The sequence below is a fragment of the Manis pentadactyla genome, chromosome 6 (assembly GCF_030020395.1).
Source record: "Manis pentadactyla isolate mManPen7 chromosome 6, mManPen7.hap1, whole genome shotgun sequence".
NCBI lineage: Eukaryota > Metazoa > Chordata > Mammalia > Pholidota > Manidae > Manis > Manis pentadactyla.
In genome coordinates, this window is record NC_080024.1 from 53,713,502 (window position 1) to 53,785,590 (window position 72,089).

At 35.6% G+C, this 72,089-nt stretch overlaps 2 protein-coding genes across 2 annotated transcripts; one reads left to right on the forward strand and one right to left on the reverse strand.

Moving 5' to 3' along the window:
- Window positions 1–2,892: 2,892 nt before the first annotated feature.
- DNAJC10 (DnaJ heat shock protein family (Hsp40) member C10) lies at window positions 2,893–58,397 on the reverse strand. The gene is made up of 23 exons (XM_036879385.2): window positions 58,161–58,397; window positions 56,405–56,752; window positions 54,854–55,019; window positions 53,328–53,378; window positions 38,051–38,133; window positions 37,670–37,801; window positions 37,032–37,125; window positions 35,859–35,936; window positions 34,146–34,189; window positions 33,331–33,468; window positions 30,315–30,404; window positions 29,072–29,185; window positions 27,049–27,163; window positions 20,912–21,039; window positions 20,554–20,670; window positions 17,312–17,413; window positions 15,884–16,039; window positions 14,780–14,913; window positions 13,799–13,852; window positions 13,386–13,533; window positions 9,920–10,039; window positions 7,667–7,771; window positions 2,893–3,013 (listed from the first exon to the last, which is right to left on the reverse strand). The coding sequence occupies exons 2-23, from the start codon at window positions 56,606–56,608 to the stop codon at window positions 3,002–3,004; spliced, it is 2,385 nt and encodes a 794-aa protein (XP_036735280.2). The 5' UTR covers window positions 56,609–56,752; window positions 58,161–58,397; the 3' UTR covers window positions 2,893–3,001.
- A 9,118-nt stretch (window positions 58,398–67,515) lies between these two features.
- LOC118909182 (calcyclin-binding protein-like) lies at window positions 67,516–68,518 on the forward strand. The gene is given in 2 exon segments (XM_057504356.1): window positions 67,516–68,116; window positions 68,118–68,518. Coding segments are annotated over 2 exon segments (546 nt in total). The 5' UTR covers window positions 67,516–67,784; the 3' UTR covers window positions 68,332–68,518.
- Window positions 68,519–72,089: the final 3,571 nt, after the last annotated feature.

Consider the following 72,089-nt stretch of genomic DNA (forward strand, 5'->3'; position numbering starts at 1 on the left):
TGTATACAACCTCCTTTTTGGGAGGTATTGGCAACCTGGAGTGAGGAAGAGAGTAAAGATGGTAACTGCCAGCCTCTGTGGTCTCTGGAGAATCCTGCATTTGGCCTCTAGGCGTGTTAAACTAAATGCTTGTCCCTCAGGCTGAAGCATTTAGAAGAAGTAAATAGGCTTCTTTCACTGAAAGGCTGGAAGCAGTTCTGTATACTGACTATATGCTGGACCTTGAAGAGTTAGCCATGGTGAGTCCATGCGAGCCTGTTAAGAACAGTTTCTTAGGTTGCTATAGCATCATGGGTCTCATGGATGCAAGACGTATCTCCTCAAAGCTATGTTTTGGGGGCCCCCCTCTCAGGTTGAAATCTTAAAAATTCGGGCACCAGATCTTCCACTCTTCATGGAGAAACTGGGTGTCATGAGTTCCCCTCCTGGTTGTGTCTGCACCCAGGGTGGGTTTATGGTAAGACTACCACAGCCTGTTACCATTTTGACATGGATATTCTTCCTTCATCTGATGTATAGGAGTCATTCAGCTAGTGTCTAGATTTCTCACAGAGGGAGTTGTTCAGTATGGAGCTGTACATAGGGGTGTGTCCATAGGAGGAAGTGAGCTTAGGGGACTCCTATGACATTATATTACACCAAATCTCTTCATTTTTCTTAAAAAAATATCTTACCTCCTCCAGTAAAATGTTTGGGATATCAGTTTAATGTTTAATGAAGAGTTCTGTATCAGTAGTTAACATGGACTTTAGCACACTTTTGAATATTATTAATTCTCAAGGCAACAGACTACTAAGTTAATGTACACATGACTAGATAATGCAATCAAGTGATCAAGACACCGCATTCCTAGATTCAATATTGATACAGACCTTTAAAGATGGTCTATGTACTAATGTGGCCATTAATACCTTTAATTCTGCCAGCTGTCTTTGAAATACCCAATGACACTCATATGATTACAGAAAATAGCCTCCTGATACATATTACTTTTGACATAAATTACTTGACTCCCAGGTGACCCTAGCTTTAGAGCTGATTCCACAGGCACATACTTAGACCAACCTAGAGGATACATAATATTTACTATTTTGTTTACTGCATAAGATGTTTTTAAACTAGTAAGTTTTAAATTATAGGTAGCAGTACAGGAACCTATAAACGTGTTTGTGGGTTCAGCTTCAGAACTGTGAATTAGACACTTGAGAGACAGGGCCCATGCCTTGGATTTCTTTTGTATACTCCTCACTGTCCAGCACAATGATAGTCACATAACTGGCACACTAATTCAGTAAATACCAAGGTTTCCTTAGGTATTGCATTTTGGATTTCTTGTAGAAAAACAAGCCAATTTTGAAAACTTCCAGGCTTTGAGAATTTAATAAAAGGCACTTGTTATTACTGATCACAATTCAAAAAAGTGTTAAATTAAGGTTAGAAGTGGTGATCATTCTATATGTGCTCACATGGGTAAAGTAGAATCCAAAATAAGGACTTAAGGATACACTAGCAACAATATGGGAGAGACTATGAAGAATAGGGTTAGACTTAAAAATGAAAAACTTACTTTATAGCTACAGTTTATACAAAAATTAACAACCTTTATAAGGAAATACTGGGGAAGGGGGTAAAGTGATATTAAAAAAAACAAAAGCAAAATAACCATTTCCAATAAAATAAAGCATAATCCAGTAAGTTTTTGGTAAAACTGAAGTTGTTTTTAAATTTGTTGACCTCTTTTCATCAACTGGGAAATTTTTACCATTCTATACACTTTCAATTACAACTAAACAACTACAAGTTACATGTTTCGTTAAGATGCAAGGAAAAAAATTTTGGATTCTTTTGAGTCTGAACAATGAAGAAACCTAAAAGATTGCATCCTTAGATTCATATACTTTTCTTAACAAAAAACAACTTCAGTTAGTATGCCAAATGTTTATCTGAAAATGGCAGCCTTCAGTAGTAAACTAATTGGAATAACTACAGTACCATTATGAGATACAGTGAAACAAACCTGCAGTTATTTTTCATATTTGAATAATGAAGAGATAGAACAAGAGTGAAACACAACTATGAAGAAATAAAGACAAGTGTAAATAAAATCTGCATGTCAAAACAAAAGTCCAGAAGGCAAAAACATAAATATTAGATGCTTCAAAAGTCTATTACTATCACAGGGGAAACTTTTATGAAAGCTATCTGGAAAATAAATGAACACATATCTTTAAAATATATAACTCTACATAATCAATATATTTAAGGGCACTCTAGAATGCCCAGGCAATTGCTATAAATATTTTTTCCTCAGGTATTTCCAGATGTTGTAGAAATTTGTATGATTTACCTTTTGTTACAAAATTTTTTTTTTAATTGTGAAAAATTAACATCAGTTATTCAACCTTTAGAAAGGGAAGTGAGGAATCTCTTCACTGTACTATAGCATGGAAATAGGGTATCTGTTTATTTTGCCACATTGTGTTTTTTTAAATGAAACATGGTCAGAGAATCATTTTGAGACTATTTTTAGGTGACTGAAAACCAAGTTAACCAACCATGGAACATCAAGTGCCAGTCTACTTTGTCTAATTTTTACATGTTATGTAGATTACAGCACAGCAGGCTCACCAGTTTAAACCTCATTTTCAGGGATCAGCAATCTATGGTTCATGGACTGTGGCTTACTGTCTTTTTGTATATGGCCCTGACCTAAGGACGATTTTTACATTTTATAAAGGGTTGTAAACAAAACCAAACCAAAAAGAATGTGACAACTATAGATAGTATGGTTTACAAAACCTAAAATATTTCCAATCTGGCTTTTTAAAGAAAAGATATGCACACCCTTCATTTATACCAATGTTGTACAGAATTCAGACTTGCAATTACAGGTCCAAGATAATGTTCATTTATTCCCATCAAGATGCAGTAACATTCTAAAAAAATATCTTCTGATATCACTTGTCAGAATTTCTTTTTGATTTTTTCTTCATCTTCATCATTAAAGCTCATCCTACAATAATATGAAAATGATTGAAAGAAAAAGAGTTTATATCTTTTCAAAAATAATTACTCACTACCCTTATTTAATGGATCACACATGAAATATGCCTTGCCTAACTATAATAATGGAAAATTGGAAAAGGATATCTCAAAGTTCTTAACTACTTATGGCAGATACTACCAATTATAGTCTTATACACTTTCAATGTCATATTTTGGTATGCTCTTTAACTTAATTTCACTTATCCTGGTTTATGACTTTTTTATTTCAAATATTTAACATGAAATAAAAATCACAATTTAAAAATAAAACACTTGAGAAAATGAACATAGCCAAAACATCAGAAAATCTTTTGTGCACTGCAACCAAAAAAATAAAGATTCATAGCTATCTCCTATCTTTTAGATTTGGATAAAATACAATTCTCAAAGCAGGCTATAAGGCTTTTTATATCCGGGCCTGTGGCTCCAATATGGACCTTTAGCCAGACATCTCTAGCCCTCTCCAGAGGCTGCCTCCTGATAAGGAATGAATTCAAGAAACCTCATATGTGGTTGTGTTAAATTCCATCCAGGAAGCACTACAGCATTCATGGACCCTTTGGTCTGTTTCTAAGTATGTTCCTGAATGACAATGATTTATGTAGGAAAAAAAGGGATGGAAAAAGATATTCCACGAAATGAAAAAAAAAAAAAGCTGTTGAGTAATACTTATATCAGACAAAGCAGGCTTTAAAACAAAAGACTAAAGACAAAGAAGGGCAATACATAATGATAAGTGGATCAATCCAGCAAGAAGATATAACAATTGTAAATATCTATGTACCCAATAATAGGAACACCTAAAATACAGAAAGCAAATATTAACAGACATGAATAAATTGATAGTAATATAGTAATAGTAGGGGACTTTAACACCCCACTTACATCAGTGGATAGATCATCTGGATGGAAAATTAGTAAGGTTAACAGTAGCTCTGAATGACACATTAAACCAGATGGATTTAACATATATAGAACATTTCATCATAAAATAGCAGAATACTCAATCTTTTCAGGTGCACATCAACATTCTCCAAGACAGATCACATTAGACCACAAAATGTGTCAATAAATTTAAGACTGCAATGGTATCATCTTTTCCTAATCACAACAGTATGAAACTTGAATCAAGAAAAAAACTGGAAAAAACAAACACATGGAGGCTAAACAATATGCTATTAAACAACCAAAGGGTCAATAAAGAAATCAAAGAGAAAACTAAAAACAAACAAAACCTTAAGACAAATGAAAATAAAGACAGTGGTTCAAGATCTTTGTGCAGCAAAAGCAGTTCTAAGAAGGAAGTTTAAGCGATACAGGCCTACCTCAAGAAACAAGGAAAATCTCAATCTAACCTTACACTTTAAGAAATTAGAAAAATAAAGCCCAAAGTTAGGAAAAGGAAGGAAATAATAAATTTCAGAGCAGAAATAAATGAAATAGAGACCAAGAAGAAGAAAAGATCAATGAAACTAGGAGCTGATTCTTTGAAAAGGTAAACTGATTTATCTTTAGCCAGACTCATCAAGAAAAAGAGAGAAATGAAAGAGAAGTTACAACTGATACCAGTTACATGTGGATTATATAGGATTATAAGATTACTATAAAAAAATTACATCCAATTGGACAACCTAAAAGAAATGGCTAAATTTCTAGAAACACAATCTTCCAAGACTAAACCAGGAAGAAATAGGAAATCTGAACAGACCAATTACTAGCAATGGAATTTAACAGGTATTCAAAAACCTCCACAAAAAAAAAAAAGTCTAGGACCAGGTGGCTTCATAAATTAATTCTACCACACATTTAAAGAGAAGTTAATACCTATCTGTTTCAAACTACTTCAAAAAATAGAAAAGGAAAGAATGTTAGGACTGTTCCCAAATTCACTCTATGAGGCCAGCATTACTGTGATATCAAAACCAAAGACACTGCAAAGAAAGAAAACTATACACCAATATTCCTGATGAACTGAAATGCAGAATTCCTTAAAATGTTAGCAAACTCAATTCAACAAATTTGACATTATCATTCACCACAACCAAGTGGGGTTTATACCAGGCATTCAAGGCTGGTTCAACATCTGCAAATCAATCAGTGTCATATACTATATTAACAGGAAGATAAAAACCACATGATCATCTCAATAGATACAGAAGAAACATTAGATAAAATTCAGCTTCCATTTGTGATGAAAACTCAACAAAGTGGATATAGAGGGAACATACCTCAACATAATAAAGGCATTACAAACCCACAGCTAACATCATACTCAATGGTACAAAGCTGAAAGCTTTTCTACTAAGATCAGGAACAAGACAGGATGTCTACTCTTAGCATTTTTATTCAATATAGTACTGGAAAGTAAACCCAAGAAAATGAAATTAAACTGGCATCCAAATTGGTAAGAAGAAGTTAAACTGTTACTATTTGCAGATGACACGATACTATATAGAAGACCATAAATGTTAGAATAAATGAATTGCAGGACACAAAATCAATATACAAAAATATGCTGCATTTCTATATACAAACAAAATATCACAAAGAAGAAATTAAAACAATCTTATTTACAATTGCATCAAAAATAATAATAAAATACCTAGGTATAAACTGAACCAAGGAGGCGAAAGAGGTGTATTGTGAAAACTATAAGCCACTGATGAAAGAAATTGGAGATGACACAAATAAATGGAAAGCTGTTCCATGCTCACAGATTCGAAGAATACTGTCAAATGTCCATATCACCCAAAGCCATCTACAGAATTAAGGCAAACCTTATCAAAATATCAACTGCATTTTTTCACAGAACTATAACAAATAATCCTAAAATTTGTATGGAACCATCAAAGAACCCAAATAGCCAAAGCAATCTTGAGAAAGAACAACAAAGTTGGAGGTATCATGCTCCTGGATTTAAACTATACTAGAAAGCTACAGTGATCAAAATAGTATTGTACTGGCACAAAAACAGACAGATAGATCAGTGGAACAGAACAGAGTACAAAAATAAACCCATGCATATATGGCCAATCCACAACAAAGGCAAGAATATAAAATGGAGAAAAGACAGTTTCTTCAATAAATGGTGTTGGGAGAACTGTACAGCTACATTCAACACAATGAAACTGGACCACCTTCTTATACCATAATACACAAAAACTCTAAATGAATTGAAGACCTAAATATAAGACCTGAAACCATAAAATTCCTACAAGAAAACATAGGCAGTAAACTCTCAGAAATTGGAATTAGCAATTTTTTTCTAGATATGTCTGCTCAGCCTTGGGAAGCAAAAGCAAAAACAAACAAGTGGAATTATATAAAACTAAAAAGCTTTTAGGAAAAAGCAAAGGAAAGCCATCAACAAAATGCAAAGTTAACCGACTGAATGGGAGAATATATTTCCAAATGATATATCTGATAAGAGGTTAATATCTAAAACATGTAAGAACTGATACAACATCAAAAAAAAATACAATAAAAAAATGGGCAGTGGCACTGAACAGACATTATTCCAAAGAAGGCATACAGACGGCCAAGACACATGAAAAGACGCTCAACATCACATCATCAGGGAAATGCAAATCAAAGCCACAATGAGGTTATCACCTCACACCAGCCAGAATAACCAGTGTCAAAAAGATAAGAGGTAACAAGTGTTGGTGAGGATGTGGAGAAAAGGGAACCTGTGCACTGTTTGTGGGAATGTAAACTGGTGCAACCACTTGGAAGACATGGAGGATCCTCAAAAAATCAAAAATAGAAATAATTGTAAGACCTAGTAATTCCATTTCTGCCATGTTCCTGAACAAAAACACTAATTTGAAAAGATACATGCACCCTAATGGTTACTGCAGCATTATTTACAATAGCCAAGATATGGAAGCTACCTTGGTATCCACTGAATGATGAATGGATAAAGATGTAGTACATACACACACACACACATAATGCAAACTTACTCAGCCATAGATAATGAATCTTGCATTCACAACAATGAATGGATCTAGAGGGGACCAGGCTAAGTGAAATAAGTCAGAGAAACACAGCCACCATACGATTTCACTTACCTATGGAATCTTAAGAAAAAAAAAAGGAATGAACAAATAGATGCATAAATACAAAGAACAAACTAGGGGTTGACACAGGGAAGGGGGATGGGAAAAATAGATGAAGGGGATAAATAGGTATAACATCCCAACAATAAAATAAAGTCACGTGGATGAAGAAAAAAAAAGATAATGAACAGCCCTTTTGAAGAATAGCAGGAAAAAGGTTGCACTGCTTCTTGGTTAAATATTCAAGGAAGGAGCCAAGATGAATATGGGCTTCAGCACATCCTGACTACACTAAAGAAAATTTGCTATCTAAAACGTATATGAGGCTCCAGTATATTTATTCCTAACAAGTTAATTCTTTATTTACATTTGAAGTGAATTTAAATGATTTATTGCCATAGTTAAATTTCTAAACATTTCAGTATCTAGAGGCTACATTGATTTATTTTCCTTACTATTCTTTGAAGCTTCATTTAATCTGTTTATTGAGAGATATAATGCAGAGTAAGAATAAATTTAGATAACTGTTTGCCAAAGTCAGCTCTACACTTAGTACTTACCTTATTTCTCTTTCCATGATTTTGGAGATTTTCTAGTTTTTCATATATTAAGGTAGCAATCTCTTTTGCATCTCTGGCATCTATTTGCTCTCCCCAAGTATTTCTCTAAAATTAAAAACATTTTTATTACAATCTTTTGAGTTTCTAATCAAAACATGACATTTCTAAGAAAATGGGTTAAATAATCCTTAAATTTCCAAGTGTCTGAAACTCCAATTTCTTCAAGGAATTAGTGCTGCAAAAATATAGTTGATCATCCATAATTTACCTGAAATAAATACTAAAAATACTGTTACGTGAATATGTAAAATAATTCCTTGGGAAAAATGAACTGCTAACTCCAAATGCCTCAGAACATTTAAATTGTAAAGAAAAGATATCCCCAGAGGACTCAAATCATTCTTATACAATCTTCAGCACAGACACAATCTTCACAAACGACAGTGGAAAGCAATGTGTGTTTCCTGGCTCTCATTTGCCTACCGCAGGAAGGTAACTGAAAAGGAGGGATGGAACAGGTCAATATACCCAGGCTTGCTTCTTTTGGATCTGGAGCCAACTGTTTATTTTTTCCTGGTGGGAACCCCACACTACATGCTAGGATTTTGTTTTTGTGTGTAACTGCCCACCTGGTTTGTATTTCTGTTTATTCCAATCATTATTCTGCTTTGGCCTTTTCATCTGGCCAGGCCTTCTGGACAGCACCCCTGTCTTTTGGTTTGGACAGGGATATTTTGGGTCTTGATCTTGTCCTTTGGACTCCTCTGAATGTGTTAGGTAACAGCATCTTTTCAAACAGCTCCCTCTATGGTGTGGATAATTCTGTAACAGCTAATTATACTGATATTGCCTACAACCCTTATTTATGCCACCTATTTTTCAGCTGTTCTGAGAATTGGAAAAGCAGTGCTAGTGATTCTAAAGCAAAGATTCAGACTCCGGTATAAGTTCTTTTACTCTCACTGAGTTCTGCTTTCCCCAGGCTAGTTTTGGTAGTAGAGTTAGCCTCTTGGGCAAATCAAAGTCCTTCACTGAAAAATATAAGTGTCTGATAATACTAGATTTCTGAAATTCATCATCTGATTTCTTTATTAAGCTCTATTTTTAAAAATTTTTATTAAAGTGTTAATATACAATCATATGTTGGTTTCAAATGTACATCACAGGGTTCAACAGCCCCTGTGATCAATTTATAATTGCGAATTATTGTGCCCTTTTATCCCCCCAACCCCTGATCAAGCACCCACCCCAACCCCTCCCCCTTGGTCACCACTAGTCATTTCTCAGTGTCTATGAGTCGAATGCTGTTTTGTTCCTTTTGTTTTGCTTTGTTTTTATATTTCACAAATAAGTGAAATCATATGGTATTTGTCATTCTCTGCCTGTACTTAGCTCTACTTCAAAATGTTTTATAATTGTTAATAAATGAGATCTTAATCTGATACTTTTTCAAAAAGTATTAAAATATTTGAAATTACTTATTTCAAATGTTTTAACAGAAAAGAAGAACACATGGAAAATATTTATTATATTACAGACCTATTGTCAAAAATGTCATTCTTTAAGTTGGGAAGACAGCAAAAAAGGTCGAGCTCTTTCAGTTAGCAATTATACTGGCTAAAAGACACATGCTTTTGTATTAATGATCAGAGAGGTTATCATCTGAATTTTAAGACTCACTGGTAGATGTCTAGTTTTCTTGTTGGAAAGAAAAGCATATTGTCAGTGGCCCAAACAAAGGAGTTACAACTGAACCACAGAATCTTAATTTTGTAGTGTACAAAATACTTCATATTGTAGTGTAAATCACTAATAAATATTCCTCAAGATAAAAGCTCTGGTATTAAGGCTCTTATACAGGTGGTATGATAGTATTATCTCCATTTTTCTTCCTTTCCTGGAAAAAATTAATTATAAAGGTAACAAAAAATCTATAAAAGCAGGAAATGTAAAACTTCACAGGAAATATTTATTTTGAATCCTACCACAATTATTAATATTTTGTTATGTTTCCTTAATAGTTTTCCTATTCATGAGTATAACAATTTTAAGGCAATGGAGATCAAAATTGTGAAAAAGAAAAATCTTACAATCACTTGGTGTATACAGAAACAGATAGCTTCAGTAATAAGCAATAAAATAAACGATGACAAAGGGAGAAAAAAATAGAAAAAAGCATTACTCAGTCTAAAAACACATTTTCTGAGCTTAGGCTGCTAAAGGAAGGGACCACAGAGGACGCCCTGTACATACCTTTGCTCTTTCATAGGGATAAAATTTAACAGTTGGATAGGCTCTGATACCAGCCTTCTGGCAAGTCTGAGCATGAGCCTGACAGTCTACTTTGCCAGCTTTCACTTTTCCTTTAATTATCTGAAAAGAGAAAAATATGGTTTGCTATTCTGTTTGTCATAAACTATTTTGGCAACCACAAAGCAGTATGATACTAATAATTTCAAAGTTTTACAAACTTAAGGATTTGTTATTTTAAAAAATTAGTTTTAATCCTTTCCATTCCATTCAAACAGGAAATTTTTACTGGCTCTATTTACCCAACACCACCTCCCCAATAGCAAATACATTCTCCTTTACCCTGAGCCACCTGCTGGCACCCACACCCTGTGTGTCACACCACAAACACCTCAGATCCTGTCTTTGCCCTTCCTCCCTTCTCTGGCACTCTTTGCCGAGGCTCCTTGCCTGTGGAAGGCTGTCTACTCCACCCATAGCCTCCAGTGCCTCCCTGTCAGATCTCTTACTCGTACTCTTCAGCATATATTCTTGTGATGAAGAAAGGATCCTTCGTTAACTCCCTGGTTCCTCTAGCTATCAGCCTGCTTCTCTCTTTGAGCAATTACTCTCTCACTTCTTCCACACCATCTACTTACTTTTCAGCAGCTTTTACTCTAGCTTCTGTTCTTACTGTCCCTCCACTGAAACTGCTGTAAGTTCATCAACGATCTCTATATGGACCAAATGAATGGACACCTCACCCTGCTGACCACTCCTTTCTTTTCTCCCTTGGCCTTTATTCACTGTTGGCCTTCCTACCCCTCTGGCAGTACCTCCTCACTTCCGGCATGGGAACTCCTACACCTGCCCCTTACACTGTAATATCCAATCACGCTTCTGTCTCTGGTCAGCAATCTTTTCACTGTGAACAATCTCCCCAAATACCTGTATGCTACTAAGCCCAACCTCTCCCCTCATTTTCACATATACTGGCTCTTTAGCTAAATAAGCACCTTAAATACAACATCTCTAAAATGAATCCTTTCCCCTTAACCTACTCTTCCTTCTATTCCCTATTCTACTATTTACCCAGTTCAAGCCAGTAACTACGGTCATTCTAGACTCTCTCCCACATTTATCACAATCAACTGAACACTAAATCCTAATCTTCTTTTGTCCCATTCTTTTTATCACCAACACCCTAATCATGGTTCAGGTTATCATCTCTCACTTCAGGACAATTAAAATAACTTTGCTGCCTCTAGTTTTGTCCCCAAGCTGGGGAAGGCACTAGGTAGACTGAGTCGTGTTAGGGCACGAGCAAAGGTGCTGCAGAAGCACGTATGCACACATATGAACAGACTCACGTGGAGGTCAGAGAAATCTAGAATGTTACTTTAAATTAAGCTTTATGTCATTTCTAAAGTTTATTTTATGTATTAGTTAACTTCGGATTCTCAATTACTTTAGGAGGACACCACATTGTTTTTGGTGCTCTAAATAGCTTTCTCTGGCCTTCTTGGCCAGTATTCAATCCATTCAATGTGACTTTTCTAAAATGTGAAATGGATCCTGCCATACCGACAGTTCTCCTCTAATGCTTATATACAGAACACATTCTGAACAATATGAAATCACTGAGCAAGAGCACACAATGTCAACAGTGTGAGGAAGGAGACCAAATCTCCTACTTCTTAAGCTAGTTTTTGCCATTCTCCTTTGTCTTACATTCTGGTAATACTGGACCAACAGTGGAGATCCCTGAACATGACCCACTTTCTTGAGTCCCTGCATCTCCACAAATAATTGCTTTCTCTGCTTAGAGTAGTCTCTAGCCAATCCTGTTATGCCAAATTCCTAGTCACATTGTAATTCTCATCTCAAATAATGAAGTTTTCTGTGGAACCTTGTCTCCTCCTGGCATGACTCTGACATTCTTCTTTGCACGTTTTTGCTTCACTCTAATTTAACTACAGCAACGATTCTGTTGTATTATATACATTTATTTGCAGTTTATCTTCCCAATAGAATATCTTCTTAAAGACATGGAACTTTTATCTTTGTATTTTTGTAGCTCCAGTATTTAGCATAATGCTTTTCACCAGGCACTTAGGATTTGAATGATCTTTTTCAGGTTTACTAATTTTCTGCTGTTTTCATGATATAGCTGCCTTACAAAATATATTTTTAGTACATGAGGGATGAGAGAGTAAAACAGAATTATTGGAAAAAAAGAATGTGTAAGAGAAAAAGATACAATAATTGGGAAAAAGATGAATAACCTCTTATTTGAAGGACAAGTCAATAGCTAAAATAATCTTTTATGACTTGCAAAACCTTTGAAATACCTTTGCTAAAAAACTGTCATGACTTGGGATATTCAGCTTTTGTTTCAGACTGATAGAACTGGGGCTTTCTCATTCTAATGAGTGTTTTGCATCCCACGGCAACGTTTTTGGATTATACAGGCAAGGAAGCTGACAATCCAATCAGGTCACTAATAGGGCTGTTATGACAGAAACACCAGAAACTTAGATTGCATTCAGTTTATGTATTCAGTTTAATTTTAAAAGTATTTACTGAGTTAGATATGGTAGATATCAAGATAGACAAGACATGTACCTCACCCTCAAGAAGCTCATAGTCTTATGGATGACACAGATTATCTAACAGGTAAAAAATTAACATGCATTACCTAAGTGTGGTGGTGCAGCTTAAGATAATTAAGATGACACTGATTAATTGAGAAGTGCAGAGAACACAGAAGTGCCACTGGAGCAGGGTTTTGTAGGTAGGGAGAAAAGATCCAGATGATCAAGGCAAGGGAAAGGTTAGTATTTTAGAGAGAGAGAACAGCATGCACATAGGGGTACTTGTTCATCAATCTGGAATACTTTGTTGTGTCTGGAGTATAAGGTGTGGAATGGGGGACAGAGATAAAGCTGAAGAGGTAGGAAGGGTCAGATCACAAACCTTAGTCAAGAAACTAGGTTAACAGGAAGCCAGAGAAGGTAAATATTTTAGAAAGCTCATCAGGCAGACCTGAAGAAGGCAGACTGGCAATATGAGACTAGTTAAAAGGCCTGTGTGAGAAGTCGAGGTGAGAGATGATGAAGGCTTGAACAAAGAGGCTAATGGAGGAGATGGACAGGAGGTGACAGATAGAAAGGCATTTAGATAGAACTGACAGGATGTAGTGATTGTCTGGAGGGCAGCAGAATAATGGTGGAGGGGGGGAAGAAAGAGGGAATGAGCTGCAGAAGTGAGGTTTCTGGCTATTATGAATAGGTAGATGATGCCCTCAAACCAAGAGAGTGATGCTAGCTAAAAGCTTTCATAAAGAAAGATACGTAGAGATTATAGTCATAGATATGGAACAGAGTTTTTAAAAAATTCGCAAACTTTAAAGAAAAAAATTATATTTAAAATGCTTTATCTAATTGTAAAAACATGCATGCAACAACTTATTCAAGTATACAGGACTCACCCTGGCCAAGAGCTCAAACTCTGGAGCAAAATTTTGGCAAGGTCCACACCAAGGAGCATAAAAATCAATGACCCAATGATTTTTTCCTTGTAAAACTTTTTCACTGTAAGTCTGAGGTGTTAGATCTATGGATGCTTGAGGCAAAAACCTGTGGTAAGGGATCAAAATTATTTTTCATTACACAAAACCAAAGCAAACATTTAAAACATAACATTGCAAAGCTTTCTAAGTTAAAAATGACTTCAAAGAGTGACAATATAATAAAGCACACCTTATCTTGATAAATTATAATTCTTTACTGAGTACATTAAATGCTAGAAGCTTAACTCATAGTAAATATAACTACATACATGAGAGGAGGGTACCTAGCAAGGAGTCTATCTTATACAGTGATACAGATTTGAATTACTCACCCTAAGCCCCAGATTCTTAGGGAATAAGCATCCCTATTCCAACCACTGTAACTACTGGAAGAAAAAATAAGTAAGTTGTTAATAGTACTATTATTGGCTATGTTCAGAAAACAATTTAATTGTAGCAATTTAAAAGAAAAAGTTTAGTTGATTAACTTTATCCAGCATCTGTGTTCTCAGTGATACCTAGCTACAAATACAGCTTTCCCAAATATATTTTTGTCTAGTCTTGATGTCTGTTTGTGCTCCAGACAGACCTGAATGTTTAGCTGCCTGCTGGTAATGTCCTAGACCCATGGGGATGGCAAAACTCAAAACGTCCGAGGCTTTGGCTTCTGAACCTTTACTTCAGTTATTACTGTCAAATTCCTACCCACATTTTAAGACCTATGTCAAAAGCCACTCTATAAATACAGCCTTTTGTGATTTCCTCTCACAGTTTTTACCTCTTCCTCTTTTGAAATTCATGGTTTATTTTTACTCTTTAAAAAGTATTATATTCTGCTTTGCACGAGTCTTCTACGTGAAGTACCATGCGCTGCTGTGGAAATAGGATGGGCACTGAGACAGGCCTGGGTCTAACCCCACGTTCAAGCCATAGCATCTGTGTGACCTGGGAAAGTTATCAAGGTCTGTGAATCAGTCTACTTATCTATAATAGTAAGAAGGGAAAAATTCTTACTTCTCAGACTCTGAGACTAGTGGAAATAATATGAGCAAAAGATCTGACACCAAGTGGGACTTAAGTGTCCATTCTTCCTCTCCCTATTTCCTTTACTAGACTGTCAGCTTCATGAGCAGTGGGACTGTTCGATTCTCTTTTCATCTTCTCAAGTTCTCCTTAATACACTATCTTAACATGGTAGGCTCCCCCAAAATATTTGTTTGGCTTAACTTTTATTTAGTTAGGTTAACTTTAAAATTTTAACTGTACAAATAAGTGATTATAATAAATGCCTTACAATCTTAGGCAACACTTACTGATACTGATAAGCTTTATTTGAGTTTTGGGGAAAAAATCTTATCTCAGGGTATTTCCGAACATTTTCTTGGGCACAAAAAGAATGATACTGTTGGCAGTCTATACTGCCCACATTGATCAGTCCAGTTAATGTCTAAAAAGAAAAAAAAAAAAGAGATTAGTAGATCAAAGTGATTAAAATAGAATTACCTCCATAACTACTTTATATATGTTTATGATGGACAAATCATCACTGAAATGGTACATCATTTATCAGTGATTTTCACCAAAATAAAAATGGGTAAGGACTTAAAACATAATAGAACATTTATAGTAATGAACTGGAAATGTAATTTTTGTACAGAACTTTCTACAATTATTGCTGACTTAAACAATTTCATTCACCTTCACCTATTAATTGGGGAAAAATTAAGTATTTCTAAATTTCAGAGTGTTAGAAACCACGAATGAATGAAGGTCTTCCCAATAGTATTTTAAAGAATTATTTTTTCAAATGGAGACATGGTTGCAGGTAGCATATTAACTCACACCTGAATTTCAAAGTTTTATTGCAAAGAGCACAAAATTGTATTATCTTAAATGTTAAGATACTAAAAGTCACTTTAACTCTTAGGTTTGTTCATTTTTTATGTTGGAATATAAAATAGTAATTGCATTTTCCATTCTGGCATTTAAGTAATTTGTTTCCAGTCTTTTATAATTTATAATAGTCTATATGTAGGAAATAAAAAAAATCCAAATGTTTTAATGACCAAGGCTATTTTTTCTTACTCTAAAGTTCTACAATATTGTGAAGAAATGTTATCTTTAAGCTCTAAAAATAAAGGAGTATTAAAAGTTTTAATAGAAAATAAAGGGGATCTTTGGGTTGACGGCAGAAATTTGGTCAAATATGTACCAAATAAATGACAGAAAAAAAGGGTTGATTATTCTCTACCATTCACATATCAGACAGGAAAAGCTTGAAATCAATGTGGTATGACCAGAACTGTTATTAAGTGATAATCTACAGGTGGGTTCATTCATCTTAGTTTCAAAATTATTCTGTTAAACAAGCATGTTTAGTTAAATGTTAAGATTTTAAGTAAACTATTTTATTATACCCGGGCCATTCGTTTCCATTCTGGCATTAAGACTTGACACGGATGACACCATGGAGAATAGAAATCAACCATCCAGACTTCATCATGTTTTCTTTGTTTAACTAGCTCATTGAAAGTGGTGGGTGTCAGGGAGATCACTGAAGGATTCATAAGGTCCTAAAGAGAATACAGTTTTCATTATAACAGATATAAAAAAGGATTGTTCATATATACTTGGCAAATTATTGGTATATGTCATTTAGAAAAGTTTGTTTCCCAAAAATCAAAATATACTTAAGGATATTCTGAAGAGAATTCATAGTGAATTATTTTAAAAAGGAAGAAATGATCCTTAATTTGTTTTTTAAGTTTGGATTTTGCCCATCAGTCTAAAATTAATGTATATTGTCTCTTTTCTATGTATCACTAAAACCACCTTAGGTAGGGAAGGGGAGTAACTTTACTTAGTGTTATGGGTAGATGAGACAAGAGTTCCAAGAGCTGTCCAGGCATCTACATAGGCCTCACAGTTCTGTGCTAGAACCAACTGTTGGTTTGCAAATGACCCTTTAATGATTAACGGACAACCTACTTTTTAATTTCTGTGACATTCTGACTGGAGGTAGATACTGCACAACCTCTCTATAGATCCTTATTCCAAATGCTGTTATGACAAAGCTGCAGCATACCATGTTTGGATAATACCAACGACAATGTTAGCTTCACTGGGGAAATCATCAAAGTCACACAAAACCGAAAACTATTACTCTGGAGGATGAGTAGGACAGAGAACAGAATGGACCCAATATGGTTACCGAGGTAGTTTTTCATGTCTTTCTTAGGAGGCACCTGTAATTATTTTAGTCAATCAAGCCAATTAGTGAGAAAAAAAAGGAGGAGATGCTACAGATGTAGGGAACTCCTGTGCTAATAACACGGGCTTTAGCATGAGGTGCCCAGGCTTTGACAGGCCCTCCTCTGGGAATGTGGGGCAAGACTACTCTACCCACATGTTTCCTGGATACTATTGGGCTTACTCCTATCTCATTTATGTAGGACCTAAAATAAACAATCTGTGGGGGTTCTAGAAGAGAAAATAGGGATGGGGGGTGACAAGGCTTTATGTAAAAGTATAATTTCATATATGTATTCAACAAATAGTTGTGTCCACTAAGTATAAGGCACCATACTAGGTAACATACAAAACATAAGACTTATATTCTCAGAGTTTATAGTAAGTATAAAATAAGAGTAAAACATCATAAAAATTTTAAAAATTCATTTTATCAGGAAATGTTTTGGCATGAAAATAAATACTGTTATTTAACAGTACTCAAAGTATTATACATTATACAAAATATACAGACTCACAGAAGGATTATAGTCATACATTTAAAATAAATTACCTCTATAATTTATAATACTATAGGTTAAATTAATTTAAAATACCTCTATGAACTCCAAGATCTGTTCAGCAGAGTGATGTCCTTCATATTCATGAATGTTGGACTGGTTGAATACCACTGTTGTTGGATAAGCCTGAATATTATACTGTTAGGAATGAGAATACAAATTATATATTTTACCTATTTGTTTCAAATTTATAACCCATTTGCCTTTATTTATATAATAACAACAACATTTAAAAAACCCATTGTTATATTGCTGATGACTGAAAAATTTTAGCCTGGCCAAATTTAGCAAAGAAAATGAATTCATAGCTGTACTGATGAACCCCTGACCCTTATTAGCCATACTCATTAGCCATAAAATCCATAGGCATTGAGACACTGAGAGGTGAGCTTGGGTAGTCTTGAGCTAGGTCCCTTTTTACTCTCCTGAACCAAGATTAGTAACACTGTAAGAGCCCAAGACGAGTAACACTGTAAGAGCCCAAGACTAGAGCTTAAGTCTTCTTTGAAGCCATAATAAATACTTCATATTGTCTAAAGTATAAGAAAATGGAGGAAATATAGTAACAAGAATGAAGAAATAAACTAATAATTAAATGTATACACAACCATGTTTTAGAATTAGGAATCATGCTCAAAGAATGTGGTCAATTTTATTCTTTATGCAAGATAGTTTTTATGGTATGAAATAAACTATAACTGCCTCCTCAGAATTAACATGAACAGTAGCCCAAGAAGCATTTAAAGTTTTAATTTTAATTTTTAAAAAAGTTGTAAGGAGATCTCTGTTTATTTGCGGCAGCTGAGTTTTGCATCCTTAAAGTTGACAAGCAGTCATTTAGCAAGTTGGAATCTTTAACTAGCATTCAAAAAAAAAAAAAGGGTACATTTTTTCAAACTTTTGTAAAATGAGTGCAAATTCAATTAACTTACTTCATGGTTCACAAGTGCTTAGAATGTGTCAAGCACCTTTTTAGCACTTGAACTTGTAGTTCCTAATCTATTCCTCACAATTCCATTCAAGAGGCTAAAATTACTGAGTCAACTTTATGGATGAGGAAACTGAGGCACTGAAAGGTTAAGTGACTAGGTCAAGGTCCCCCAACTAGTGAGTAGTGAAAACTGGCCTCTCCCCCAAGTTGAGTTGTATGTTACTACAGTTTAAATCCTTACTTTTTCAATTATTTATGGAATATTTAACAGTTGAGATAAAAAGCAGAAAAACTAAAGGATTTTAATTAAGATAATTATTGCTTATCACATTAATTTTGTATCTTTGCTTAGCATCTTTTCAAAGCATACATTCAAAACCAAAGGCCTTATTTATTCCATTTTTAAACTGATTTTAATGAAATTTCAAACATAATGAAAAGGTGAGAAAATAATCTTAGCAAATATCCACATGTCCCTCCCCTATATTTAAGGAAGGTGAACTTTTTTTGCCACACTGGCAGATTGTTGGAAGGTCCTGATCCCATCTCCTTCCTTCCCTGACACTAGGAGCAACCAGTTCTGTGAAATAAGTGTGTTTCCAATTGATGGATGTTTTTATACTTTTGCTATGTACACAGGATCCATAAGCAGTATATTGTAATGTTTGGGCATTTAAAAACTTTCTGCAATTTTATTTTATTCTATAAACTATTCTGCAACCTGCTTTTTCATATGACATTGTATTTTTGAAATTTTCCATGCTGGTATAGATAGATCTAGTGTTTTCCCAAGAATATTAAATGCTTTATGGTACTCCACTGTATGACTGGATTATTTATGTATCCATATACTTGTTATTATCAGATTTCTAAATTTTTGTTAATCTGATGGACGGGGAGGGTATGACTATTGTTGTAATCTGTACTTTCTAGTGAAGTTGAACACTTCTCATATTTATTGGATGCCCTCTTTCATGAAATGTGTGTAAACTTTCTAATTTTTCTACTTAAAAAAAATTGATTTATATTCTGGACATTAAGAGTTTGTTAATTATACATGCTGCAAATATTTCCTTCCTCAGTCTGTTGTTTGCCTTTATAGTATCTCTTTCTTTGGCAATAGTTGTAACATTTAATGTAGTCAAATTCATTCATATTCATTAGTTTTTATTGTGTGTGTATATGTGTGTAGTGAGAAATTATTGTTCACACAGATGCCATAAAGATTGCACCCTACTTTTACTTCTATCATGTTTTAAAAACATAACACTTGCTTCTTTTCCACTTATTTTTCCCTTCCTTTCTTCTACCTTTATCTTTTAAAAAGTTTTAGTTTTTATGAAATCTAAAACATACACACAAAAGCAGAGAAATGAAATCTCACGTACTCTTACAGAGTCACCCATCATCTGCTTATGGCTACTCTTACTTCATCTATACTACCTTTCCATTCTACTCCTACCCCAAGCTTAAAGCAAATTGCAGATAATTTATCATTTCATCCATAAGTATTTCAGTATATTTAAAACATAAGGACTTTCCCACAAATATAACCACACTATCCTTTTCACACCTAAAAATTAACCATAACTCCTGAAAATCACCAGATATCCTGTCAGTATTCAAATTTCCCATTACCCCTCTCTCATTTTTGTGCAGTTTGTTTGTTTGAACTGCATCCAAAGAAAACCTAAGCATTGCATTTGAATATGTGTTTTAAGTTTCTTTAAGCTCTTTTTCTCCTCTTTCAATACAATAAGCTGGGTGTTAGTCCTGTAAAATTTTCTGTGCTGGGATTTGCAGATTGCATGCCCCATGGTGTCACTTAACATGTTCCTGTCACTGCATTTCCTATACACTGAGAGATTTGGAGGCTTGTTCGATTTAGGTTTGATATGCTTTTTCCAAGAATATTTTAGAGGTGGTATTACATACTTTCATCATGAGGTATGATTTCTACTTTTTCTTGGAAATGAGAGTGAATTTTAATAAGAAAATATTAACTATACTTTAAAGACAATCATGAGGAAAGCCAAAGAGAAAAAACTATAAACTACCAAAAGATACTATTAAGTAAAAAAAAAAACCAGATGCTAAATAATTGAAAAATCATGTAGATACCTTATCAAGTCAATTAAATATTTTCCTGAGTTAGACAAAACCAATCCACACATATTATCTATTAATGTTTTAATCCAATCATAGCTTTGTATCATTTTGTTGAATTTGTTTAATAGTCTAAATGTAGATATACATTTGAAAAAGCTATCTTACTAATAATTTAGACTGCCAAAGGCCTCTATTTTACAAAAATATTAGAGTATGTTTTTTATATACAATGCCTTACCATGTTACAGAGTCCCTCATGAACTGTGCAATCTAGTGTACCAAACTTGAGCTGACCATAAAGATGTTTTGATGCTTTTCGCAGCTCTGGCAATAAAGCTCGACATGGTGGACACCACTATGGAAGAAAAAATATCTGTAAGCACTGAGCCAAATGAAACAAAAAAACATGTTATTTTTGCAACAAGCAATATGCTAAGAAAGAGAAATGTACACTGGCACATGCTTAGATGCAATATGTGTTAGTGATCAAAACTGAGTAACACAATTCTTAGTACTCATGGTTCAAGATTAATTAGAAAATGCTTTCTATGAAAATATCTAACAATATTGAAATTTTACAGATGAAAATTACTTACAGGGGCAAAAAAATCAACAAGCCATGGTTCTTTGTCATCAGCAGGAAAATTCTGAGGTCCAAGTGTGGTAACATGAGAATTAACACTTTCTTTGGCAAAGGCGAGTATATCATATAGAATCTTCTTTCCTTTGAAATTGAATATAAACATCTCAAAGCTTCTATACTTAAAATATTAAAGAAAGGAAGATAAACTTATTGAACATCTTGATTTTGGTGAGGATTTAGTGTTCTGTATACTACATATGTATAGGTTTGCCCTGCCAGGAGGACCCACTCCTTCACTCTTGTTTCCTGGATGACCGTAATAGCTGCAAATCAAAGCTGTTTTCCAAACTTGCTCCTTTTCTCACCTTTCCTTACTTGCCAATGCCATAATTATCTACTAGGTGCCTAAGTATGACATCTCAGAGGGATTCTTGCCTTCTTTCTTTGTCCTTGTACTGTAACTCCACTCATGCTCTCTCTTACCACCTCCAAACCCTAAATTCAGTCTGGTACAATAACTAACCAGATCTTTTTGCCCTATCTTCCTGAACTAATCCATTTTGTACATTGCTACCATAGTAATTTTACAAAAACATTAATCTGTCCAAGTTGTGCCCTTGTTTAAAGGCCTCTGGTGATTTGCCATTGCCTAAAGAATATACTTGGTTTGGCAAACAGTCCATTTTTCCATGTGCCCTTTGACATATTCACTCAAGAGTCAGTAGTAAGTCAAGCACCTATTATGAGTCAGCCTGTCTTAAATGCCATAGGGCAGGCAAAAATGAAAAAAGATACCATCTTCTTTAAAGAACTCACAGTCCAGTAGAAGACAGAAACATTTTCACAAATATGTAAGTATAGTGATAAATGATACCACATTCTCCTGCTTTTTTCTTACTCTTTAGCTGCTGTTGCATGAATTACTTCACGAATTCCTTTAGCTTTCACCACCCCCGAAGAGTAATCTTGAGGGTCCTGTTCTTGTTCTTCTCTTTACTCTCAGACAAATTCATCCTTGCCAAGGCTTTCATTATCATAATATGGTTATTTATATCTAAATTTTCAGCCCAAACTCCTCTCCTGAGACCCAGGCCTACATCTAGTTGTGAACTGGGGGTGTCTATTCTGTATCAGCTCCTCCCCTAAGTGTTCTCATCCTCACTGAATGGTACAGTCACTCACTTGCTAGTTCACCAAGTCAGAAACTTGAGCTTCCTTCTGCTATTCCCCCATATTTAAACAAATCATCAGGTTTGATTTTATATTCTTGGTATTTAAAAAATCTGTTCACTTCTTTTCACTCACAGCTTGTTTTCACACATCACGATAAGGCAGCCATATTATCTTACTTAAATGACTACATCAGGCACTCCCTTCCTCCAACCTTGCTTCCACCCATTCTTGGCAGCCAGTCACCTCTCTAACAGTAAAACTAGTTAAGTCCTATCTCTGCTTAAATGGATGAATGTCTTCAGGATAAAGTTCAAATTCCTTTACCTGACAGATGAAACACATAATTTGGACCCCTGGTGACCTATGTAGCTTCAAGTCTCATTCCTTTCCAACACTTAGCATTCCAGCTATTCTGAAATTCTTTCTTTCTAAAATGAATGACGCTTTATCTCAAAATTCATGAATACATTTGCTGTTTCCTGTGCTTGGCATGTGTTTGCTACCTCTTCATTTGGGCAACCATTACTTACATTGTAGATCTCAAGAAAAAGATTCCTTGATCTAACCTCAGAAGACTGTTCCTTCTAAGTGTTATTCCTAAGTGTAACCCTTGTTTATTTCTTGTGAATGTCAGTCTCCAAGTCTCCTTAATGATCCCTACTTCATGTATTTACACCACTGCTGTACCAGGGTTGTGTATATGTGACCCACAGAATATGGTGGCTGTGATGTTTGTTTTGTGTCATTATATAGAAGACATTTTGTTTTTGTGCATGCATGTGTCTGTGTCTAATCATTCACTTTGAGAAAAGCCAGCTGCCATGTTATAGCAGCTGCACAGAGAGGTCCATGTGCTGAGGAGCTGAGGCTTCTGACCAACAGTCAGCAAGAAACTAAGGTCTGCAGACTAGTCCATGAGTCCATGAGCCTGGACCAAATCCTGCAGCTACAGGCTACCCTTCAGGTGACCTTATGTCTTAGCCTACCGTCACTACAACCTCATGAGAAAACCCAAGCCAGAACAATTAGCTAAGCTGTTCTCAGATTGCTAAACACCAGAAACGGTGTGAGTTAATAAATGTTTGTTGATTTAAGCTTCTAAGTTTTAGGGCAATTAATTTACTACTCAAAAATAGATAATATGCCTCACGTTAGACATTTTAAAATTTGCCCATTTACTTCTTTGTTTTCTCTACTAGTCCATTATGTTCTTTAAGGTAGAGATTAAAAATAATTCACCAATTTTCCTATTCCCTAGTACTGCATCTGCACATGTAGAGGCCAAAGAAACAACACAAGTTAGTGATAGCATATAAAAGGAAGTACTGGGAAATTCATGGTATAGTGCTTTAAGGTAAACACTGAAGAGCGATTTGACATTTGCTAAATATTTTTAGGGACAGAAAGTAATGACTGCAATGCAAGAGGAAGAAAAATCTTGTGTGAAGTCAGAGAAGTGAAACAACATGCTGTTTTCAAGGATTTACAAGTAGATGGAGCTAAGATAATCTGGAGGGGCAGAGTTGGGAGAAGAGGCTGAAAACAAGCAGAATCAGACTGTGAATGTGCCCTATTAATTTAAGAACTACTTACTGAGTTCCTGCTATGTGCACCAGGCATCCTTCTAGGTGCTGGAGATACGAGTAGCGAACAAACCCAGACAAAGTCACTGCTCCTATACTATGGAACCTGAGGTTCACTCTGAAGGAAGTTAGGAGATGGAGTGTCCTTGGCCAGGACTGGTGTCCCCCACGAAACTGCTCCTGGCAGGCGAGCAGCCCGACCCACCAGCACATGACAGTCATGTGCAGGGCTTACAGCCAGCTATACTAGAGGCTAGTGAAACCCATTAGTGAGCCCACAATAGCCTTACCTCTCCGCCAGCTGGACTGGGAGCCATTTCTGCCCAACAGGAGGCCTACAAGCAGTTGCAGCCCAGCATGACAGAAAAGCACATGCAACACACACAAGGGATTCCCCTGGAGTGCCTGGTTCTGCTGATTAGGACACTGCATTTCAGAGCCCCACAGGACACTTTCTACATAAAGCCACTCCTTTAAGAGTGGGAGATGTAGCTGATCTATTTAATACATAGAAACAACAGAGAATCAGGCAAAATGAGCATAGAAATATGTTCCAAATCAAAGAACAAGACAACAACTGAGAAATAGAACTAAACAAAGATGAATAGTTCAAAGTAATGGTCATAAAGATGCTTATTGAATTCAGAAGAATGGATGAACACAGTGAAAACTTCAACAGAGAAAATGCAAAAGGGAACCAATTAAGCTGAAGAATACAATAACTGAAAGGAAAAATACCCTAGAAGGAATCAACAATAGATCAGATGTGCAGTAGGGGGGATCAATGATCTGGAAGACAGGGTAATGGAAATCACCCGAGCAAAAAGGAAAAAGAAAAAACAAAAACAGCATAGTTTAAGGAACCTCTGGAAGAACATTGTGTGCTAATGCTTGAATTATAGGGGTCCCAGAAGGAGAAAATAGGTAGAAAGGGGAAGAAAACTTATTGATAAGAAATAATAGACAAAACCTTCCTTAACCTGGGGAAGGAGACAGACATCTAGGTCCAGGAAGCACAGAGAGCCCCAAACAAGACAAACCCAAAGAAGTCCATACCAAGATACATTATAATTAAAACGTAAAAAATATTAAAGATGAAGAAAGAATCTTAAAGCAGCAAGAGAAAAGCAGTTACATACAAGAGAACCCCCATAAGAATATCAGCTGATTTTCAGGTGAAAGCATTGCAGGCCAGAAGGGAGTAGCATGATATATTCAAAGTGCTGAAAGGAAAAAAAACCTACAACCAAGAATACTCTCTCTGCTTAGCAAGATTACCATTCAGAACTGAAGGAGATAAAGAATTCCCTAGATAGACAAAAGTTAAAGCAGTTGATCACCAGTAAACTGGTCTTACAAGTAATATTAAAGGAATTTAAGTGGAAAAGAAAAAGCGATCACTAGAAAATTATGAAAGAAAACAGTCTCACTGGTTAAAGAAAACACATAGTAAAGGTAGTAGGATCAGTCACTTCTAAAGCTAGTATGAAGGTGAAAAGACAAAAGTAGTCATCAACTATATCTGTAATAGTTAAGGGATACAGGAAATATAAAATGTGCTGTCAAAAACATAAAATGTTGGAGGGGAGTGAAAGTGTAGTGCTTTTAGAATATGTTTGAACTTAGGTGACTATCAACTTAAAAACCTATGTACACAGGTAGTTTTATATATGAACCTCTCAGTAACCACAACCCAAAAACCAATAATAGATACTCAAAAAATAAAGACGAATCCAAAGCTACTACTACTAAAAGATGTCATTAAATCACAAGGGAAGTGAATAGGGAAGGAGGAAAGGAACAGAAAAGAACTATGAAAACAACCAGAAAGCAATTAACAAAATGCCAGTAAGTACATGCCTACCTAAATGAAAATGGACTGAACACTCTAATTGAAAGAGAAAGGACGGGGAAAGATAATCCACACAAATGCAAACTAAAAGAAAGCTGGGGTAGCAATACCTACATCAAACAAAATAGACTTTAAAACAAAGACTGTAACTAGAGATGAAAGGCATTATAAAATGATAAAGGGTCAACCCACCAAGAGGAAATAATTATAAGTATCTATGCACCCAACACAGGAGAACCTGAATATATAAAGCAAGCATTAACAGATGCAAAGGGAAAAACTGACAGAAATACAGTAACAGTAGGAAACTGTTAACACCCCACTTACATCAATGGATAGATCATCTAGACAGAATATCAATTAAGAAACAGTGACCTTAGAGAACAATTAGACTATATGGACTTAGTATATAGACAACATTCCATTCCAAACCAGTAGAATACACATTTTATACCTTGACTGGTTACTAGTTGTTCGGGCAAGTTTATTACCCTTTTTGAATCTGTTTTCTCTTTTGCTGGGCTTTTATGAAGATAAAAATGGAAATGCAAAAGTAGGCAAAGCCTTCAGAAAAGTGCCTAACTTATAGAAAGTACTAAAAAACAACAACCAGGAATTACTGTTAGGTTTATCTTGCCAAGCCTTTGCTCACATAGTTCCTTCAGCCTAGAGGGCCTCACTTGTTTTTCTGTATTTGCTTTGGTAAATTGGGCATTCAATGCTCAATTCAAATTATCACCTCCTGACCTATCCTATGCAGAAGTCTCAATTTGATCTTGTGATTTATACATAATGGCCATTACAGTGTTTTCCACTATTTTCTTATAGCTCTCCCTTCTGTCTCCCCTACTAGATGATACTTGAAACTTCCTGAGAGCAGAGTCCATGTCTTACAACTTTGCATTCCTAACACCTAAGACAGTGCTTGTCACATAACAGGCATTACATCAATACATGTTATTCACTTGTACTAAACTTAGTAGTTTGTGTGCTTCTTTTGCTATATTTGACTTTTTTCAGGATAGGCACTGTAATGTATCCCAAATCCTAGAAATTGTAACTGTACTTATATGAATACAGAGCTAAAGTCCCAAAGAAGCTCAAATGTAAAAATATAATTATAAATTCAGGACAGATAAAGAGTTACAGAGATGTTTGGTAGTCTAATGAAAGAAAAAATCCAAAAGTATGTCTGACAATTGCCCCTAGTGGCTGAAATGCGATGTTTAGCACACTGGAATGGAAGGTTGCTTACTGCTGCCAACAGGCAAGACCCCTAAATTCTGCACTGACCTGATTAACATGATACTAATGTTCTTGCTGAAATACTGATAAAAATATTGAGTAGGAAAAGATTTTAAAAGGATGAGTCAAGAGGATAAAATAACTATATATAATTCAAAATATCTTTCTCCTCAAGAAATAAATTTATTATTAAATGACAGTAAAGCTATTTGTAGTATATCCACACAAAGCAGAAGTACATTTAAAAAAAATTACTATTTAAAAACAAAGGTACATTACTATTTTGTCTCTTCTTACCATGATGAATTTCATATTCTTTGGTTCCTTGTCCTTTAAATACTGCTAGACATGGCTGAAAAACATAGAGATGACTACAGATGTCTGGTGCAGAGGAACAGTCAAACTTGCCAACCTTAAGTGGGAAGAGAAAGTTCAATTTGATGAAAACAAAATCTTATCCACTCAATCTTTAAATATTCATAGAGGAATGCCATTTCTGAATTATCTTTAACAACAAATTTTAAACAGAAATTAATGGACACTGAAAGTAAGAGATAAAAATAATTAATTTACATGTAACATGGAATTTCAATTTAGTTAAAAAAAAAAGCCACTAGAGTTAAAAAACCTGAGAGGAAATTTTCAAGAATATACGAAGTTGTTAAAAAAAATGTACACTTCTAAAAATGTAGAGGAATTTTATATAATCTTGGGTATGTGTTGGGGGTAGTAATTTTTTGAGTAAGACCCCAGGACAGATACAATAAAGAAAAAGATTGACATTTTCATACAGTGTACAAGAAAACAGCTTAAACTAACAGGCAAATGATAAACCAGAAAAAATATCTGCAGAATTAAGAAATAAAAAATAACATCCCATCAAGAGAAAGAAAATCGACCAGAGACATACAGAGAAAATAGAATATAATTATGACTCATTAATAATCACAAGAAACTTTTTCAACCCCATTAGAAAGCAAATAAGATAAGTATGTTAACATGTTATTTTTGGCCTACTGGAATAGTCATAGTTATAAAGAATGACAATGCCATGGTTGACATGGGTGTAGGAAAATGGTTACTCACATGCTATTTGTAAGAATAGAAACTGATTTAAACTTTTGGGAGGACTTTGGTAATGAGGATATTTTAATATATAACCTTGGCTCAAGAAAATTCATCATACTGCATTTTTGCCTTTTGACATAACAAATAATGGTAACAGCATAAAGTTGTAAGAGATGATTTATAAAACAATTTGGTTAACCATATAGTGAAATACATCTTTAGGGATGATCATACATACATACATATATATATATATTAGCATGAAAAAGTTAATGATATTGTTAATGCATGGAAAATTCTGTAGGAGAATACAGTAGTCCCTTCCTTATCTCTGGTTATGCTTTCTGAGGTTTCATTTACTTGTGGTCAATCACTGTCCAGATAAGCAGATATCCTCTTAAAGTACTGTCAGAAAAGTCAATAAAACATATGCTATGTCACAATGCATATGTCACTTCCTCTCATCATGTCAGCAGTCTGACATATCACAAGAAGATGGAGTACAGTACAATAAGATATTTTGAGTGACAGCACATTCATATAACTTTTATTACAGCACATTATAACTGCTCTATTTCATTATTAGTTGTTGTTAATCTCTGCACCTAGCTTATAAAGTTTATAATAGGTACGTATGCATAGGAAAAAACAGTACATATAGGGTCCAGTTCTATCCACTGTTTCAGGTACCCACTGGGGGTCTTGGAATAGATCCCCCCATGGGTAAAGAGGACTATTGTATAGATTGTATAGTGAAAGCATTCTGATTAAAAAGTATTCATATGAAATTACGTGTGTGTTTATTACAATGGCCATTACAATAGGTATGTGCCACATACACACACTCACAAAAAGTTTGAAGGTTACACAGTAAACTCTTAGTAGAATTTACTAAGTGAGAATTAACAGTGGTGAGAATATGGTAATTTTTAGGTTATAATTCATCTTTGTGCTTATTTCTATCTTCTATTTTACACAAAAAGCACGATTAAAGAAATAATTTAAAAAAGGAAAGATACTCTATCATATGCATTCCAGAAAAATTATGATTTTTATCAATGCCAACTAAAGAGAAATGGAAGTTAGCCACTTTAAAAACCACATCTATTTATAAAAGAAAAGAGAACAAAAGCACTTATGGTTTTCTTAACCTAGAATTTCAAATAAACATTTTTATGTTTTTAAAATAAAATTTGTGTTAAGTAAATAAGAACGCAAACTAGTAGAAGGCTAGGGAGAATATTTTTCTTACTTGAATATGTTCATTTTTAAGTAGAGTCTTCAGTTTTTTCAACTCAGGATCATTTGAATTTTCATTTTTTCCAAAATGAAAAAATAAGAGCCATCGGTGATGAGCCAAACGGTCCTTAAAGGTGATTAAAAAAAAGAAATGTCAGAGTTGGGAAAGTTTAAGGGTTCTAACATTTGTTTCTTTGGCTTAAAGTTAATTTTAGCTATCCTACCCATTACTTCAAAATATTGTCTAAACTCGTATTTACTTTGTAGTTTACTTGAATAATGCTAAGTAAATCAATTATGTTATATCCTAGAAGGATAAGAATCATTAAATTATAAAAGCTTAAAGCAGACAATCGTGCCAAGATAAAAATATTGTGTTAACAAAATACAGCTAAAGAAATGGGGGGTAGGGAAGCCAGCTTTTTTCAGGTTTAACAAAAACATCTGGTAAGGATATAGATTTACAAAGCGCTGTGATCAGTAAGTATAAAAAAATAATTGATTCTATTACAAACTGAATATTTCTAAAGAACCAAGTAGTTTCTAAAGAATTAAGAATAGCTTCTTAATTCTCAGTAAACAATATAAGCAGTTCTATAAGTAAGAGTGTAAGTTCCAAATGAGATCCAAAATTGCTTTGTGATCAAAATCTTGCCTTTTCTGACATTCCTCCTGAAGTGCACATTCAGAACTGGTTAGCTTTTCCGTAACTACAGATCTACCCTGAAGTTACAACCCCAGCAATTAATTAATAATGTAACCTACAATTCACTGACTATTCAGTTGACCCTTGAACAGCATGAGTTTGAACTGCAGGGCTCCACTTAACTGCATTGGGATTTTTTTCCCCAGTAAACATATTGAAAAAAATTTGGGGGAGCTATGTGACAATTTGAAAAAATATTTTTTCTCTAGCTCACTTTATTGTAAGAATACATTATATTTATACATATAACATATAAAACGTGTTAATTGACCATCTGTGGTTTATGTTATGGTAAGGCTCCAGCTGACAGTAGAGTATCAGTAGTAAAGATTTTGGGGAGTTAAAAGTTATATGTAGATTTTTTGACTATATGGGCGGGGGAGGGCTAGTGCCCCTAGGCCCCATATTGTTTAAAGGTCAATTATATAAGTCCTTTGAAACTGCTACTTTCTCTCTAACAATAGATAAAACAAATGCTAATTTTAAAATGTTAAGACTTGTAATGTTTCTAACATTAATTACTATTTATCATTATTGATAAAAATATTACCTCTATTGTGTTTGCCGAAAGTAGTTCAAAATCTGGAAGATTATGCATTATTTCCAAATATATTTCTTTAGCATCCAATGAATTAAGAAACTAGAATAAGAGAATTATATTGTAATCTGTTTAATCAATATCCACTTATTATAGTCTGTTTTCTTTCAGCTTCCATAGAAGAACTTTTAAGGAAAAAAATCACAGAAGTTAAAAACAGTTTTCAAGCTATTTATTCTAAATGTCATCTTTATCCAAAAAAACAAACCAACTGTATTTTGGCAATCATTTAAAGACCATTTAACTGAACTGTTTCTTAAAATAGTGATGTAAAACAAATTCTATCAGTAGGTTTTGTTGGAATTTTCTATTAACTATGCTATGTATTCTATGATAATAATCATAATAACTTGGAGTGATCTCTGAATCACTAGGAAAAAACTATTATGTTAAGTTTAATTTAATGCTAATCATGTTTTACAGAATGCTAATGCTTTAGAAGTTCTTTAAGAACTGTTAAAACATATTTGATGATCTAAGACACTTCACACCCCAAGTAATTTAAAGAAATTAAGAACTTAAAACTGGAACATTGGAATGGATCTTACTGTTTACTATAGTGGTTTTCAGAAATGAAGTCCTAAAACCTAACCACCTAGAAGTTTTGCAGAGTAAAATTTCTGATAAAGATCTTATATATGTTTTAGATCTAGGTCTCCTATTAACACAAATAAGTGAAAAAAGGCACACCTCCCTTCTAACAAATTTCCTGTACTTCTCTATGGTTTATCCTCAGCATATTTTTCTCACAGCATTCTTCCTGCTGGTCGATACTACAAAGAATGCAGCAATGGTTACATCAAGAAAATGTGTATGGGGGTTGAGAAAGTGGTTTAATATTTATCTTTAATTCTGAAACATCAATGTTTGGCAATTAAATTATTACTTGAAAGATCTAAAGCTCCATTAAAAATTTGTAGGACTACTACAGTGCTTAGTATAAGAATGACCATATGGATAAAAACAACGGATATAACATATGAATAGAAAACTCAGTTTTTACTAAGTTTCTTAAAACTTGTGTTTGTTTTTTAAAAAAATTTGTATTTATAACATAGACTAAAAGCTACATGAAATATTTTCTGTTACCAAAGGGCTTAAAAAGCCAAAACAGAAATGTTTCATGTCTCAGTACTCCAACTTATTCACTTTCATTCTGAAAATTTTACTAAAAATATTCCTTTAGCAGCTTATAATAAAACTTGGTAGTTACACCTATAAAGGATATTGTCCAACTTCTGAATTTCACCTTTCAAAAATATTTAGCCGGCATGAGGTTTTAAATTTTTTAAATCTTGAATTCTTTCAGAAAGGAGAAGACCTGTTTAATTCATTACTCTGTTATTACATTTCCAGTATCATTCATTTATGTTTCCTAAGATTACATCTGAGCTTATAGTATTATATCAAAAAGCTGAAAGATCTCATTAATATATGATTGTAGTACTGAAGGCAGGAGCTCATATTAAGTGTTGGCCAGAGTATAGGCAATCCTTGTGAATGGATGGCACAGAGTAAACCAAATTTTCTGTGGGACAATCTGAATTGAATTTAAAATTGTGGCAGCTACCTCATTCTAAATAGATAACTGAAGGAGTATATAAAGATAAAAAGACTGCCATTACAACATTGCTTATAATCATGAAGAAACAGAAACAACTTAAGTATCAAGAAAGGACTGATTAAGTATGTCATATTGACTCAATGGACTGGCAACTATTTAGGGATTGTTGATTTAGTTACCTCGTGCATAGTATACATAATACATAAAGGCACTATATATAGTATCTACTTATATGGCCAATGCTTTTCTACAGATTTGAAATGTATCAGTGAAAAATCCAAACTAAGAAAAGTAATGCATGAGAAAAACAATACAAATAAAAAGTAACACTGTATATATTATAATGTGATTAAGTGTTCTGGTAGTACTGGAGGTGGATTATGGAAAGATTTTAAAGACAGAGCCACAGATTTTCCTGAAGAACCAGTTACAGGGTATGAGAAAAAGGAGTCCAGAAGGACTCCAAGGTACTTGGGTCTGAATGATAAAGAATGGAGTTTTTATCAACCGAGATGGGGAAAACTGTGAGTGGAGCAGATCTGTGGGAACGTATTAGGAGTATAGTTACAGACATCTAAGTTTGAGAGATCAAGTAATACCCTTGGGGAGATGTTGAATAGGCATTAAGATGTACGTGTCTGGAGTAGAGGTAGGTAGTAGTCTGGGCCTGGAGAGCTGTCACCATGAAGTCGTAATTGCAGATACGTACATAGTGCATTTACCAAGATTTGATGGTGCTTATTTATGGGTGATTTGGTTTTAGTGAATTTTGCATCTTTCATTACACATTTCTATACTATACATTATGTAATGAATATATGTAATACTATACATTCTGTAATGAATATGTTTATTCCATCAAAAAAAGAACTAAAATACACAAAGAAAACTAAAGTTTCTTTTGAGGTTTCCTAGGAACCCATCCAATATCTTATTATCTCTCAACTCCTTGACAACTAGCCTGAATCTCAGTCTCCTCATTCATAAAATTAGGGAGGTGAACTATACCAGTAGCTCTCTAAACTGAGTTCATACCAGAATCTAACAGGGTGCTTTAAAAAAACAGATACTGGGTTCCAGTCAAACCTACCAATAATCTATATCTTAATATTAGAAAATACACAAATAAATGGAAAACAATGAAAAATTTATATAATCTAAGAATGTATCCCATACCTTTGGGATTTAAAAGTGTAATGGCTTGTATAAAAATAATCCTCGCAGACTTCATCGACTGAAGTACGTATTATACAGAATTCCCAAAATTATTTGTTCTAAATAATAAAGCATTCCATAATCAGATGACATAGATTCATTTCCTTGCCACTGTTTACAAAATGAAGTACTATGTTTGAATGTGTGTGTGTGCCCATTTATATGCAAGGAAATTAAAGTGACTCATACCAAAATACTGCTTTTCTCTTTGTTATTTAAAGTGGCTCCAGGAGGATAATAGGCAGTAGTACTTGTTGTAATATCCAAACTTTTACAAAGGTTGTCCTGGCTGGCACAGTCCATCCATCCTACATTAACAAGACCATCCTAAAATGGAAAGAAACAAAAAACAGGTTGTGTTGTAAGTGGAAGAAAAAATTAAAGGGATTTAGCTTCACTGAGAAAACTTCAACTTTTCTACTGGAAACTTATTAAAACTTTTTCTTAAAAGAGCACTAAAAAAATAAATGATGCAGATTTGAGTAATATGATTAATAAAGTTGGTCTAATAAATGGAAAAATTATGCCTAACATACATGGAAAACATTTTTTTGAGGACACATATGACTTCCACAATTTCACAACTGACAAACTCCCAGGACAAAGGGAGCTTCAATAGTGTTAAATTATCAAAAACACAGACTATATTCCTCAACCATAATATGATGAGAGCTAAATAAACAATAAAATAACAGCAAAGAAAAACAACAAAAAGTAAAGTTTGAAAATCACACACACATAATGTATAACTCTTCAGCTAAAGAAGAATTCCTGATTAAATTAAAGGATACTTGGAAGTGAATGACAATGAAAGTACCATATGTCAAAATTAGTTAGAAATCTAATTAGAAACTTTTGTACCTATTAACACATTTATCAGAAATCAAGATAGATTACAAATAAGTGAGTTAGTATTTGAGAAACTACCAAAAAAATACTTGAAATCATTTTTAAAGTGTTTCTTAACATGGTGATACAGTTCTAAAAAAATCATTGATACTTACCAACATGCCACTAAGCCTTAGACGCGTCTGTGACGTCAAACAATCTAAGGGGAAAAGAAACTTACAAGGTAATTTTAGTTTTATTGAATCTATACTTTCTTCTGCCTTTCCTCCAATCTATGCTGATGTGGAGGCAATTAACTGGGCTCTACTGGTAAATACTGAAACTTTTATTTACTAGGTAGATACTGAAAACAAAGCCTCATTCTACAATGCACACACGCATGCAAGCATTCTCTCTCACTCATTTTTTCATTCCCTCCCTTTATTTCTCTCAAGCATCTCTTTAGGATCTTACTCTTCAATCTCTGCTCCTATCAACACTCCTCTATATCCAAGAGATCTCATGATTTGGGAGAAATATAATGTAATGGATCTATCTGATAAAGACATGGAAAGAATCTTTTAAATACAATACAATCTTAAAACAACTTCTTCATTATTTTCATGAAAGTTCTGTAAATATGAATGCTAGAATAAAATGAGATAAATTTAAAAGAAAGGCAACTGTAACATCACAGAGCATATAAAGACAGGTAATTCAATCTACCTGGGGTGAAAATAAAACAATGTCAGAAAGTTTTAAAAGTTTTCTTCATGGGTGGAATGGACAGAAACCTTTGGGCATTAGGCCCAAATGAGACAAAATCCCTAGATAACAGACAAAGTAAAAGGGTGATTTTTGTTGCAAGGCTATATTTTATGACAGGCCTACAGGAAGGGGTGAGTAGCTGAATTTAGTTGCAAGGCAATCCTTTCTCGACACAGCAGCATAAAAGCTGAGATGAAGTGTGGGAAAAGATCCATGTGGGGATTAACATATGAAAATGTATTAATGGATCAGGATATTCTGTAATACTGGGGACAATTTTTAACCAATCTCATTGTTTGAATAGAGTTTATAGTTTGTGATTTAAATTTCAGTTTAATTTACTACAGGGAAGGTTCCCAGAATTGCAAAGCTGTCATCTTCAAATACATAATTTTATGAAGCATGTATACATATGTATACACATGTACACTTTTGATATGCCTAAGGATGAGGCCAAGTCCATTAATTTAAAAAAATTATTATTCTGTATTTTATCTATCAACAACTAATCTGACAAACTGCCAAATACATCTGTGACTATCAGAAGGTACAATTTATCATGACTTATAATTAAGCTGAAAAACTTGTTCACCAAACATAAAACCATAAAGAGTTCTTCAAGAAATTGGTAACTTTATAATCTCTATGTGTAAAATGAAAAAAAGGTAAAAAATTCATTCAATAAAAAATTGTAATTCAATTCAAAATGGTAGTTTGAAGTACTATATAGTCAATTATAGTAGCATACTTAGGACTGTCACTTGGTCAAAGGGTACAAACTTCTAGTTCTAAGCTTACCAAGTTTGGGGATCTGATATACAGCATGGTGATTATAGTTAATAATATTATATTATATACTTGAAAGTTGCTAAGAGAGTAGATCTTAAATGTTTTCACCACAAAAAAGAAATGGTAATTATGTGAGGAGATGGAGTTTTTAGCTAGCATTACAGAGGTAATCACTTTGCAACATATTATTTATCAAATCATTATGCTGTATCCCTTAAAGTTACACAATGTCATATGGCAATTATATCTCAATAAACTGGAAAACAAAGACTGTCACCTAAAAATTAAATGTCATGGTCTCTTCACTGTAACAAAGTAACAAATAAAATTACCTCCTCCTTTGGAACAAAAAGTAATCAGCCAGCCAGTACCAGCAGCAAAAGCAGTTTGTATGGCGTTAACAAAATTTCCTTTAAAGAAAATAAAGCAAATTTCTGATCACCTATTACTTGATTATGGAAACAGTTTTCTGGATGTTTTTCCCTTCTAGTCTCATCCTCTCTCTTCCAATCCATTCTGAGTAGTATTCAAGAATTCCTAAAAATCTTTAGTCATGCCAAATTCCTTGACTGGCTCCCCATTTTTTTCATCACATGAAATCTAAGTTCATTATTTTATTGAGAAACTCAAATTGGCAAGTAAGATCCCTATGATCGGAGCTTTGTCTATCCATTCAGCCAGCCACATTTTTCCCCATACCACTCCACCTCAATCTCCATCTTTTTGTTAGATTCATGATGAAGTATTGCCAGTTTCCCAAAAATACAGTGATCTTTGAAGGCTTCCTCTTCATTTGCATGATAGATTGGGTTTGACCTCATTCAAGAAGCATTTTCTAACCCTTCATCTTTTCCCCATCTGAATTATTTGGTATTTTTCTTACGTTCCTAAACTTACCCCTATTATGGTTACTACATTGAATTTTAATGATTTACTTGTGTCTTTCTCACTAAAATAATCAAGTCCCTGAAGGCAGCAATTATGTTTTATTACTGCAGCCCTAGTATTTAACATAGCTTCAGAGACATAACTTGTATTCAATTAATGATATGAACATGCCATTATGTGTGAATACCATCATTTCATGGGTAGTACAGAACAAATGATTCACTTTAAGTCACCTGATGAATTAAAAGCCGAAGATTGAAAGTTTTTTAAACTTTAAAATTAAACTGGATAGGCATGACTTTACTATCTGATATTTATGAAAGCAATAAAACTTGGTTTACTAAACATTTAACTGTACTGTGAAAGTTGCCTTTTTACCTAGCCCCCATCTCATATCCATCTCCCACATTTTAATTGGTAAAGTTTCAGCACAAATATGATTCATTTTACGCCTACTATTTAGAAGTCCAAATGACACAACTTCCTCTAAGAAGCATGGAAAAGATATTTTAAAATTTCAATATTATGATCAAAATGGAAACATTGCCACTGAAAAATTTAAAATACCAATTTCAAAGCATCCATGAAAACCAAGAAAATTGAGAAAATAAAATTACCTGTCCATAATTCTGTAACTGTGCTTCTAACGTGCTGCATGGCAAAACTCACTAAACTTTCCTTTGATCTGTCACCATGATATTTCACTGCAGCCTATTTTTTTAATAAAAAGAGAAACATCATTTACTTTTCTTTTTAAAATTCACTAAAATTAATACCAAATACTTTTGATTCTACATTATTTTGAAAAATACAGTAAGATCTCTGTACAGATTCCATGGGAGATGTTCTAATAATACTATTTAGAATAGTTTAAGTTTCAGTTTTATTACTAAAAAAACACAAAAAAACCCCCCAAGAAAACACTTCACATTCAGTGAGAAAAATACCTATATTTTATAACCTACAAAGTACAATACGCATAATGATTAAATTATATTCTTTAAGACAGAAACTGATGGTAAACATTTAATTTTGAAATACAGCAAAGTCAGAGTAATGGCATCTAAAAGTATATTCAGAATATATTCCAAACTGTTTATTATGACTACAGCCCAGTTAGGTGGCACCTAAAATAGGACTTAAAAAAAAAAAAAGGACTTAAAAACATTCTACACATTCACATATTATGTTTTCTCAAAGTTATTTCCCTTGTTATAAAGTTCCAAGTATTAAAAATGCTAACTTTACCCCTTACCATTCCAGACCTAAAGATGAAGAGGCTGGGATAACTGTTGACTCCTTTCATTCGGCAAAGCATCCTATCATCGCCACAGTTAACAGCACCAATTCGAAGTAAGCCATCCACCTCTTTAGCAAAGTCTCTCCACTATGAGAGAAAAACAACACATTAAGTATTTCTCTGGTAAGAGAAATTTTCTTCTCTTGAGCACTCTTTTAAACTATATATTCCTAAATGAAAATACTTTTATCAAATAAAACCATACATATCTGAAAGTATTTGATAGTTACCATTACTATTAATTAAAAAATCCTATTAAAAAAAAGAAACACACTCAAATAACAGGTCCATTAGAAATAGTAAAACTTTAATAATTAGGATGTACAAAATACGTACTGTGGGAGCTAGATCATGGCAGTGTGAACATCTAGGGGAATAAAAGTTCACAAACCACAGCTCTCCAGAATTCACAGCAGCATCTAAAAGTACATAAAATCAAAAAATTTAGAATTATTTAACTAAAAAAATGTACATATTTTAGGTAAATTTTGAAGTTTCTTTGTTGCTGAAATAAGAATAGAAAAAATAGTTCATGATGAAGTATTGCCAGTTTCCCAAAAATACAGTCATCTTTGAAGGCTTCCTCTTCATGTTCATGACAGATTAGGTTTGACCTCATTCAAGAAGTATTTTCTAACCCTTCATCTTTTCCCCATCTGAGTTATTTGGTATTTTTCTTGTGTCCCTAAGCTTACCTCTATTATAATGGTTACTATATTGATTTTTACATTTAATTTCCACTCCCTTTGTCCTTTTCTGTACAGTTTTTTCTATAAGAAGAAAACTTATCAACTCTCAAACTAACTGTACCATAAAAAAAACAAGAGTCTTCTAAGCCCATACTTGAGTAAGGAGCAGCCTTGAACTGCAAGATACACGTCACCAAGAAGCTGTGAAAAGAGGCGGCACAAAGAAGAAACAGCCAAACTTCATATAAGAGTCTGTGTGGCTGAAAGATATGAAGGAGAAAAAGCAAGAGAGATGGAGATTTTTTTATCAGTAGCATGGGTTAAATACATGGTCAGTCAAGTCTGACAGCTACTTCAAATTATAAAAGAATGAAATAAGGGACTTACACAATAGAGTAAGGACTATGAGGATTAAATGTAATCTTTGCCCTTAAATAAGACATGCACCTTGGAAGAGTGTGTTATTGGATCAACTGAATACATGAACACATATTTGCTAAAATAATGGACTCAACACCACTTGTCCAGCCAAACAGTATACATTATAATCAGTAAGATGACCTGATACAAGGAAACCAAATGTGTTCATTTAAAAATTTTAATATTGTTTTGGATGCATTCAAGATAAAAAGGTAAAGACAATTTGTTTTTGGTTAAAGTGTTTCCATGTAACTCCATATTATAATCAGTTATTTGTAATTTTTAAACAAAATTTTCATATATTATTTTAAGTAAATTATAGCATGATATCAGAACACACATACTATTCTAAATATGTATAACTGATTCAGATTAGAAACATGCACAGGACAAAATGTTCACTTTCATTTCAATTATAAGACACATGAATCTGTGGAAAAACAGTTTATTCATACATTTTAGGCAAAGTGTAGAATTTGGATTTTATCACCTGTTCTTTGGCAATGTTTAGAAAGTCTGACAAACAGACCACTCTATCTAGGTGGCATGTTGACTTAAACCACCAATTGGTAATAATTTAGGTAAAATCTTAATAAAAGCTCAGTGCAAACTTTTTTTTCTATAAGAAAAAAATTATTTCATTAGCTATAAACAAATAATGTGGTGAACATTTACATATTAAAAGAAAGTTCTAATTAGAAAATAAGAACTTATATAGTTAGTAAGTCTTAAATAGAAATATGATGTACAACAAATTTGAATGGCATTTTACAAAAAACCTTGTTCAGTGAAAAAATGTCTCTTAGTACTTTGTTTTCATAGAGGACTTCTAACGTATTTGTCCAGTTCCCACTGTTGCTGAATGAGACTAGGGCTAAAATGTCTTTAATACTGTATTTTAATACTGTATTATCAAAGCTCAATGGGATGTTTTTGCATAACCCAGTGACCCAGAACAGAACGAGCATATTACAAAATGCAATTTTCAGTTTCTGAATTACCTAACTACATTAATATCCTTTAGCCTATACTACAGCTAACAGCTTCAGTTGGCTTAGAAAAATAAAAAAATAAGTGGAGGTTACAAAGACAAGAAATAACAGTGATCTAAGAGTGAAAAACATATTACTAAGTGGTTAGAAGAAATCTAAATGTACAAGTACAGGCTAGAGAAGGGTAAAGAACACACTGATGAATAACTTCAGTGCTAAGAGCTTTACTTCCTTTAAGAAAAAAAGAGCAGCACAAGCATGGAACTTGAGGTTCAGTGCATGTCCTGCCTTTGGTACTGTGTCAGTCAGGTAAGACTATGCTATGGTAGCAAATGATCCTTATTATTATCAGTGGCTGGCAATGAAGGTTTATTTCTAGTATACATTACACTTCCATACTGAGTTGGCTGCAACCCTGTTCCATATCATTTCACCACTGAGTCCCGGATGGTGGAGCAGGCTCTATTTTGAACTTTCCTAGTTCTCTCATGACAGAAACACATGCTGGCTGTTAAAGCTTCTGCTTGGAAGTGCCATATAGTACTTCTTTCCACATTTCACTGGCCCAAGCAAGTCATGTGATCATGCCTGACTTCTACAAGGTGGAATATATAACTCTCCATCACAGAGGAGCACCTCAAGGAGAAACACTGAAGATGGCTGAACATAATAAAATATACCACAGATACCTATTAACTGAACTTAGGTAATTTAACAGCCTTTTCTCCTGAAACGCAGTTTGTAATTTGTGAAAAAAAACTAGTAATACCAACACTGAGGATTGCTGTAAGGATTAAACATGATGAATATTAATTGCCTGGAACAGGAAGTGATGTTCACAAATTGTAGTGATGTTTTATTCTCTTCCATTTACCTATAAAACATTCTTATAATGTGACCACATATTACTTGACAGAACTTTGTTATACCACAAATACCTATTAACTGAACTTAGGCATTCCTCACACAGAGGCGGCACAAGACTTTGACATAACACTGTTGTGAAATCAATAGCTCCAATGAAATTGCATCATTTTTGACAATTTACATTTAAAAAGTTTTGCCACAACTTTTGATTTTAGAATGAAGCCTTTGGAGAGGAGGTTTATTGATTGATTACTTCACTGTGTTTATTGGGAAATAATTCATTCACTGATGTGAGAATCATGGAAAAAAACTAGAAAATTCAGGATGTTACTTAAATGTAGTTGGTGTGATCATTTCTAATGGTAAAATTTCATCATTCTTGGCCTCAGGAAAATGGTACCAAAAAGAATCTAAACCAATGGGAAGCAATTCAGTATAGACCACGTTACTGAGATTACCCCAAACATAAGGAGCCAATTATTGCACATGCTCCAGCAAATATGGCCCAGAATATTCAGGAAATCCACTCTTGGTGGCCTGTGTTAGCCATTGTTTTTCAACACTGAATGGGAAGTTCTGCTAGACGCCCTTATCGCTGTGTTAACTGAAGTATATCTGGTTCATAATGATCCAAGTCCTCAAAAAGAACACTTAACTAACCCCCAAAGTAAATATTCCTGATAAACTCTAAATGAACAAAATCCTAGATTTAACTTTTGTTAGGTGGTAGAGATTTATAAATCAAACAAACAAAAGGCAGACATGCTTTGAGCTCCTCTTTAACTTCTTGAGCTTATCTTCACAAGGATGCCTGTATTATATGCAGAATGACAAGCAGAATGATGAGATGTTCTCTGCTTTTGCAGATACTATCTAGAACTTGTTTATAATGACTAACATAATGCTTTCCTGTGGCATGTAAAAAGATACTATGCACATGTTTAATGGAAGATGATGATAATTTTGAAACTTTCAAAGTGGAATTTGTTAGTCTCATTTTCTCTTCTGCATTAGAGCTGAAGATTCTAAAGTTCACTCCTAATAAAAGTGAACTATGTACACACACACACACAAACACAGAGACGTACTTACTAACATCTCACAGCAATTCTAGTATACAGATGGGGAAAGACTGAATGAGATGACCTTTAAGGACTCTTCCAGCTCTAAAATTCAAAGTCTATAACCAGGACCTTAACATAATTATGAAAATGGTTTAATACAAACCTTTTACATTTTATTGTCATTATAGCTTTTAACACAGAGTTTTCAGAGAACATTTTTTTTTTTTAGATAATTATTTTTTATTGAAGGGTAGTTGACCCACAGTATTACATTACCTTAGTTTCAAGTGTACAACACAGTGATAAAACATTTATATACATAATTCTAGGTTCCAGCTATCACCCTACCAAGCTGTTACAATATCTTGACTATATTCCTTATGCTATACATTACATCCCGGTTACTTATTTATTTTACCATTGGAAGTCTGTCCTTTTTTTTTTTTTTTTTTTTGTGAGGGCATCTCTCATATTTATTGATCAAATGGTTAACGACAATAAAATTCTGTATAGGGGAGTCAATGCTCAATGCACAATCATTAATCCACCCCAAGCCTAATTTTCGTCAGTCTCCAATATTCTGAGGCATAACAAACAAGTTCTTACATAGAGAACAAATTCTTACATAATGAATAAGTTACATAGTGAACAGTACAAGGGCAGTCATCACAGAAACTTTCGGTTTTGCTCATGCATTATGAACTATAAACAGTCAGTTCAAATATGAATACTCATTTGGTTTTTATACTTGGTTTATATGTGGATACCACATTTCTCTCTTTATTATTATTATTTTTAATAAAATGCTGAAGTGGTAGGTAGATACAAGATAAAGGTAGAAAACATAGTTTAGTGTTGTAAGAGAGCAAATGCAGATGATCAGGTGTGTGCCTGTAGACTATGTGTTAATCCAAGCTAGACAAGGGCAATAAAACATCCACGTATGCAGAAGATTTCTCTCAGAATGGGGGGGTGAGGTTCTAAGCCTCACCTCTGTTGATCCCCAATTTCTCACCTGATGACCCCCCTGCGACTGTACCTGTCTTAGGTTGTTCCTCCCTTGAGGAATCTTACCCGTCTCTGGCTACCCAGTCATCTTCCGGGCCATACAGGGAAATGTAAAGTTGGTAAGTGAGAGAGAAGCCTTATTGTTTGAAATGGTTAGCTTTTTATTTCTTTGCATATTGATGCCCTGTAGCTTCTATGCCCAGCATTTGTCTTGAGGTATCTTTACCACTTGGAAGAATTATGATACTCGGTAAATTTGATATGAGGCACGAAGTCTATTTAAGGGTTGTAATTAGGAAGGAAGAAGAAAAGCTATAGAAGTAGCAGGCGGCAGAAAACATGGGAAGATTGATTATTTCTTTGACATATCTTCTTGTAGAGTAACTTCAGCATGTATAGGTTTTAAGCTTCTACTTAAATTGCGCACACACATTAACATAATAGGAGTACAGTTACGTAACCAAAGCATACCTGTAATTACCAGCCATCTCCAGTGAAACCAAGAAAACCAGTTAGGCACCTTAGGCATTTGTGAAAACTTATCTATGATATGGTGGATATTGTCCAACTGAACTTGAACAGTCTGAGAGAAATCAGACAAATTAAAACAACCCATTCCTGGGGAATGTTCACATCCCTTATGTTCTTTTAACAGTAAATAGTCTGTAGTTGAAAGATTTTGGAGCGCTACAATTTGCACTTCTCCTAATTCTTGGTTGAGTTCCAACAGTATAGATCCAGTCAAATTTGTTGTTTTACTGTATGCACAGGCCAGCTTAGATATCTCCTCCTTCATTCCCATGGCAAGTCCAGGAGCTGGTGGGATGAGTGCATCTACAGCTGTAGCAGTGCGTGGATCTTTGTTGGGGTTTTTTGATGATCATCTTCTGGCATGAGTCTTCCAGAGAGTGCTGATGTTGGAAGTTCTCTTTCATATCGTATATTAGTTCATTTTCGGGGTAGCCCAATTAGGATTTGATCTTCTGTATAAACACAAACAGACCCTTTGCCTACACTTTTATATGCCCTTTATACCCTTGTGTAGAACTCACTGGAGGTTACCACACAGGAACTGCCCTTTTTTGTTTTGTTTTGTTTTGTTTTTGGTATCACTAATCTACACTTACATGACAAATATTATGTTTACTAGGCTCTCCCCTATACCAGGTCCCCCCTATAAACCCCTTTATAGTCACTGTCCATCAGCATAGCAAAATGTTGTAGAATCACTACTTGCCTTCTTTGTGTTGTACAGCCCTCCCTTTTCTCCTACCCCCCCATGCATGTTAATCTTAATACCCCCCTACTTCTCCCCCCGCCTTATCCCTCCCTACCCACCCATCCTCCCCAGTCCCTTTCCCTTTGGTACCTGTTAGTCCATTCTTGAGTTCTGTGATTTTGGTGCTGTTTTGTTCCTTCAGTTTTTCCTTTGTTCTTATATTCCACAGATAAGTGAAATCATTTGGTATTTCTCTTTCTCCGCTTGGCTTGTTTCACTGAGCATAATACCCTCCAGCTCCATCCATGTTGCTGCAAATGATTGGATTTGCCCTTTTCTTATGGCTGAGTAGTATTCCATTGTGTATATGTACCACCTCTTCTTTATCCATTCATCTATCGATGGACATTTAGGTTGCTTCCAATTCTTGGCTATTGTAAATAGTGCTGCGATAAACATAGGGGTGCACTGATCTTTCCCATACTTGATTGCTGCATTCTTAGGGTAAATTCCTAGGAGTGCAATTCCTGGGTCAAATGGTAAGTCTGTTTTGAGCATTTTGATGTACCTCCATACTGCTTTCCACAATGTTGAACTAACTTACATTCCCACCAGCAGTGTAGGAGGGTTCCCCTTTCTCCACAGCCTCGCCAACATTTGTTGTTGTTTGTCTTTTGGATGGCAGCCATCCTTACTGGTGTGAGGTGATACCTCCTTGTAGTTTTAATTTGCATTTCTCTGATAATTAGCGATGTGGAGCATCTTTTCATGTGTCTGTTGGCCATCTGTATTTCTTTTTTGGAGAACTGTCTGTTCAGTTCCTCTGCCCATTTTTTAATTGGGTTATTTGTTTTTTGTTTGTTGAGGCGTGTGAGCTCTTTATATATTCTGGACGTCAAGCCTTTATCGGATGTGTCATTTTCAAATATATTCTCCCATACTGTAGGGATCCTTTTTGTTCTATTGATGGTGTCTTTTGCTGTATAGAAGCTTTTCAGCTTAATATAGTCCCACTTACTCATTTTTGCTGTTGTTTTCCTTGCCCAGGGAGATAAGTTCAAGAAGAGGTCACTCATGTTTATGTCTAAGAGGTTTTGCCTATGTTTTCTTCCAAGAGTTTAATGGTTTCATGACTTACATTCAGGTCTTTGAACCATTTTGAGTTTACTTTTGTATATGGGGTTAGACAATGGTCCAGTTTCATTCTCCTACATGTAGCTGTCCAGTTTTGCCAGCACCACCTGTTGAAGAGACTGTCATTTCGCCATTGTATGTCCATGGCTCCTTTATCAAATATTAATTGACCATATATGTCTGGGTTAATGTCTGGATTCTCTAGTCTGTTCCATTGGTCTGTGGCTCTGCTCTTGTGCCAGTACCAAACTGTCTTGATTACTATGGCTTTATAGTAGAGCTTGAAGTTGGGGAGTGAGATGCCCCCTACTTTATTCTTCTTTCTCAGGATTGCTTTGGCTATTCGGGGTCTTTGGTGTTTCCATATGAATTTTTGAATTATTTGTTCCAGTTCATTGAAGAATGTTGCTGGTAGTTTCATAGGGATTGCATCAAATCTGTATATTGCTTTGGGCAGGATGGCCATTTTGACGATATTAATTCTTCTTAGCCACGAGCATGGGATGAGTTTCCATCTGTTAGTGTCCCCTTTAATTTCTCTTAACAGTGACTTGTAGTTTTCATAGTATAAGTCTTTCACTTCTTTGGTTAGGTTTATTCCTAGGTATTTTATTTTTTTTGATGCAATTGTGAATGGAGTTGTTTTCCTGATTTCTCTTTCTGTTGGTTCATTGTTAGTATATAGGAAAGCCACAGATTTCTGTGTGTTGATTTTGTATCCTGCAACTTTGTTGTATTCCGATATCAGTTCTAGTAGTTTTGGGGTGGAGTCTTTAGGGTTTTTTATGTACAGTATCATGTCATCTGCAAATAGTGACAGTTTAACTTCTTCTTTACCAATCTGGATTCCTTGTATTTCTTTGTTTTGTCTGATTGCCGTGGCTAGGACCTCCAGTACTATGTTAAATAACAGTGGGGAGAGTGGGCATCCCTGTCTAGTTCCCGATCTCAGCGGAAATGCTTTCAGCTTCTCGCTGTTCAATATAATGTTGGCTGTGGGTTTTTCATAGATGGCCTTTATTATGTTGAGGTAATTGCCCTCTATTCCCATTTTGCTGAGAGTTTTTATCATGAATGGATGTTTAACTTTGTCAAATGCTTTTTCAGCATCTATGGAGATGATCATGTGGTTTTTGTCTTTCTTTTTGTTGATGTGGTGGATGATGTTGATGGACTTTCGAATGTTGTACCATCCTTGCATCCCTGGGATGAATCCCACTTGGTCATGGTGTATGATCCTTTTGATGTATTTTTGAATTCGGTTTGCTAATATTTTGTTGAGTATTTTTTGCATCTACGTTCATCAGGGATATTGGTCTGTAGTTTTCTTTTTTGGTGGGGTCTTTGCCTGGTTTTGGTATTAGGGTGATGTTAGCTTCATAGAATGAGTTTGGGAGTATCCCCTCCTTTTCTATTTTTTGGAAAACTTTAAGGAGAATGGGTATTATGTCTTCCCTGTATGTCTGATAAAATTCCGAGATAAATCCATCTGTCCCGGGGGTTTTGTTCTTTGGAAGTTTTTTGATTACCACTTCAATTTCGTTGCTGGTAATTGGTCTGTTTAGATTTTCTGTTTCTTCCTGGGTCAATCTTGGAAGGTTGTATTTTTCTAGGAAGTTGTCCATTTCTTCTAGGTTTCCCAGCTTGTTAGCATATAGGTTTTCATAGTATTCTCTAATAATTCTTTGTATTTCCGTGGGGTCCATCGTGATTTTTCCTTTCTCGTTTCTGGTACTGTTGATTTGTGCTGACTCTCTTTTCCTCTTAACAAGTCTGGCTAGAGGCTTATCTATTTTGTTTATTTTCTCGAAAAACCAGCTCTTGGTTTCATTGATTTTTGCTATTGTTTTATTCTTCTCAATTTTATTTATTTCTTCTCTGATCTTTATTATGTCCCTCCTTCTGCTGACCTTAGGCCTCATCTGTTCTTCTTTTTCCAATTTCGATAATTGTGACATTAGACCGTTCATTTGGGCTTGTTCTTCCTTTTTTAAATATGCTTGGATTGCTATATACTTTCCTCTCAAGACTGCTTTTGCTGTGTCCCACAGAAGTTGGGGCTTAGTGTTGTTGTCATTTGTTTCCATATATTGCTGGATCTCCATTTTGATTTGGTCATTGATCCATTGATTATTTAGGAGCGTGTTGTTAAGTCTCCATGTGTTTGTGAGCCTCTTTGCTTTCTTTGTACAGTTTATTTCTAGTTTTATGCCTTTGTGGTCTGAAAAGTTGGTTGGTAGGATTTCAATCTTTTGGAATTTTCTGAAGCTCTCTTTGTGGCCTAGTATGTGGTCTATTCTGGAGAATGTTCCATGTGCACTTCAGAAGAATGTATATCCTGTTGCTTTTGGATGTAGAGTTCTATAGATGTCTATTAGGTCCATCTGCTGTACTGTGTTGTTCAGTGCTTCCGTGTCCTTACTTATTTTCTGCCCAGTGGATCTATCCTTTGGGGTGAGTGGTGTGTTGAAGTCTCCTAGAATGAATGCATTGCAGTCTATATCCCCCTTTAGTTCTGTTAGTATTTGTTTCACATATGCTGGTGCTCCTGTGTTGGGTGCATATATATTTAGAATGGTTATATCCTCTTGTTTGACTGAGCCCTTTATCATTATGTAGTGTCCTTCTCTATCTCTTGTTACTTTCTTTGTTTTGAAGTCTATTTTGTCTGATATCAGTACTGCAACCCCTGCTTTCTTCTCACTGTTGTTTGCTTGAAATATGTTTTTCCATCCCTTGACTTTTAGTCTGTACATGTCTTTGGGTTTGAGGTGAATTTCTTGTAAGCAGCATATAGATGGGTCTTGCTTTTTTATCCATTCTGTTACTCTGTGTCTTTTGATTGGTGCATTCAACCCATTAACATTTAGGGTGACTATTGAAAGATGTGTACTTATTGCCATTGCAGGCTTTAAATTTGTCGTTACCAAAGGTTCAAGGTTAGACTCTTTAGTATCTTACTGCCTAACTTAGCTCGCTTATTGAGCTGTTATATACACTGTCTGGAGATACTTTTCTTCTCTCCCTTCTTGTTCCTCCTCCTCGATTCTTTATATGTTGGATGTTTTATGCTGTGCTCTTTCTAGGAGTGCTCCCATGTAGAGCAGTCCCTGTAAGATGTTCTGTAGAGGTGGTTTGTGGAAAGCAAATTCCCTCAGCTTTTGTTTGTCTGGGAATTGTTTAATCCCACCATCATATTTGAATGATAGTCGTGCTGGATACAGTATCCTTGGTTCAAGGCCCTTCTGTTTCATTGTATTAAATATATCATGCCATTCTCTTCTGGCCTGTAGGGTTTCTGTTGAGAAATCTGATGTTAGCCTGATGGGTTTTCCTTTATAGGTGACCTTTTTCTCTCTAGCTGCGTTTAAAACTCTTTCTTTGTCCTTGATCTTTGCCATTTTAATTATTATGTGTCTTGGTGTTGTCCTCCTTGGATCCTTTCTGTTGGGGTTTCTGTGTATTTCCGTGGTCTGTTCGATTATTTCCTCCCCCAGTTTGGGGAATTTTTCAGCAATTATTTCTTCTAAGATACTTTCCATCTCTATTCCTCTCTCTTCTTCTTCTGGAACCCCTATAATACGGATATTGTTCCTTTTGGATTGGTCACACAGTTCTCTTAACATTGTTTCATTCCTGGAGATCCATTTATCTCTGTCTATGTCAGCTTCTATGCGTTCCTGTTCTCTGGTTTCAATTCCATCAATGGCCTCTTGCATCCTATCCATTCTGCTTATAAACCCTTCCAGAGTTTGTTTCATTTCTGCGATCTCCTTTCTGGCATCTGTGATGTCCCTCCAGACTTCATCCCATTTCTCTTGCGTATTTCTCTGCATCTCTGTCAGCATGTTTATGATTCTTATTTTGAATTCTTTGTCAGGAAGACTGGTTAGGTCTGTCTCCTTCTCTGGTGTTGTCTCTGTGATCTTTGTCTGCCTGTAGCTTTGCCTTTTCATGGTGATAGGAATAGTTTGCAGAGCTGGGACGAGTGACGGCTGGAAGGACTTCCTTTCTTGTTGGTTTGTGGCCCTCCTCTCCTGGGAGAACAGCGACCTCTAGTGGCTTGTGCTGCGCAGCTGCGTGCAGACAGGGCTTCTGCTTCCTGCCCGGCTGCTATGGAGTTAATCTTCGCTGTTGCTGTGGGCGTAGCCTGGCTCGGGCAGCTACTCCAAAGTGGTGGAGTCACGTTGGAGCAGGAGCGGCTGGGAGGCTATTTATCTCTGTAAAGGGGCCTCCCTGCTCCCTGCAGCCCAGGGGTTAGAGTGCCCAGAGATCCCCGGATTCCCTACCTCTGGATTAAGTGTCCCGCCCTGCCCCTTTAAGACTTCCAAAAAGCACCCGCCAGAACAAAACAACGACCACCAAAAAAAAAAAGAAATAACTTTTTAAATTAAAAAAAAAAAAATTTTTTTTAATTAAAAAAAAAAGGTGGTCGCTCGTTTTTCTTTATTCTCCGGTGTCAGCCTCGGGCCTCTGCTCACCGGTCTTGCTGCCCTGTTTCCCTAGTATTGGGGTCCCTATCCCTTTAAGACTTCCAAAAAGCGCTCGCCAAAACAAAACAGCAAAAAAGCAAAAAAAAAAATGGTCGCCTGCTTTTCTTATGTCCTCCGAAACCCAGCCTCCAGTGCCCGCTCACTGTTCTTGCTGCCCTGTTTTCCCAGTATCGAGGGCCCTGCACTCTGGCCCGGATGGCTGGGGCTGGGTGTTCGGCAGCCCTGGGCTCCGTCTCCCTCCCGCTCTGCCTGCTCTTCTCCCGCCGGGAGCTGGGGGGAGGGGCGCTCGGCTCCCGCGGGGCCGAGGCTTGTATCTTACCCCCTTCGCGAGGCGCTGGGTTCTCTCAGGTGCGGATGTGGTCTGGATATTGTCCTGTGTCGTCTGGTCTTTATTCTAGGAAGGGTTGTCTTTGTTATATTTTCATAGATATATGTTGTTTTGGGAGGAGATTTCCGCTGCTCTACTCACGCCGCCATCTTCCTTCCCCTCGTCAGAGAACATTTTGAAACAGTGTTTCAGAGCTCAATACCCCTAGCCCAATTCACATTTTGAAACTTTTTGTTTTTCAGTTCTTTCATTACTAGTGAGCTCAAAATTTTGATACTCCTAACTTAATTTGTAAAGGACCCTCTAATGAGGCTGCAAGCAAAAATAAACAGATACTACCTGCGGATCCAAAGAAATGTTAAATTTCCAGGCAGGTTATTTCAATCCCCATTTTCTAAGGATTTCTGAAGGCGATGGCTATGTAAATCTGAATCAAGTGAGAAGACGGCATATGACTGAAGAAGCCAAAAAAAATCTAGGCAAAGCCTTCCTCCCTAGTGGTGGAGATAAAAAGCCATGTGGATTAGGAAGCTACTATGGAACAGTAGATGGTCCAGTCCCATTCTTCAGTGTACAGTCCAAACCCAGAGAAAAATATGAGGCATCTGGAAAGAATTTATACACAAACCCAGGAAAGAAAGGAACCGGATATGGCTATGCAAATATTACCACTGGTAAATAATTTTCACACTCCCCTGATTTCTATGATGCACCAAAATTAAATTATAAGGAAGAGAATGAAGAACACCATCGTTTACTTAAAGGGACACCTTTCAAGTTAAATCTTTACCCATGGGAATATTTTGATGCCAATCCTTACTTGTCTGAGAAGCCTCTACCACCAAGTTAGAAAAGCAGAGAAGAAAGAATTACTTACACTCCCTTTTATGCTCTCCTCTCCTGGTAAAAAGGCTGGTGGAATGAAGGCAGGAACATTTGAACCTTACCCATCACATTCTGCTGACCCAATTCTGCTAGATTGGCAAAGCAGGTTTCCAGCAGAAGTGTTAAGATTTTCCATCCATCAAATGGACAAAAAAGCAGACCAATTAAAAGTATAATGACTTTGAATGTTGAAAGGACACTAAATATGAAGAACTACAAGACTGGTTTGTACAGCCTTTTGGCATCTGGAAGACAAGTAGCTTTCTAGATCCCTACTACCAGTAATTCATTATCAAGTGCTAATTATTTGAAAAAAGTATAAGATATTGCGGAACAGACAGTTAACTCAAGCATTTAAAAGAAATTTAAGCCTGAAATTCTAATTCTCTTCCTTATTTTAGTGCTTTTATTTGATAAATAGTATTTGTTAGTGAAAAAGAAAAATGAACTATATAACTTAGATGGACTCTCCGATTACAACTGCAAAAACTGGACAAATTATTAAGACTTCTATTGTTGTTAAGTCTTAAATATAAATATGACATACAACAAATTTGAAGTGATTTGACATAAAACCTTGTTCAGAGTGAAAAAATGTCGCTTAGTACTTTATTTTCATAGAGTACTTCTAACATATATGCCCAGTTTCCACTGTTGCTGAATGAGAAAAGGGTTAAAATGTCATTAATACTGTATTTTAATACTGTATTATCAAAGCTATGATTATCAATCACAGATCAATCAAAGAATTACCAACATAATGAATAATAGAGGACAAAGGCATAGGAGGAGGTGGAAATCAGAGAGCCAATGTTTACTGCCTCTAGAGGCGGTAGTTGATAGGCAAGAAACTCAGAACTTTCAATAGATTCATGAGGCTCGAGAAACAAAATGGACACATCTAAGAAAATGTCCTGTAAATAAAGATGAACTGGAAATTAACCAGTCTTCTCAAAATCCAAAGCTTAGCTTTTGAGTCATTTCAGTCTCTTGCTTGAATAAAGCTGTCAGTGACCCTAGCCAAAAGAAAACACAACTCCTCTCTGGAGTAAGAGAACATACATAACTTTAAGTTATCTCTATATAATTATTTATGTAGTTATACAAAGACAAGATTAAGTATCCTAAACCAACAGAAACAACTGATAATAGAAAGAGACCCATAACCCTGTAGGCTAATGTGATATTTAGTTAGACAAGTACAGATTGATACTACTATTCACGTTTGCCATTGTCCCTCATCTTCTTCAACTAAAATATCAGGATCAGCTTGTCTTAGCCTAGTAATACACATAGTACTAGAGATCAGATGGGATGGTGGCAACTATGCATTGAACCTATCGTAATTATTTATGAAAAATTATCCCTAAAGTTTTGTGGCTGTAATTTATTTTTAACTCCTACATAGGGTTCTATATGAATAATCAGCAATTCTTAATCTTAATCTTTTCTCCAGTGACACATCTGAAAAAATATGAACTGTTGTGCAACTTAACACCAGGAAAGTTTCTCATGCTGGGTGCACTCATGGATTAGTCAGCTTGCAGGTTTTGCTCAGTTCCTCCAATTCTAATTCTAATTCCAAAGTTTTCTGCCCCATTGGTCCATAAAGCACTTACTGACAGACTAGGAGATGAGAGGCAGTAATAGTCACACAAGGAAAGCTTTAGGTCCATATGTCTATATGCAGTAGTTAAGCTAGAGACATGGGTATCAGTCCAAAAGAATAAAATTCTCCAAATCCAAAATAATCAAATTTTCTTCCATTTCTTTTGTAAGGAAGATATGTTTTCTATTCAAGAGCTCATGTGAAAGACCATAAAAGTAATGTACTGAGTAGCTCCTTTTAGGACTGGGCACACTAACATGATATAGGAAGTTAAGAATAAATTACAATTTTTGGCTAGAAAGAACTGTTCAAAACCAACTGACTGAAATACATTTTTAAAAATAATATATGAGCAGCAGTATATAATATATATTTTTGTGGCTAGGACGCTACTTTAGTTTTCTAAATTGAATGAGATTATAATAGAGCAAGATAAAATTGAAATTTGATGTGAGGTAAAACGTGTTGGTCTGAAGTAGAAAAGAAGAATAAATCTATTTTTATTATACCTGTATGAAGTCTGAAAATATAAGAATCTAATCCAATATTTAATGTTTTTTAAAATGCAATGGAAAATGTAGTAGAACTGTACTTTTATATCCATTTTCACACAAGTCATAGATCGAATTAAATCTACTTCCAAAATAACTACTTACCCAAAACACTGAAATCCAAAAGCTGTGAAACTAAGATTTTTTGAAAGTTTGCAGCAAACTCACCTGGCATCCAAACCTGTCCTGAACTGATGTATTATTCTTACTTCTATTTAGTATTCATATTTATGCATTTCTCTGCAGAATCTCTCAAATTTTTAAATTTCAAATACATTTGTTTGTCCTTAAAAGTTTTAGATAAAAAATTGGTTTTGAACTAGTTTTAAAAAATTAATAGGCCCACAAACTTACCAAATTCTCTTCTATCCAATGTTATGATTTCAGGATCATCATCATAAATACCTAATTTTAAAAGTACAAAGAAGTTATAAAAATAAAACATCATAAAATGCCACATAAAAATAGATTACTTGTTTTAATCAGCAAAAATCAGATTATTGTATTAAGTCTCAAAGAGAAACACACAACAAACTAAGAGATAAGCTAAATGTAAATAATACCATTGGTGATATAGCTAAAGATTTAAAGATTATTTCCTGATGTTGACTGTCAAAGGTGTGTGTGTGTGTGTGGTTCCTAGTATTCATGCAATTTTCACCTCCACAGTAAATTTCCATTATTGTGTTTTTAAACTTTTTATTATGAACTTATAAACTTATAAGTACTTGTAAAAATAGAACAGACTTCCATGTACCCTTTACCCAGCTTCCCCTAATACTGACATGTAATTTGAGTACAATATCAAAACTAAGAAATTGGCACCAATACATAATGGTTGACTACACAGACTTCACTTCCTTTTCAGATTATGTTTTTTAATAAGTGATATCACTTTAAATATTTTTACTGCTAAAAGTCTTATGATTTGACTATTTGCAGAAGTAGAGACAAACTTATTTAGTAAATAAAAATTTTATATACTATAATAATTAAAAACAATGTGAGAAAAATTCCCCATTATTATATAAAATATCCTAATAATGTTAGTGATGGATATATACCAGGGGCCAGGGGTCAGCAAACTTTTTCTGTAGAGGCCAGTTAGTACATAATTCAGCCAAACGAACCACAGATAATATGCAAATAAATGAGTGTAACTTCATTCTAAACAAAACTTTATTTATAAAAATATGTGGCAGACCAGATTTAGTCTGTGAAATTCATGTAAATTGCAGACAGCTGACAAGACTATCAAGCTGCAGTGAATATACTTAAAAAACTATCCTAAAAAGTCAGTCTTGACAAATACTCGATATCAATTTAAAATATCTTATGTAGTTTAATATAAAAGCATACCTTAGTTCTTAGAATTTGAGGCTAATTAAATAGAAGTATTAGGTAACTCAACACCTCCTTTTGCCTTGATATCTGTGTTTACTTTGCCTTTCCCTTGATTTCTTTACCTTGTTTCCTCACTCTACTCTTGCCTTACTTCTTATTCCTGTCAACACTTTAAACCATTTTTAATAAGGGTTCTCATACATATGAGAAGGATGACACTTCTACTGAAGTGACCATCAAACAGGTTGCTCTAAAAATACTGAAAGGCTTCAATATTTAACTTCTAATGCAAATGTTTTTTAATTAAATAGCAATCTTCATTTTAAAAGTATGTAACAAGACAAAGATGACATTAACCTTCATATTTGTGTGGATACTATCTACATACCATCTGACTTTCATTTTGAATTCTTTTCCCGTACATTAAAAAGAGTCAAGGTGACACATATGAACTACATAAGACAAGTGGTGAAACAAAATTTTCTAAATTTACTTAAAAAGCAAGAATTTCATAATGAATAAATATATCACCTTACCAAAGTCATAACGATAATAATTCCAACTTTCATATTGGCCTCCTTCTTGATTATCTGCAAGTCCCTTTTCTCCGTATTTATCATATTTCTTCCGCAGATCTTCATCTTTGAGTACTTCATATGCTCTATTTATTTTTAAAAAGTCACTATGTGCATTTGGGTTATTCTATTAAAAAATATTAGATAGAACAGATGTTTCAGATACACAATCAAATACTTTCAAAATCTATATATGTAGATTTAATTTAATCCTGAGATTTCTGGGAGAACAGATACCAAAATAAGGAGGCATATAATATGCAATAGGTTATCATGGGTTGAAATTAAAAAGTATTTTTAAAGAATTATAAATCTTTAAACACAAAATAAGAAAAGTAACAGAGAAATGAGAACTGATGCTTCAAAAGCTGACAGATATGGTCATACAATGTAAGTCATTCCTTCTAATAACATATGTTAAAAAACTAGTAAATCCCTGGAAATCCTTAACTTTGTAAGTATTGTTACCCCCAAACAGTTACAAAGAAATTTGTAGGTTATTTTTCTATTTGAGGCAAAACCATTTATTAACTAAAAACATTATGCACCCCAAATCCATCAGATAATTAAGAATTAATACCAGAGTAATAACGCAAAACTGGATTGGAAATGTTCCTCTTTTGTTACTGCTTTGTAGAATTGGTTTTTGAAGAATGCTTTCATGTGAATAATGCCTAATTGTAGGTCCACCATCTTTCACAAGGAAACTCAAAAAATCATTCTGAAATTTTAAAATCTCAAAAAATAAAAACCCTAAATGTAACAGACTATAGATCTCACGTAAAGATTACCAACTAAATGACTTTTAGAGAAATATTGATGCTATTGGTTCAGCTCTATGCAATCAAAATAATATTTTAAAAATTCTATCTAGAAAATAGGAAATTATAGCATAACCATACCTTTCTCCTTGAAGAGTATCAAATATCATTAAGAAAAACTTCAAATTATTAAAAGTACTGTAAGAATTAAAGCTAACCTAATTTTGAAAGATTACATTATTGAATATATAATCAAATATTTATGACTGGAATTAACTGGATTTGGCTGCGGTCCAGTTTTAGTTTATAATTACTTTCTGACTCTGGTCTTGCACTCGTATACAGGAGAAAATAGTGAAAGTTGAAGCATGCTATTATTAGCTATTACTGCCATTTTTAGCAAGACATATCCTCTCAGTTTTAAGGAAGTAATCTTTCTGTTACTGTCCTAAAATACTTGACTACCCTATTTTACTAAGTAAACTACTTCTACTACTTCACATTGTCTGCTTTGGGATTCTGTTACAGAGCTGTTGAAAATCAGTGTTCAAATTAAGAGGGAATTGCATTTTTGGTATCACATTCCTTCACACTGTTCGAAACTAGAACATTTTGATCTTCAGTACAGAAGTTGAATGATTTTTGACAAGTGACTTCTTTAACATTTTCAGCACTTATTAAAAATAATTTAAACATCAAAACTTACTACAACATATTAATCAGATACGTTTAAAAAGAAATTTTTACCTACCGGGTTTTTATCAGGATGTAGCTTCAATGCCAATTTCTTGAAAGCTTGTCTTATTTCTCTACTGCTTGCAGTTTTGGATATTCCAAGTAAACTGTAAAAATCCTGCTCTGTGCCCACTAAAACAGCCATATACACTATTAGAAAACAGAGAATGACTCTTTTCAAGTCTCTGACATAGTCATCTTTATTTAACCAGACTCCCATTCTTTTTCTTATACAAGTTCTTATTTAAGCGAACATTAAGATTCCCCGCTGGTTCAAGTTGACATAATATCCAAGTTTGAGAACGTCGGTCCACATTACTCCGAGCGTGAATCAAGCATCACAAAATTGTCTCAAAATGTTGATCTAAAGAGAGGAAATCAGGTAGTTAATACACATAAAACAAACCAGCAATAACACTACTTATTAAATAATAGAGCCCCAGGCTCTATTCTTTGGGGTCCCCCTTCACTGCTTCTATATCCAGGTACTCATATTTGTGAGGTATCACTCAAGACAGCAGGTAAACGGTAAAAGGTAGAGTGTGGCTGTAACTAGCCAGAACACTTTAAAAATAAACGAACTCAGCAATTTGATCAGCACCAGAACATAAGGGTGGGAAAAAGCTGTTTCCTTCCTTTTTCTACAAGCTTAAGCATAGCCCTTTGTAATTCCACTTCCTTTTGGGGTACTTCTTTAAGGCTATCCCGTTTCATTTTAATCAGATTTCATTTGTAGGAAATATCTTTTGGGGAGACTAGAGGGAAGCACAGGGCCCTTTTAAAGGGTATTTCATATAATCCTTCCAAAAATGGCAATAAACTTATATTGTTGTAATAGAATACTTACCTAGTAGACCATTTTCCCGAGTCTTTTCGAAGGTGTTTACATCTAAGCAGAGACTATTTTATATAACTAGCAGGATAATAACCGCAAGTTAAAAGTCTAATTTATTGCAGTTTAATTGGTATAAACAGAAACAGAAAAGGAGAAGCGAATCATTTACACGTGGTCACCTTTGTAGGGTAAGTAAACAATCTCCACTTCATCAGTTTTAACCTGCACACTCTAGTTCTGAAGATCGCATAGTGCCTTGAAAAATGTAACCTTCCTAGCATCCTCAGTTTCTCCTTTCTTCATTTAATCCTAAATGTCTACTTTTTTTTCTCTTTACCTGTGAATGATCTTGGGCTCTTTTCTAATCCCTCGTTTTCATGCCACCAAAAAACACCTTTCTAAAATATAGTGATGGAGATTAAGTATCCAGACTAGCAACAATAATTAGGAAAAAAAACTGAGAATGTATCTTCAAACACCACTTTGGGCCCAGAGCGGTTCCCTGTATAGAGGCGGTTCTCAGTCAGAGTGGGTGTGGCTGACGTGCTAGGCGCGGAGCTGCGGGGACAGGTGAGCGCTGGTGGTGGATGCAGGGCGAACACCTTGCTACCATCAGAATGGGAAGCTGGGACAGGGGAAAGATGAAGACTCGGGACGAAAGAGACTGTCCAGTGCTGCCGGCATGTGTGCAGTCTCGGCCGGACTAACGGAGAAAGGACACCGAGCAGCCGAGGCTAAAGTGAAAAGCTGGCGCAAGACGCGGGGAACCGCTGAGCCGGGTGAGGGTGGTGGAGGTAACAGAAAGGAAGAGCGAGAACCCAGTAAGCCAGCCGCCGGAGCTGGGGCGCCCAGGCATGTCGCCCCTCCCTGCCTGGAGGGCCCAGGCCGCCGCCGGCCCCGGCAGAGCCCCGGCCCCCGGCTCCCGGCCCATGCCCACCTCGGTGTGGGGGGGGTCGCCTTCTGCAGCTACTCCCCCATCCTCAGTCCCCGGCGGCGGACTCTGCCCGGCCGAACGCAGGCTGTGCGCGCGGGAAGGAAGTATGCACTTTCCGCCGCCGGGTCGCCGCGCTCGGGACGGGGGAACGCGAGCCGCACGGGCGCGACAACCACGGGCAGCTCCGGGCGGCTGCTCGCGCGCGGGGCTCCGCGGAGGGCCGGGGCGGGGCCTGGCGCGGGGCATTATGGGAAAGAAGGCGTGGGCCGGGCAGCCGGAACGCACACCGCAGTCCTGGAGGCGCGGTGCTGCAGGGTGGGGACGGTGGCGTTGGTTTAGGTTGACGTGGCCGTTCGCGCGAAATCCGGCTCCGGCTCCGGCTCCGGCTCCGGCTGCAACCCGAAGCTGAGGGACACGCTGAACCCGTGAAGCTCGCGTCCCGGCACACGCAGCGGGCGGACGCAGGGCGGCTAAGCCCACCCCTTCCTGCTTCCGTTGTTATGGTGACGGGGAAACCTAGAGGGCGCGTTTAGGCGTGCAGTTTCCCGGTGACCCTGTTCTTAAAGGGAGTGCCGGTGTATTGAGGATTTTTGCAGGTTGGTGGGCATGTGGGCAGAAAGGGGAAAATTTGCGTTAAAAGGGATGCTTGGCTGAAGTGACATTGATTACAGTGTCAGAAGAGGAAGCTGGAAACTTGAGAGAAATAAAAGTATTTGTGTGTGTGTGTGAACAAATTTGAGCATTCTACAGTACTGCCCGGGTCCTAGTCATTCAGTCTAGAAACTGGGGAGTTATCCACTCTTTACATCTAAATGCTATCGTACAGTAACTGCATTTTTGATCTTCAGCAACATAACCAGAACAATTGACCTAGCTACATTTGCAACCATCGAATTAGAAAACAATGTAGACGATGCCTACTGATGACATCAACTCTAATATGAAATAAGATGTAATTGGTAACAAATCAAATACAAACTTGTAAAAAATGGATGACCATACAGGACCCATAGGTAAACCAGCATACTGCAGGAAAGACGGGGAAGTAGCATAAACAATGGCAGAAATATTAGAAGCAGCCTGATACAATAGTAGTTAACATGTGCCAGGAACTGGTCTAAGCACACATTTATTAACTCAGTCCTCCAAACAATCTTAAATAATGGTGACTACTATTCTACCCATTTCATGGTAAATACGTGATAGAGCTGTGATTCACACCTAAGCAGACTGGCTCCAGAGACTGTGACGTTAATGATGATGCCACACTGTGTGTGAGCCAACAAAATACTTAGAGCAAATTGAAAAGCAAAGCAGAAAACTGGAGAATCAAGCAGTGACAAGATAGATCACTGTTTTATGTCATGATGAAGACGGACTTTTTTTAGGTGATGAGGAAACTACTTAAAACTTTTAAGTAAGGGACTCAGATTGTATTTTAGATTATTCTGGTGGCTATTGGATACTGAATACAAAGGGAACAAGATGAGAAAGGGAGAGCAGTTGGGAAAGTGTTAGAGAAAGAGTAAGTTTGACAAGATATGATGATTGGTTGGACATGGGAGATAAATGAGAGGAAGGATCAGAGGTTGACTTCTGATTTAGGTAGCTGAGTACCATCCACTGAATGACGATGTCTGGGGAAAAGATAAAGGGTTCTGACTTGGATATATCTATTTCAAGGTTCCTGGGTTATATCCAAATAAAGATAACCAGTATGAAGCTCATGGGAAATGGTTAGACTGGAGGAAGAAAGGGAATAATCATGAAATCTGTGTAACTGGGCCCATGAATATGAATAAGATTACCCAGAGAAAGTGTGAAAAATAAGGAGAGTGGTGGACCAAGGATAAAATCTTGGGTCATTCTAATACCAACAATGTTACACAACAAAGGAGAACAACAAATGAAAGGGCAACCTGTGGAATGGGAGGAAATATTTGCAAATCATCTGATAAGAGGTCAATATCCAAAATATATAAAGAAGTCATACAATTCAGTAGCAAAACAAGAAAAGAAAAACATTAAAAAATGGGCAGAGGATGAATAGTCATTTTTCCAAAAATGTCATAGAGAGATATGGCCAACAGGAACTGAAAAAGTGCTCAACATCACTAATCATCAGAGAAAGGCAAATCAAAACCACAAATGGGACATCACCTCATACCCATTAGAATAACTAATATCAAAAAGGCAATGAAAATTTTTGGTGAGGATGTGGAGAAAAAGGAACCCTTGTGCACTGTTAATTGGCATATATATTGGTGGAGCCACTATGGAAAACAGTATGGTGGTTCCTTCAAAAATTAAAAATAGAACTTCCATATGATCCAGGAAACAAAAACACTAATTTGAAAAGATAACATGCATCCTCATGTCCATTGCAGTATTATTTACAATAGTCAAGATTTGGAAATAACCTCAAGGTCTATTGACAGATTAATGGATAAAGAAAATGTGATACACACACACACACACACACACACACACAGACATACATACAATGGAATGTTATTCAGCTATGAAAAGGAATGAAATTTTGCCACTGTGACAGATTGGATGAACTTTGAGGATTATCTTAAGTGAAATAGTCCATTAACATTAAATTTTTATTTTACTTTATTTTGGTAATACCTTTTCACATCCTTTGTCCCCAAGAGTAGGTCAGTAGGTCAGCTATCCCATTCTTCATTCTCGTAGCACCAAATATGTTTCCTTCATAATTACAGTGTTGCGGGAACTGCCAGAACTACGAACAAGGAGTCGGAACACCGGGATGTTTGGAGAGAGGCAGTACTTACTGCCAGCACTGGCTCAGCGGATTCCTATCCAAAGGCTGAGCCCCGAGTGCAGCAGGGCCATGCCTTTTATACATTCACTACAAGGTTAGGGGGAGTCAGCACCCAGGAACCATTGCAGTGGGAGCTATTAAGTCACTGTATGTGTATTAAGGACGCTTGTTATATTTTAATCTATCTCTGTAAAGGGTACCTGGATACCCTATTATAAACTAACGGACCTCTATGACTGTGATCAACACACTGTTTCATACCACTGAGTCCTGGTGGCGGAAATGCATTGTTACATTCTTCAGTCTCTAGCACCCAAGCATCTTGTGATTCCTCTACATTCCTGAAGCCTCTACAGAAACTCTGTCTCTTTGGCTTCCTACCACAATACATTTGTTTGAGGAATTGATTATGTCCTCCACTATCCTACTCAAGGCAGAGTCATGTCTTTGCTCACCACAGTATCTGAACGACCTAGCCCAGTGGACAACGATTTATTGAATAAATGAACTATTTGATCAATCCATTCACCTGTGCCCCTGACTCTGTCCTCTCTCCTAAATCTGCAACCTCCCTCTCTTTTGTCTCCTAATCAGCTTTTCAGCAAGTTCTAGTCTTTCCAAGCCTAAACCATTTCCTCTCAAATCAACATCTTTCTCAAGTTGCAGGAGAGTTTCTGGGCTTCTCTTCTCTCCAAACTTTCAACAGAGTCCTATATCCTTGCTATTTCCATTTCCTCAGCTCCCACTAAATCTTGGGTTCACAGCAGTGTGGCTTCTGCCCTTATCATCCACCAAAATTGTGCTTGCTATAGTGGCTATAGTCTCCTAACCACTAAGTCCAATTAACAAGTTTTAGCCAATGTCTTACTTGAGTCACTCTTAATAACTTCCTTGAAGTTTAGTTCTTTTCATACATCTGATTTTTTTTATGAGCTCTTCTTTGTCCCTCATTTCTTAAATTAATTTGTTTCATTAAAAAAATATTCATTTAGTACTTACTATGCCAGGAACACCTGGGGATACTCAGTAATTAAAAATCCCCATCTGTGTGGAGCTTACATTCTTTAATATTTTTTAATTTGTAATTTTTTTATTGAGAGAGAGTTGACATAACATTATATTAGTTTTAGATATACAACATAATGATTTGAAATGTCTCTATATTGTAAAATGATCACCACAATAAGTCTAGTTAGTATCTGTCCTCTTATCTAATAGAATTTTTTTCTTCTAATGAGAACTTTAAAGATCCACTCTCTTAGCAACTTTCAAATATATAATTACAGTGTCATTAACTATAGTCACCATGCCATACATTTTATCCTCAGGACTTGTTTATTTTATAATTAGAAGTTTTTACCTCTTAATCCTCTTCACTCATTTCGCTCACCCCATACCCCTGTCTCTGGCAGACACCAGTCTGTTCTCAATATCTAAGAGTATGGGGTTTAGGTTTTGTTTTAGATTCCATACATAAGTGCGATCATACAGTATTTGTCTTTCCCTGTCTGATTTTGTCTGGCAAGGAATTATGGAATGTTTTAGGCAGAGGGAACAGCAAGTACACAGGCTTTGTACTTCAAAGAGCATTTGAGGTTTGTTTGAGGAAGTAAACGAACATCAAGAACATCAATTCAATGAGCTTAAAAAAGAGAGTCAACAAGGTGAGACTGGAAAAGTAGACAGGGACAAGATCATGTGAGGTTTTGTAATTCATTTTGAGGACTTTTGTCTTTTTCTTAAGAGCAATGAGAAGTCACAAGTTTTAAGCAGTGAAATGTGATTATTATTATTACTATTTTACTTAAAAAAACTTGGAAACAATCTCAAAGTTACAAAAAAGTTGAAAATATAGTGCAAATAACTTTGTTTTCCTCAACCACTTGAGAGTAAGTTGCTGATATGTTTCCCATTAATCCCCAAAACTGTGGTGTGTATTTTCTACAAATAAGGACATTTTCCTACATATCCACAGCACAATCATTAAACTGAGAAAATTAACATTGATATATTATTACCATCTAGTCTCCATCTAATTCTCATGTCCCCCAGGTTTGCCAGTTGTCACAATAATGTCTTTGTAGGATCCAGCGTGGAGCTCCTTGTTTCATTTAGTTGTTTTCTTAGACTCCTTCAGTTTTTCCTTGACTTTTAAGACCTTGATGCTCATGAAGAACACAGACCAGTTATTTGGTAGATATCTACCTTTTTTGGTTTGTCTGATGTTTCCTCACGATTAGGTTTAGTTTGTGCAACTTGATCAGGAATATAACAGAATTGACACTATGTTCTTTTTATTGAATGTTATAGGTGGCCTGAAATTTTGATCTGTCCTATTATGGGTGGTGTTAACTTAAATCACTTGATTAAAGAGGTGTTTATGAGGTGTCTCCACTGTAAAGTTACATTTTTGTCTTTTTGTAATTAAGAAGTGCTTTGTGGGGAGGTATTTCAAAATTCTGTGAGTACCCTGTTCTTCATCAAGCTTTCATTTTATTGATAATTTATTATGGATCCATGGATTCCTATTTTATTTGAGGGGTTAAAATCCATTACTATCATTTATATATATATGCTTATTTGTTCTATCTTTGACTGTTTGGAATTCTTTCAAGCTGGCTCCTGTGTCCTTTTGATAATGCCTATCATTTTTTTAGTATGTTTATTTTAGTGCACAATGAGACATTCAAAACATCCATTGCTTCTCCTGCCTCAGCTCTGGTACCAGTTGTTTCTGCAGGAAGCCTTGATTCTTTTGGAGAAGGATGTCTAGGTAACAAGATCTGGACCCTAGCTCTATGCTTTCGGGATGGTTACTCCTAGCCCTTTTCAGTGGACAGGGGTAGGGCATATATACATGTACACACACACACACACACACACACTTTCACAGATACCCAGGTTCACATTTACGTACATAGAAAACTATGAGTTCACAACAATACTTCCAATTCCAGGGTAACCAAAGGCATCATTCCATTCATTCCAGTTTTCTCTTTTCTATGTGAGTAGCTCCTTTTCCTGACAATAAGAAACCTGCCTCCCATTATCTTTGATACATATGTACTTAATGTTCAATTCTGCCATCTATAATCAATCTCCCAGTGCTGATGCTAACCTCTTTCCTGTCCAGTTGCCCTCTTCTAGCCCTGGAGGTCCTCATAGTCTAAACTGGGCCACTTTCCTGAGCAGATACTCCACTTACTTTATCCAGCTTCTAACCTAGGCCAGCTGCCCTCCCCCAGGGACACCAGAAAGGGCTCCAATATGCAGTCACTCAGCCTCACCCCCGCCCCATCCCTCCATCCCCATCCAGTGTAGCTACTCTCCTCACTTTGGCCGGGCTCTGACGCTGTGCCAGCCCCACCTAATAGCTTTCAGTCTGAATTATTCAGGATGGGGAAGGGCCATGATTATTTTTCAATAATTATTTTAGCTTCAGTTTAAAGAATGTAATGTAGGAGGGCGATAGTAAATGTAGGAGCTAGGAGACTATTGCAGTGGCCCAGGTGATGATGTTTTAGGCTATGTTGGACTTAGTGCAGAAATAGAGAAATTAACAGATTCCCCCAAAAAAACGTAGCAAGTAATATATATAGGATTTGGTGATGAACTAGCCATGGTGGAAAAGAGAAAGATATCTGAAGGTACATCTCTACTTGAAATAATTGCCATCAGGATAATTCTCCACTTGCTCCAGGGAAACCGAAGCCTTGACAGCCTCAGTATAAGAAGTCAAAACTTGCTGCAACAGCCCCATCATATATACATGAGGTATGCCGTAACAAAGGGACCATTTTGTTTCATATTTTTAGTTCCACTTTCAAGACCCAGTTCACATTTCTTTTGAAAAAGAATTTTCTGTGAGCAAGTCAAGAGTATTTGATCACTCCGTCCTTTATTTATTACATTTATCATACTATATTGTAATTACATTTCACTGGTTAGTCTGCTACAATGAAGCCTTTGAGATCACGAATCAGATTGTATTTACTTTTTTCCTCAGTGCCTAGATAGAACAGTACTTGGCATCTATTCAATACATGTATTATTACAAATGGAATGAAGAATCAATATTTATTATGTGTGGAGAGGAAAGAATGGTCCTTTGTTCCTAAAGTCATTATTGTCTGGCCTGGGACAGGGGTGTGAAGAACACACATTTACATGTAGAAATATAAATGTTGAATGAGTGACATAAACAATATGTTCCAAAGGGACTCAATTTTGGGCTTAAGTGCTCAAGACTCAAGAGTAGAATGGGAGGGCAGAATGGGTGTTTCTTAAAAAAAAAAAAAAGAATTCCTTAATAGATTTGGAATTTTAGAACCAGGCAGAATCTTAGAATCTTTGAGGTCATGAAGTTCATTCCTTAAATTCATAGAGGAGGAAACTGAAGCCCAGAGCCAACTAAGTCCCAGGAAGTTTGATGAGAGACACAAAGAGACACAAATGTAATGGATGAAATGAGAATAAAAACTATGATTCCTATTTTCTTAGTGTGAAATGGTAAAGATAATCATAATAACTAAAACTTACATTTGCTTTATATGTCCCAGGCACTCTATCAAGCCCTTTACTTTTATTAATACATTTAATTGTCACAAGCACTCTGTAAGGTAAGTGCAATCATTATGTCAATTTTACAGATGAGAAAACTGAGGCTAAGAGAGGTTAAGCTACTTGCCCTGAGTGACAGTAAGAGGTAGAGTTTGTATTCCAACCCAGTAGTCTAGATCTGGAGTCTGTAAGGAACACCATGATCAGTCAATTGACATATTTTGACAGCACTTATTTCAGCTAAATAAGGTATTGTTTTCATAGAATTTTTTCATAATAATATAATGACCTATCACAACTGCTTGATTTGGAGGTAAACTGTAATACTTTATTAGATCAGATCCAACTTGTAAAGACAGACTTGGTAGATGTCTTTAAATCACCTACAGCACCTACTATGGAACTGATATTTAATGTATGCATTTAATTCAGTTGAATATAATTTCATGCTTTCATCTCCAATAAACAGGGCCACCTTTCACTGTAACTGACCTTTCTTTTGTGCTTATTTCCCTACATCCCAATTATTCTGACACTATAGTGTTTAGTGTTAAAAAAGTTATATGGTAATTAAAGGCTTTAACAAAAGTCAAAATCAAGCAGATATTAGGACTGTATACACACACACATACACAAATGTGTATATATACATATATATATACATATTTTGTATACATTGGCTTTTCTTGGCACTAATTCCTATACAAACACTTGCTGAAATGAATTGAAAGCAACAAAAAGCAAATATGGGTTGACAGTTATAGTGAAATACACTTTCTTACCATTTTACTCTATAAAAAATAGGGGACCAGGAGATCAGATTATAAATTGATAAAATGTGTCTGCCAGCTTGCCTACACTACAGATCTTAGAGATGATAAAGAAAGATCTTATCATTGTTGAAGTATAGCAAGTGCCCTCAATAGGCCAGTAATTTTGAGGAATCGCTGAAATATGGAAGACAGAGGTGTTGAATTGACAGAAGCAATCACTGAACAAAGCATAAATAAGAAGAATGCTGCAAAATGTGAGCATGTCTCTGGATGCTTTTAACTAAAGAAGAGAATGATGTGAGAATGGAGAACGTGGAGATGTTTGCTAGTTGAGGCACCACACTGTGGGTGGCTATGCAGGTTTGCCCCTGTGTTAGGTGTGTCTAAAATAATCCCTGGGTTTGATGATTCTCTAGAATGAGCCATCAAACTAAGAAAACAGTTGTACTCATGGCTAAGATTTATTACAGAGAAAGAATACAAAGCAAAATTGCAAAGGGAAATGGTGCATGGGCAGAGAGTCTGGAGGAAAACAGGTGTCAGTTTCCAAGAGTCCTCTCCTAGTGTAGTCACATAGGACACACACATCCAGAAATAAGTTGTGTCAACATGTGCAAAGGGTTGTGTACAAGGAAAGCTCATTAGACACTAAGTGACTAAGGTTTTTAGTGGAAACTGGCCATGTAAGATCTGCTTAGGCACCAAAATTTTAGACCTCCAGAAGGAATGTAGATGTTCAACATAAACCACATTGTTTTTAGAATCCAGGCACAGTGAACCATCTTCTCATTTAAGGAAATTTTTACATCAGGAAATTGCTTACCAGCCAAGTTCTCAGATAACCAGGACTTTTCAAGGATAGCAGTCTCAGGTTTGCTATGTTAACTCTTCTGCACAGTCTCCTTTAATCAGTCTCCTCTAACCGAAGAGTGCACAGTGGAGGCATCTGCTGCCGGACAGGTGTAGTGAGGATATGACAAGGGTAAGCCCTGGTTTATGACAGAAGATGTCATACCCAGAAAATGAATGATTGACACAATTCTCTCAGTGGTGCATTTTCCCTTTCTTCATGAATGCAATGGAGATCCTATAGCACATAGCAAGAGCATATACATATAGGCTGTCAAAGAGTTGTGAAAATGAAGAACAGCACAACTAAGAATCACCAAAATTTGAAGAGCTCAGTGAAAGTAGCATGAAACTAAGAAACAAAAAACACAAAAATATGAAGGTTCCAGAGGCGCCGCGTGCAGGGAGCCGGTGTGCGCGGAGGTTGCGGCTTGTGCGGTTTGGCCTCAGCTCTGGGTGCGGCGTTTCCGGCCTCCCCTGCATGGTTGTAGCTTGGGCCTTACGGACCCAGCCGGACCGTGGCTTCAGCTTAGGAAGAGCTACAGAAAGATCTAGAAGAGGTGAAGGTGCTGCTGGAAAAGACCACTAGAAAAAAGAATACATAATGCCTTTACAGCTGAAAAATCCAAGACTGAGACAGAAATCAAGAACAAGATGCAACAGAAATCACAGAGGAAAGCAGAACCTCTTGACAATGAAAAGCCAGCTGCTGTGGTCGCCCCCATTACAACGGGATATACAGTGAAAATCAGTAATTACGGATGGAATCAGTCAGAGAAGTTTGTGAAAATCTATGTCACTCTGACTGGAGTTCATCAAGTCCCTGCTGAGAATGTGCAGGTGCATTTCACAGAGAGGTCATTTGATCTTTTGGTAAAGAATCTAAATGGGAAGAGTTATTCCATGATTGTGAACAATCTCTTGAAACCCATCTCTGTGGAAGGCAGTTCAAAAAAAGTCAAGACAGATACAGTTCTTATCTTATGTGGAAAACACACGGTGGGACTACCTGACTCAGGTTGAGAAGGAATGCAAAGAGAAAGAAAAACCCTCTTATGACAATGAAACAGACCCTAGTGAGGGATTGATGAATGTTCTAAAGAAAATTTATGAAGATGGAGATGATGATATGAAGCGAACCATTAATAAAGCCTGGGTGGAATCAAGAGAGAAGCAGGTCAAAGGAGACACAGAATTTTGAGACTTTAAAGTCCATTTGGGAACTGTGATGTGGAAATATTATGTTTTCAATAAAGAAATTTGGTGAGTTGCACAGATACATCTGACAGATAACCATTTACACAGCCTCCTAAGTAAAGGCAGTAAATTCTCCATTTCATTCTGGAGGATTTATTTAAATAAAATACAATTTTTAAACACTTCCTCAAAAAAAACCCCACAAAAATAGAACTAACAAAAGAGGAGTTAGTAGCATACGTGGAGTGAACTATGTGCATCCCAGGAGGTACACAGTTAATCTTTTGGGTGTAGGGGCAGGGAAAAAATTTTTAACTCTTGAATTTTACCAAAAAGTAATTTTGAAAACTTTTATTACTAGAATGTCAGATATGTAGAGTCAGGGAATATTGTCTGTTTTCCCTGTGATATCACCAGACTTGTCTGTTAAGAGTAGATTTAAGTGTTTGTTGAAGGGCTAGATCAATAAATTTAATATTTGGGTTAAGAGAAGCAATGTTATAGAATTTATAAAGATATATACTAATAAAACCAGACCCCACCTCTGAAAAAATTAGAGACCAGGACAGGCTGTTATAAAAAAGAAGCAAATTCAATGAAAATGGGAATGAAAAATATAATCATTAAAACAGAAATCTCAAAGATGAGTTGAAGAGAGTGATGGATACAGAAAACCAGCAAGCTATTAGATCAAAATGGGGAATTCTTTAGGAATACAGTTTAGAAAGATCCACTGATATGAGAATTTAGGAACTTCAATAGGAATTCCAAGAAGAAATGAGAGAGTAAATGCAGTGTAGGAAATTTCAAAGACATGTTTCCTGTAGTGGGAGACTCAACTTTTCATGTTAAAAGGGTACACCGTGCTAAACAGGATGAATGAAAAATATATCGTGTGATAAAACCGGGCAGCATCACAAGAAGGAAGGAAAAAAATGCTAAATGCTGCCAAGGAGGAAAGATCACATGACATTGAGATTAATAGCAAACTGAATACAAGAAATGTTTTCTGCAAAGTTCTGAGAGAAGATGCTACAGAACCTTATTCCTTGATGTTTTTATGAATTTTATACTTTACATTTCTTTCAAAAATTTATTGTTCACTGTGAGTATACAATAAGACAATTATTTTTATGCTTTTAAATCTTATATCCTGCAACATCACTAAATTACTAACAATAGTAGCTTTTTTGTAGATTATACTAGGTTTTCTTTAAAAAAATATTGTCTGTGAATTAAGACCATTTTATTTTTCCTTTCCAACTAATTCTTTTTAAATCTTTTTCTCACCTTACTGCAGTGACTAGAACCTCTAATGTTGAATACAAGTACTGAGCAGATTGTTTCTAGTCTTAAAGGGAAAGCATTCAGTGTTCCATCATTAGGTATGATATTAGCAGTCATTTTTTTATAGATGCCTTTTAGCATGTTGAGAAAATTCTCTTCTCTTCCTGGCTTGCTGAGAGGCTTTATTAAGAATGGATGTTGGATTTTCTCAAATGATTTGCTTATATTTATTGAGATAATCTCACAGTTGGGTTTTGTTGCCCCCAGTTTGTTAACATGCTGGATTAAGTTGACTGATTTTTTAATGCTAAACCAACTTTGCGTTCTTTGGATAAATATACTTGGTCATGATATATTTTCTTTTAATATATTGTTGGATTTGATATTTCTGAAATGTGTTTAGAATTTCTGCCTCTCTTTTCATAAGAGATACTGGTTTGTAGTTTACAATGTCTTTAGTTTTGGTATCAGCCTAACACTGGGCTCATAGAACAAGTTGGGATGTATTCACACCTTTCAATTTTCTGGAAAAGCTTAAATAGAATTGATATACTTCTTCCTTAATCATTTGATACAACTCACTAGAGAAGTTGTCTGGGTCTAGGATTTTATTTGTTGGAAGGTTTTTAAGTTTGAATTCAATTTAAAAAATACGTAGAGCTATTTAGGTTATTTATTTCTCGTTTGTTTAACTTTTCATTTTAAAATCATTATGGATTCACAAAAATGAAAAGAAGAGGTACAAAGATGTCTTGTGATGCCTCCACTCATTTTTTCCCTGTGGTTATATTTATATTCTATGCAATTATGGTACAATATCAAAATAAGAAAATTGACGTTGGTACATTTATTAATTCTGAGCATTTTTATTCCAAGTATAGACTGGTGTAACCAGCACTACATTCAAGACTATAGAACTATTCCACAAAATTCTCCCTTATACTATCCCTTTAGTCATAAGATTACTCCCACATACCCCACCATCCCTAACTTCTGACAACCATGTTTCCATCTTTATAATTTGCTGACTTTAGAATGTTATACATATCAGCATGTGGCATTATGAGATTTGCTTTTCTCACTCAGCATAATACCCTTGATCCACCCAACTTGGGTAGGTGTCATTAGTTTGTTCCATTTGTTTTTTTTCTGGACAGTATGCCATGGTATGCATGTACCACAGTGTGTTTAACATTCAGCTATTGTAGAACATTTGGGTCGTTTCCAGTTTTTTGGCTATTGCAAATAAAGCTGCCATGAACATTTATGTATGGCTTTTTTGTTTTTTGTTTTTGTGGATGTAAATTTTAATTTCTCTGAAATGAATGCCTAGGAGTGTGATTGCTAGGTTGTATGGTAAATGTACGTTTACTTTTTAAAGAAACTGGCAGTTTTCCAGTGTGACTGTACCATTATGCTTCCTGCCAGCAATGAATGAGAATTTCTGTTAGTAGAACTGTGCTCTCATCACAAAAACAAATGATGGGACTATATCACCTACTCAAGAACAAGTGGATTTGCATTCTTGCCTGGGAGTTATGGTGGTAAACAAGCTTCCTAATTTCTGGTAGCAATGCTAATGGAGTCAACTGCTTATGTCTGGGAAGAGGAATATACCACGTTTCTGGAGTAGGTCTCAGAATTGTGCCGTCCATGCAGGACAGGAGCCCTGGGATGTGCTGGTCTACCAATCCAGGGCAGGTTCTGGGACATATACATTTATGAAACAGTACTAGCAGAAGGGGCAAATTTGGGAGAAATCTTCCAAGGAAGATGAATTCTCAACAATTGTAAACCTGCTGCTCATGTGATAAGAGATCACCTATAAGAGGTAAATGAGAAATAGCTTCATTTCTTCTTCTAAAAAACCCAGTTTAAAATATGAGTTGAAGAAGGGTATATGAAAGGAACCAACACTCTTCTACATCATAATGAGATACACTTATTCCACCGTGAGAGGGAGAACCTTATAAATTTTGTTACAGTTAGAAACTTTTTTTTCCTATGAAGGAGCTAATAGATCAAGAAATGGAAGCTGTAACATGAGAGGAAATGGAAGATCTTAGCATTATAAAAGGGACTTTAAATATACATGTTGAAAATGTGTGAAGGAGTAAAGAAGGGTGAAAATTTAGAATAAACTTGTCTAAGACTGATTCTTTGTTGGCTGTCCCCTCAGAACACCACTTGGCCCTTTGCTGAACTTCTTGGAAATTAGCTGCAGCTGAGGGTTTAAGGAACTCAGTGCTCGAAATCTGAGGTGACAGGTGAAGCCACGGGCCCAATATCTGCAACTACATGGCTTAGATCCAGAACCCTGATCGTGACAGAGAGGAGCTATCATTTTCTCAATCAAAATCCCTACAGCACTAGGGCCAGGATGCTTTTCTGAGTCTAATGTCTAGACTAGATGCCTGGGTTCTGTTCCAGGAGAGATGGTCAACAGAGAACTGCACACCTGCTTTCTTTTCAGTT

Coding starts and splice junctions, on each gene's coding strand:
- DNAJC10 (XM_036879385.2), bottom strand. CDS start 56,608: ATGGGAGTCTGGTTAAATAAAGATGACTATGTCAGAGACTTGAAAAGA. Junction 14,914..15,883: donor AATGGAAACGAATGGCCCGG/GTATAATAAAAT, acceptor TTTTCTTTTTAG/ACATTAACTGGACTGATCAA. Junction 7,772..9,919: donor ATCCCTATGAAAGAGCAAAG/GTATGTACAGGG, acceptor TTTTAATTTTAG/AGAAATACTTGGGGAGAGCA.